General features: G+C 44.6%; 4 protein-coding genes across 6 annotated transcripts; all 4 read left to right on the forward strand.

The window, feature by feature from the left end:
* Positions 1–9,492: 9,492 nt before the first annotated feature.
* On the forward strand, positions 9,493–9,897 carry LOC136654007 (ribonuclease-like). Its single transcript, XM_066630869.1, has one exon. It carries the CDS (start codon positions 9,493–9,495, stop codon positions 9,895–9,897), a length of 405 nt encoding a protein of 134 aa, XP_066486966.1.
* A 9,866-nt stretch (positions 9,898–19,763) lies between these two features.
* On the forward strand, positions 19,764–20,204 carry LOC136654008 (angiogenin-like). Its single transcript, XM_066630870.1, has one exon. It carries the CDS (start codon positions 19,764–19,766, stop codon positions 20,202–20,204), a length of 441 nt encoding a protein of 146 aa, XP_066486967.1.
* Positions 20,205–23,199: 2,995 nt separating this feature from the next.
* On the forward strand, positions 23,200–40,094 carry METTL17 (methyltransferase like 17). 3 transcript variants are annotated; one of them, XM_066631177.1, is made up of 14 exons: positions 23,200–23,261; positions 25,349–25,502; positions 26,307–26,459; positions 29,967–30,063; positions 31,495–31,576; positions 32,413–32,486; positions 32,671–32,765; positions 33,784–33,854; positions 35,065–35,172; positions 36,257–36,325; positions 36,965–37,015; positions 37,301–37,393; positions 37,803–37,987; positions 38,127–40,094. In XM_066631177.1, the coding sequence occupies exons 1-14, from the start codon at positions 23,208–23,210 to the stop codon at positions 38,242–38,244; spliced, it is 1,404 nt and encodes a 467-aa protein (XP_066487274.1). In that variant the 5' UTR covers positions 23,200–23,207; the 3' UTR covers positions 38,245–40,094. The 3 variants fall into 3 exon arrangements, with proteins under 3 accessions (XP_066487274.1, XP_066487275.1, XP_066487276.1); XM_066631179.1 differs by lacking the exon at positions 23,200–23,261 and having other exon boundaries at positions 25,404–25,474; XM_066631178.1 differs by lacking the exons at positions 29,967–30,063; positions 32,413–32,486.
* Positions 40,095–43,999: 3,905 nt separating this feature from the next.
* LOC136651968 (zinc transporter ZIP2-like) lies at positions 44,000–50,596 on the forward strand. Its single transcript, XM_066628747.1, has 4 exons — positions 44,000–44,240; positions 47,481–47,611; positions 48,094–48,144; positions 49,509–50,596. Exons 1-4 carry the CDS (start codon positions 44,126–44,128, stop codon positions 50,103–50,105), a joined length of 894 nt encoding a protein of 297 aa, XP_066484844.1. The 5' UTR covers positions 44,000–44,125; the 3' UTR covers positions 50,106–50,596.
* Positions 50,597–67,933: the final 17,337 nt, after the last annotated feature.

Below are 67,933 nucleotides of genomic sequence, written 5' to 3' on the forward strand. Positions count from 1 at the left end.
TATTATTATTATTATTAACAGTATTTATATACCGCTTTTCAACTAAAAGTTCACAAAGCGGTTTACAGAGAAAAATCAAATAACTAAATGGCTCCCTGTCCCAAAAGGGCTCACAATCTAAAAAGATGCAAGTGAATACCAGCAGACATCTACTAGAACAGACAGTGCTGGGGTGAGGTGGGCCAGTTACTCTCCCCCTGCTAAAAAAAGGAGCACCCACTTGAAAAAGTGCCTCTTACCCAATTAGCAGGGGTTATCCTTCCTTTCCACTGAGAAATCTAAAAAGCTGCTTCTTCTGGCGGTCATCATAAGTTCTTCAGGGCTGAGATCCTGTACCCACTTACTTGGCAGCCAATCTCATGGAACTCATTCGGATTTGCTTCTGCGTAGACATGCCTAGGTCTGCACTGTGAGACCCCATCAAAGAATCATTTACTTACACAATGCCATTATTTTTTTTAATTAATTAGCCCAGTAAATCTCCTTGAAGGACACACACAACTTTCCCCTGACACCCAACTTGGTCCTGAATGTTGACTCCCTTTCCCCTATGTCAGTGGTTCTCACACATTTAGCACAGGGATCCACTTAGAATAAGAATCTATCAGGACCCACTGGAAGTGATGTCATGACAGGAAGTATCATCAAGTTGCAAAATTTTTAACAATCCTAGGCTGCAATCCTTCCCACACTTACCCAGGAGTAAGTCCCACTGACTATCATTGTTAAAAGAATTTACATTGTAGCTTGTTAAATGTACAGGTCTGTAACATTTCCCCAAAGGCAATCACATTCCATGGTAGCATCAAGTCTAATATATTAAAAATAAAATATTGAAATGAATGGTGACCCACCTGAAATTGGTAGTGGGTTCCGACCCACAGTTTGAGAAGCACTACCCTATGTCACCCAATTGCTCCTGCTTAAAATGACACCTACAAGGTTGGTACTGCAGATTGGAAAGCTCCACCTGCTTCCACCCAAGGAGGTTCTCCTTACACCTGCTTTCTCCTTTACAGTTCCCTCATGTTCCCATCCTGATGTGCTGAAGCAAAGTCCTTTTTCAATTCTTTTAATCACTATCTTTTCATTAAAGTGTCACGTTTATACTGAAGCTGTGCTGTTGTTAAACCAGGTGCAGATCGGGGGGGGGGGCGCCATGGGTATGTTCCCCTCCCCAAACTGATGCCAAAAGGAAAGGGTACCTATCAGGGCAGCCCAAGAATGACTGGGAGCCCAGGTCCACCTACCTGAAAGAGGTGAATTGGGAACCCAGGTCTACCAGGCAGGTAGATCTGGGCTCCAAGTCCAAGTGGGAATCCAGATCTATCCACCCAGCAAACTGATTATGGAGGCCAGTTCAACCAGGAACCCAGGTCTACCCAACAGGTCGATCTGGTCTCCGAGTCCAGACGGGAGCCCAGGTCTGCCCCCACAGCAAACCTGAGCCATAGAGGACATGAAGTTCAACTCGGAGCCCAGATGTACCTACCGAGATTACCTGCCGGGTAATGCTCATGGCCTGCCCCCAACTCCAGATCTGCCCCTGTGTTAAACACATTTTCCTTGATTGACAATCTGGCTGCTTGGAAGTTTTCTTCTTCAAGGGATTTCCAATCCAGTTGTTCTCCAGGTTTAGAGAAGAACTTTTGGAAAGATGATTTAGCCCTTTCAAGTGTTCAGTTATTTTCTGGCTCATTTCCTGGGAGAGGTTGTAGCTTGTTCTCAGTTGGGAAATTCTGAAAAGTTTCAAATACTACAGACTGGCCTTTTTCAATATATGACCTCCAAAAATCTAATTTTTAAATCATAGATTCAATTTGGTCAAACACACTTAAGATCGTTATCAAGCTATTCTGAAGTATGAAATTCAGATTGTTCATTTGTAGGAAAATATCTGATAAGCATCCAAGTGCCTGAAGCTGATTACAGTTACATAACTCAGAAGCAAGTTGGAAAGAATGGTCTTAAATAGAGAACCTGGACCTCATGTCTAAGTTTGAACAGCCAGGTAAGGTACAGAAGTCTTCCTACAGGTCTTAAGTCTACATTCCTCAAGTTTAGTTGTTCCTAACGTTTTGACCTTGTGATAATTTTGACCACAGAAACCTTATACTTCAATCCTATGTTGCCTGGAGCACGGGGCTGCTGTGGTGCCGAAAATGACTGCCACGGCACCCTGAGCACTAACTGGGCAGCGCTGGTGGCACCTTGGGAGAAGGGGACTTTTGTCCCTTTCCCCAGGTGAGATAAGTAGCCCCACAATGGGCTGCAGTAGAATCAAGACCCTTGGGCTACTGTAGAATCGAGAGCCTCTGTGTTGGGCCCAAGGCCCTACACGGAGGCTTGGGTGCAGCAGCTCCACCAGTCCTGCCTCTATCCTGCCTTGCTCCCTCCCCCAGTATGACCCCTCCACCCCGGAATGCCTCCTCCTCACCTCCCCCCCAAACCTCTTCGCTACCTGGTGGTCCACACAACCACTGAAAGGCCGAGCACCACTGGTGATCCACTGGTGATCCACTGGTGCTAGCCCAGCACCAGCTGGTGCTGAGCTAGCACTGATGCTGGACTGGTGCTCAGGGCCGTGATCATGCTTTACGGCACGTTTGCAACACCGCTGGCGGAGCCCTGGCAGTGCAAGTTCAGGATTGGGCTCTTAGTTCCTAAGCCTGGAAAGGACTTTACCACGAGAGAGCCACCTTACTTCTGTATGAAGAAGCAGGGTAGAATGAAGATTCATCTTCTCTTCCCACAGTGCTTTGAGAAAGCTCGTGATTGCTGACTTCGGCTTTGTAAAATGAACCACTAACAGCTGCATCAAGAATGATTTGTAACTCACAGTGAGCTGTTTAGACGTGGGACTTTGCCTGCGAATGCAGCAGTGACTCCAGGCTATATTGGGGGCCACCTTCATGACACAACCACGAAAACCAGACATAGACTTGCCTCCATCAGTGCATAGCCTACAACAGTTAGACCAATGTCCTTTTCTTTGAAATAATTATTGCTAGCATTAAATATATCCTCACCTCTTCTGCATTCTGACAGAAGACGACAAAACAATCAGTTTTCTTCAACAGCATTGCCATTCAAATACTCTCAATAACAAGCAAAACACAAACATTAATTAAAACTTAATTTAAAACTTAAAATGATGACAAAAACAAATGAGGTAGACAAGACTTGGAAATAGTGGGCTGAGGTTCTCAATTATATATAGACTGAAACCGGTGCTGTGGTGTACCTGGCAGGGGTCCAGAGGACCACATGGTTCAGGATGGCAGAGGGGAAGGGGTGGAATTTGCTGGCCTCCATGCCTGCTGCTTCCCCCCAAGGCATTGAGAGCCAGGGTGGTGTAGTGGTTTGGGAGGTAGACTCAGACCTGGAAGACCCAGGTTCAAATCCCTCCTCAGCCACAAAGTTTCCTGGGTGACCTTTGGCCAGTCATTTTCTCTTAGCCTTGTGCAGCCATGTACACCGCCCTGAGTTCTTTGGTGGAAGGGCGGTATAAAAATGTGATAAATAAATAAATTCCGAGGGCCAAGGAGGCTGTGTGTGGTTTCCCCGGTCCTCAGAAGGCCTTCTGGGGGCTGAAAATTGGCAACTTGGCCTTTGGCTGAAAGCCCTTCACCTTAGTTTGGTCCCAATCCCGGTGGGTTCCTTAAAACACACACAGCCTTAACCATAAGCTTCCTTCAACATGTAGTTGACTCTAATTGCATTCATCAAGACAGCAGAAAGAGGAGATACATGCTTTTGTATTTGGGGTTTTTGTACTGGGGTGGGGTTGTGAGGGAGAGCATGGTTTGCACTGCCTTTCATGTTGCTGTCTCATATATGTACGGGAAATGGAAACCTCTGTAAAGAGCAGAATTCAGGCCCTCTTCTTGGAGGGCAACATGGTAGAAGTTCCTCACACAGCTGGAGAGTCCCAAAAGGGTGTGCCTCCGAGAGCATGCCAGGAGGCTGCAGGAGGCCAGATGTTCTTAGCCCAAGTTCTGCCACAACACAGGCAGTACTTGTGCCCTGTTGTGTGCCCCTTCCCCATACTGCAGCAACAGACACCCTTTGCAAGCAGAGTATGGGACTGAGGGCTTTTGTGTTTCTCCCTCTTTGTAGCCTGGAGGTTTCTTTCCAAAACTGAGAATGCTGAAGTCAAATCTGCAATCTGGCAGCACTGATTTCCTGGTACAGATGGAGCCATTGAAAAGCCAAGAATGCAAATAACTCCACATAACTCCTGGCCTATTTACAGTGTTTACCCTGCAGTTCTCAAACATCTTAAGTGAGCGAGGGATTTTCCAGTATGTATATTTATGGTTTGTTTTCTCAGACACCTGTCTATTCTCTCCACTAGAATAACTTATTTGCATGCTTAACAAAACCAATGTGATTTTCAAGAGGGGGGATATACATACATGCATATACATGTGCCTCTCTCTATATATATTTCTATAGACATGTACATGAGGATAGAAGAAAAATGTGTTGAAAGAGCTACAGAATACTAGCGCTGCAGTCGGAGACCATTTGGATGTAACATTTGAATTAAGAGAGAAGAATCTGATGATGTCCAGTGAATAATCTTTCCGGCAATACAAATTTAGTAGCACATGTAGTGAGCTGGGCACAGTGGATTCCGATAATGGGCCTCAATGGGTGGATCCCATCCTGTGGACAATGATTGCAAATGGCCATAGTATGTGACTGCTCTTACATACAGCCAAAATGTAGCAGGCCTCAAAGAGAATTCAAAAGCAGAACTTTTTTTCTTCCCAGTGTCACCCAACCCCTTCATGGTGTGTCTGGAGAAGCTTTCTAGGGAAACATCGCCAGGTTTCTGCAGCTCCCCCAAAGGAATCTCATCTGCCTTGCAATGCCATGGGGCTACCACTGGGGCAGTGGAGCATATCAGCATGAGCAGGGCTTGCTGGTGCGCTCTTATTGCTGCCCCCAGTCACACAGGGCCTAGGAGAGGGGAGTAAAGGGGGTAATTTGTACCCGGGCCCAGGGTCAGAAAGAGGGCCCAGGAGCCAAAGGAGGGGGCCCAGAAAGTTCCTGGGATCTGAAATTTTCCTGCTCACCTGAACTCACTGCCTGCACATAATGCTCAGACACAACCATGTGCATGCAGTGTTAACGGCTGCGGCAAGCCATACACACTGGGCTCAGGAATGCATCCATGACCCTCCTGAACACATTGGGAAGAAACTGGCTTGCTATAGTAGCTCTTTGGCCTGTGGATTCCATAATCATGAAGGAGTGCATAGAAGCTCAGGGACCCAGGTGCGGGGCTACAGCTGCTGCAGAAGTTCATCTTGGTCCATTCTAGTGTGAACATAAACACAATGATGCCAATTTTCTGCAATCAATTTTCTACATTTCAAAGATTTTAGAGAGACTTAGGAATGTGTTTGGTTTTCCATACTACTTTGTCTAGCTGCCAATGCTACATGATCAGGTAAACCTGGGCTCTGCATCAAGAAGCCTAGTAGACCTGGGCTCCAAAGATTATTGTGGCTGCCAGCACCCTCCCCCTGCATTATTTTGCCCCCAATTCTGTCTGCCCCCATTGCCCCCCTCCCCCTTTGGGAAGGGATCCAGAAGAAACTTTGCACCCCCTGACAAAATTCCTCTTTTAGGCCCTGCAGCCACACATTGGGGTGTGTGGTTTTGTAACGTCTGCACATGGCTTAAGTTCCAGCTCCAGTGCAAGCAAGAAAAAGTGTGGGATACAGTTCTCTCCTGGCTGTGGGGAATGAGGGAGAGAACTGCGTATTGTTTGTCCACACATATATGTATATATTTATCTAGCCCCTCTAAGAGTAGGCGAAAACCTGGTCTGGGAAGACTGACAGACACACAGAGACAGACACGTCCCCTTTCTCCCTGGCATAGGGCGTCTTTGTTAACATGGAGCAGCATTTCAATATACACTTCTCAACTTCCCTTATTGGGCAATCTGAATCTGTATCATCCGGGAAGCCACAAACAATTAAAAACATTAAGCAATGTTTTAAAAATACAGTACAAAACTTGCTCCACTTGTCACCGCTTTATGGTGGCATAATCAAGCAGAATAAGGCACTTCTGACTATAATTCTGTAACAGTTACCTGGGAGTAAGTCTCACTGAACGCAATGAAACTTACTTCTGAGTAGACATGAGTAGAAATTGTGCTACTAGACTCTTTAGAGGTTTTTATTCACATCCCAGTCACAAGCCAATGGTCACAGTACTACAGAGCATGTGATTTTCATAAAGCAGGCCATAAATCATTTCCACATGAGGCTCAATTAGCCTGCCCCCCTTGATTATCCTTGGCCCTGGAGAGGGACTATAGCCCAGTGGTGGAGAACACAGTTTTCAAAGAAATGATTCCAAGTTCAGCCTCTATCATTTCCAGTGTAAGGGATGAATCTCAGGGAGTCCGGATTAGAACGTGCTCTGAGATCCCGGAGAACCACCACTGACTGGATCATTTCTTTGAAAGGCCTTGGAAGGAAGATTGAAATCAGTTGCAAGGTCCGTCCTTTGCCACTCAGAGGGAGGATGGTCCAGTGTGAAGAATTGTTTTCATCTTAGCCAAAACATGCAGCCAACTTGTTCACAATGCTTCCCCCCCAGCAACCATCTATACCCCTCCCATCTCCCAGACTTGGCAAGTACACAAGCTGAATGCTGAAAAGTGGCCAGTCATCAAGATCTTTTTTCCAACATCATCAATTCCAGATGTTCTTTTTCCTTTACTTAGAAATAAAGACCAAGGGTCATGTTGACCAAATGTGTGTGTGTGTGTGTGTGTGTGTGTGTGTGTGTGTTTGCTCCTTCAATAAGCCAGGCATACTGTCAAACTTGACCATTCTGGCTCTGCAAACTCTGGGGCCCTTACCCTGTTCCCTGCTGAACTTCTAATACCGTTGCTATAACTTCCAAATGTTTAAAAACTGAACCAGATTTTGTAACAGCAACAAGATTTTTAGAACCAGTCAGTTGTTTCTTTACAGATCCCCCTCCCTCCCCAAACCGCAATGGAGCCTCCCATTTTCCCAGAAGGTCCAGATTGCAAAACATTTTGGCTGTTAGGACTTTTGGGGAACTGGCTCTCTTCTCCAACTTCACAGTTTCAACAAAACAAGATCTCCAGAGGAGAAAGGGCTGCTTAGACAGCACCATTTTGCTCTGCAAGGAACTGCTGGAAGTGAAGGGATTGGGACCTAAAGATTCAGGTGAGTCGCTTTAGGGAAGCTTTGCCATGTTGGCTACCCTGTGATCTTTTCTTTTTCTTAACAGTGGAAATAAATATTCTTATTCTTAATACTACTATTACTACGACTACTAGTAATAGATAATGTGCTGCTGGTACGTTAGGACATGGAGAAGGAGGTCAGGCAGTATAAACAGCCCCTCACATCTAGGCTATGTGTGTGCAGTAATGTAATGTGTTTGCCGCTTGTGCTGTCTGTCCTTGTATCTCTCTTTCCTTCCATTGTCTTCCTTCCAGGCTCTCTTTGCTTCAAGTTCCTGACTCTTGCGTCAATCATTCTTATATCTATTTTTAAATTTAGGAATTGCACTAGAAAGCCTCCCCTGGATGCTCAGAAGTTAGGCAGGCTGTAGGGGGTGCAAAGATGACTGTAGGGGGTGCAAACAGGCGCACCCTTTCTGTACCCACTGGTCAGACTGGGAGATATCAGGGCAAATGATAGGTTCTGCTGTTACTACCCAAACAGAGAAAGAACAGACAGGAAAAGGTCAGCTTGGGAAAGCGTCTTTTCCCTGGTTAGAAAAGAACGCAGAATCCAAAGGGTATCCCGCTTAGAGCCAAACAGTTGTGAGAAGCTAACTGTCTGGGAGAACAGTCACCCTGCTGCCTGATGAACTGAGATCAAGCAAGTACCAAAGAACAAGAAGTTTGTTCTGTGCCCAAGAATCACTGGGCACAGTGGAATCCGATAATGGGCCTCAATGGGTGGACCCCATCCTATGAACAATAATTGCAAATGGCCATAGTATGTGACTGTTCTTACATACACTAAAGTATAGCAGACTTCAAAGAGGATTTGAACACTATTGCCACTGAACTCGCCCTCTTCCTGGTCCCAATCTGCCCACCTCCCTGTCCCCATTGCTGTGCCGTTCTGCCCTTGACTCCCTCCCACCACTGTGGTGGCTGCAGGGGGACAGCTGCTACTACCCAGAGCCCTTGACAAATGACATCATTGCCATTGTTGAGCTCTGCGGCCATGGAGTTGCCAGCTGCGCAGGGCTTCAATTCCAGCTAGGTTACTATGCTGCTTACAGGAAAGGCTGGTCATACACTATTTGAGTGAATAGTCTAGGACCATGTGGTCATTGCTTCCCACCCTTTTATCAAACCAGTTGGTGGCCCAATCTGTGGGCACCTGTCAATCTCGACAGGAGGCTTGGCCAGAATTCTTTGACTCTGGAAAACTCCAGACACCAAGACAAGGAAATCGCCTTGCCCCTCAGTTGCCGCCCCTGTACATGGAGGCTTCATTTAGCAATTGAGGCAAAAAGTCATGCACAGGTCTTTTCTCTATGGCAGTGGCTCTCAAACCTTTAGCACTGGGACCCACTTTTAAGAATGTGAATCTAAAGTGATGTCATGTCTGGAAGTAACATCATCAAGCAGGAAAATTTTTAACAATCCTAGGCTGCAATCCTACCCACACTTACCCAGGAAAAACTCCCGTTTACTATCATTGTTAAAAGCATATGCATAGTAACCTGTTAGTACAGATCTGTAACATTTCCCCAAATGCAGTCACATACCATAAGAGCATCAAGTCTCATATTTTAAAAATAAAATATTGAAATGAATGGAGACTCATTTGAAATCAACTCACAACCCACCTAATGGGTCCCAACCCACAGATTAAGAAAGACAGGTTGAGAAACACTGCTCTATGGAGTTGTCTAATCATCCAAGTCAGTAGCCACCCCTCTTAATAATGAGCCACATTAATTGCACATAAGAAGAGACAGTGATGTGGCATTGGGGATACTTGCAGAGTGTGGTCCTTCTGCAATGGTAGTGAATACAAAAAGGAGACAACTGTCTGCAGGAGGAGGACTCAGATGCTTCTAGGATGCTGAAACCTCATATTTTTTTTTGGGGGGGGGGGCTTGCAATAGTAAGGAAAAATTGGTGAAAAAAATAGGGAAAAAGCAAGGAACAAGGCAGCTAGCTGTTACTGATAGGGCCTTGCTGGTGGTGGGCCCTTGTGGAATGTCTTCTGCAGACAGATCTGGATGACATCAACTCTGTTATTATTTAGACAACAGGCTTTTTTTCTTCTCCAGAGCTTTCAGTGCATCATTGGTGGTGTCTTAAAAGTGAAAGAAACTACTTTTAGGCAAATTTATAGATGTATTAAATCATTTACTTACCTTTTAATTGTAACTCTTCCTACCCTAAGTGAACCCAGCATAGCTCAGATGGCTGCCTGTGTGATGTTGCTACTTGCGATGGTCTTGCTGGGGCCACTGCCTGCCCTGACCCAGAGGGAAACCCGCCAGGAGAAATTCCACCGACAGCACATCGACTTCCCGAGGACCAGCCCCGAGTTGGATGCCCGGCACTATTGCAATCTCATGATGCAGAGGAGGGGCATGACCTCCAGCTCCTGCAAGCCCTCCAACACCTTCATCCATGGGCAGCCTGCCAACGTGGACGCCATTTGCAACAACGGAGGAACTCTGTACAATGAGAATTTCTACGACAGCAATGCCCCTTTTGAGATCACCGCTTGCCGCATCACTGGGGGAAGTTCCCAGAGGCCCCCCTGTAATTACAGGGGCAGGCCCAACTTACAGCGCATCCGGGTGGCCTGTGAAAATGGAGTGCCTGTTCACTTCAAAGGATTTGTGTAGGTCTTCAAGTGCAGCAAGGAGATCCTGCAGAAACTTTGCTTACTAGAGTAGTCAATTTTGGAGAACAGGCTTTCAGCCAATTTAGAATCCAACAGGATTAAGGTTTCCCCTTGGTGCCTTTGTATATCTCATCTACAACTGTTTCTGCCAAGCAAAAAGCAATGTTCCCTCTCCCTCTGCAGCCCATGTCTCTCCTGCTTTCTTCATAGGACTCAGTATTGTATGTTGATGGTACATACCGCCCTCTACTGGCCATCATGCAATATGCCACCTTTCCCCTTGTTTTCATCTACCCTTCAGCGCCTTAAATACTGTACAACCTTTCCCTCTTTCAGGGGGGATTGTCCATCTTTACAAACTTACAATAATGTAACAATAATTCCTCTTCCTGGATAACCCTGAAACAGTAGTGCAATGCAGGGAAAAGGTTAGTAGTTGCCCAAAGAGGATTTTTTTGTACAAAAACTTTTGGGGAAAGTCACTGCATACAAACATATGGAACATAGTGGGAGAAACATAGTATGAGTTTGTAGAGTAGAGTAGAGTAGAGTAGAGTAGAGTAGATCTCTCTACATATGCAGTCTGTATGCAGCCAACCTTGTAAATGAATGCCAGTGTTCCTTTGCTGCCCCAATTGCTTGAATAGGGTATGATTGGTGCTCTGGACAACAGAAAAATTGAAAACTGAAGGAGACATAGAGGTTGACTTCTGAAGAGCAGGTGTCTAAAATCAATAACTATTCTTGTTCTGATAAGTTGAAGGCTTGCAAAATTGAGGAAATCCCAAGAATGTATGCCCCTTGCTACCTATTCTCTTTGAAAGCACCTGTGATTTTTACCACGCTCTTTGATCAAAAGTCCATGATGATAACACAGAAATTGATATTCCTGAGGAAGGAGGGACAATGTTGACAAAATGTGTCTGGCTGAGAACAGGATCCCATGACTGAATAGTCCCCTTTTGCAACTACCTGCAATAAACTCATTGTGTATGCATTTAGAGTGGGCATTATTTATTTATGCAGCTGCCACTTGTGAGCATAGCAATGGACATCCTCGCCTGCCATGTGGGAGACCAGGGGTTGATTCACCACTGGGAAGGAGCAAGTTTGGGGAGCAGGACAGAGATTACTGGCAGAGCTCAGACTCTGAGCACAGCTCTCAGTTCAATGACTGGTCTCTCCTGTTCGTGGATTCCAGGCAACAGAGCTGAAACACCCCTCTGTTCGGGATCCAGCCTGGACAGCAGAATGTGGGCCAAGCTGGACTAGATGGATCATGGCTCAGCAGTGAAGAACCTGCTTTGTATGGAATATGTGAGAACAGCAGGGGTTTTCAGTTGATCTCTAGATCTTCAGGCCCAAACATTCAGTCAGCAAAACTGAAACCATTCACACCATTCTCCTACATGGCCTTTTCATCCTGAGACCTTAAATAGCTGGCATTTCCAGTTAAAAGATCTTTGCTGGTGAGCTGAAATAGCCACTGCTTGTCAGCATACACAGTATTGGGCTAGCTGGACCAGCTGATGACACTACATGCCAGAGGTCTTTAGGCCAAAAGTTGGCTTATTTTCCCCTTTAAACCAGACATTTCCCCACTACTGGTCAGCCTGCTTCCTAGGCATATTTCCTCCCAGCTCCACTGGTTTGCTACTTCCTCTATTCTGTCTTGTCGGAGCTGGCCACAGCTAACACTGAAGTGCACACACGTCTTCATTCTAGTGTCTGTGAGTTTATATCCTACAATAGCCAAAAGATGAAGAAAGTTCAGATTTTGTTTCCTCCTGGGCTCTCATAAGCCTTTTGAACTTGCTTGCAAAGATCAAAAGGTTTTAAGTGCCTCTCAATCCTGCAAATGTGCATGTATGTTGACAGTTTTGCCAACTTCCCCTTGTTGCTAAGAAGGCTTGCGAAAGCGACCTTCTGTGGCCTCATTGCTCAAGAATCCTCAAGAATTCTTCTTGACCACAGAAATTGAGTGAGTACTTGGAAACAGGCCAACATCCAAACTTCATGATTGGATGTGTTGGAAGGCAGCAAATTACAAGTAGTAATTTAGTAGTTTATAGGTTCCACAGAAACACATTGTCTCCCATGCTGAACCAAAGAAAACAAGCTGACTTGCTTTTTACATAAATTAACATTTCATGGCTCATTTTGTTTTTAAATGGCATTTGAGTCCCCACACCAGTGACTGGAATAAAAATGCTATAGTGATGGAATTGTACACCTTGTTAACCTTTTTCTGTATCAGATTATAGGATTATTCAGAAGGGACAAAGCTGTTCTCTGTGTTGCTGTGAAAACAACAACAAAAAAAATGGCCTGCTGTCTGAGTCAACTGGCTTCTTCTTGATGCAAGGTTTGATTTGGGACTGGGTGGGGAATGCTGGCTACATCCAGTCCAGTCACTAAAAACTGGTTTAGCTTCTGCAGCTTCTTCCCACCATAAAATGAATCACTACAAATTCGGAGCACATAAGGGACAAACCACACATGACAGTCATATATAGTTCTCCCCCCCCCCACCCCAAGGGTCAGTTTATTTGAAAAGACAACTGTGGTCAGTTGGCAACCATAACCTGTTTGAGATGAAGCTTGTTTTATGCTTAAAAAACATAGGTTTCTGGCCCTTATGGAATGAAGAATAGGATATAAATATCTTACATTAAACAAAACAAAAAAATCAATTCTGTGTTTTCTCTACATCGACCTAATCAGCTGCTAAAATTGCATTGTGGGGACATAGCAACCGAATGCTAGAGGCTAGTTGGAAAGTAAGAGGAAGGGCACAGTCCTAAGCAACTTTGCAGCACTGAGGTAAGGACAATGCAACTCCAAGGTAAGGGAACAAATATTGCCTTACCTTGAGGAGGTCTCTGTGACTGCCCCCCAACTGCAGGATGCAGCACATGCCCCACTGGCACAGCTATGCCAGTGCTAGAAAGTTGGTTAGGATTTTGCCCGAAGTTATTGATTTCTTTGTCCACATGGAGCTTTATAGAGTAGCAAAAGCACAATTAAAAATGACATATAATTAAGCATACTCAGTTCTGCCACAGCCACCAAATTCTGTGTTAAGTAGGAGACTCTCAAAATGAAGAATTAAAAACTGCCGGATGCACAAAGTGGGTCATGTTAGCAAAGGACCTTGCAGCCCAGTCATAAATAAATTACTGCACAGTGATGTAGAAGCACTAGAGCGGGCTCTGCCACATCCCATGGAGGAATTTTGGCTGCTGGAAGTCTCCTTAGGGTAAGAGCACATTTGTCCCCTTGCTCCAGGGTAAGCCCCAGCAGCCACAATGGGGTCAATACAGGATGTGCCAGAACCACTTATTCTGCACCCTTCCTGGGCCCGATCCACCCACCCATGCCCAACGGTGCCCTTCCCACCCGTTCTACTCCTCTCCACCCTCCTCCGCCTCCCCTGCCCCTGTGCTGGACTTATCTGCTCCAGGAGGTGTCTCTGTGAGTGCTGGCATGTTTGGGAAAGCTCTTGCCTTCCCACTGGCACATCAACTAGAAACATGGAGCCTTTCAACACTTTGTGGAGCCTTTGCAACAATGCACACCAGTGGAACACCCATTTTGCCAGCGCAGAAGAATAGGATTTGGCTGATGATAAGTTGCTTCTTTAAAAGTGAGCAAACTTCAGAATGTTTCCCTGACTGCTTCATCCCAGATTGAACCTGGTTGTAGTTACAGAATAGCTGCTTCTCAAACTGTTGGCAACTTATACTATCTGGAGAGAATGGCAGCGAAGCACTAGTTGTATACGTGTCCATTCATCTACATGCCTGATGTTTAAGTCACATTAGTGCGTATGTGGGCATTTTGAAATGGCATCCCTGCCTCTACCCCAAAGACAAAAGAAGTACAAAAGAGGAGCAGTGTTAAGAGGAAAAGGTACTGGTCAATTGGGACTGTCCCCATTAAAGAAAGGTAGTTGGAGCATATGAAACAGGTGTCACCCACCATACGGGGTCACAGCACTGTCCAGTGCATATCTACTCAGAAGTAAACCCCAGTGAGTTCAATGGAACTGACTCTAAGGCAGATTGCAGACTGACTCTAAGGCAGAGGATTGCAGCCTAAAGGAAGGTGCTTTAGTTTCATAGAGAAAGGTGTCTATTGCAAGTAGATAGAAGCTTCAGAAAACAAACATTCCTGTTCAGCTTTTTGATCCTGACTCAAACAGTTCATAGACACTAGAAGACACACAGGTGCTTGGGCATGGTGAGGATTTTCTAGAAGTTATGGCTGGTTATGAAAGAATCAGTTATTTTCCATTCAAGTCCTTGAAATCTCCACCTGGAAAAAAAGGCAGTCCCTTCTGAGTGAGAACAATCTGGTTATATTCCACTGGAGTTTGAATGTATGGATAAGGTGAAGAAGCTTTCAGTCCTATTTGGGTGGGTTTTTCAGATCATCACCTTTGGGATAAGACACAGGGGATTGGGCAACAGGTAAAGAGAGAGTGATGTCAAAGCAGTATGAACAATTGGAGCCTATCAAACAGGTGGTCCTGCCTGTACTGGATTGTTCTGGGTGGCTCTTCCTTTATCAGAGACCAAATATCGACCAGCTCAATGGAAACCGAACTGAGAGACAACAGTTTCCCATTTGGGGACAAAGTCTGGGTTATATGCTAAGATTATTCGCTCAAGAAGGTCAACAAGAGGCAATTCAATAATTCAGTATTTGCATTTTAGAGTTTTATAGACCTGAAGTCATCTGTGAAACTAACCTGTCCATTGTGCTATGTGGAGTTGTGTTGCCCTAACCATAACCTTATAACTGAATGATGGAGAAAAGAATCATGGAGCTGACAAGAACTAAGGAACATGGTTTTTCAGGGACACCTACCCATTAGCAAGGCTGACATTTTATGCCATCTCACTGTTGTCTCAGGGTCTTGGCACACCACATAAACAGTCATTAGAGATCTTTAATTACCCACACAAAACTCTGTGATATTAACACCTTTTAATAAATTATTTTTTTTTATTTTTTCTTGCTCTAACTAAGTGAGACAAAATAATATTTTTTTATAATTAATATTAATATTACAGCCATAGAAATTGTAGGAGAGGAAACTGAATGCTTTCCACATGCGCTGCCTCCGACGCAATCTCAGCATCACCTGGCAGGACAAAGTTCCAAACAACACAGTCCTGGAACGAGCTGGAATCCCTAGCATGTATGCACTGCTGAAACAGAGACGCCTGCGTTGGCTCAGTCATGTCGTGAGAATGGATGATGGCCGGATCCCAAAGGAGCTCCTCTATGGAGAATTCGTGCAGGGAAAGCGCCCCACAGGTAGACCACAGCTGCGATACAAGGGCATCTGCAAGAGGGTTCTGAAGGCCTTAGGAATGGACCTCAACAAGTGGGAAACCCTGACCTCTGAGCAGCCCGCTTAGAGGCAGGCTGTGCAACATGGCCTTTCCCAGTTTGGAGAGACACTTGGCCAACAGTCTGAGGCAAAGAGGCAAAGAAGGAATGCCCATAGCCAGGGAGACAGACCAGAGACAGACTGCACTTGCTCCCAGTGTGGAAGGGATTGTCACTTCCGAATCGGCCTTTTCAGCCACACTAGATGCTGTTCCAGAACCACCATTCAGAGCGCAATACCAGAGTCTTTCGAGACTGAAGGTTGCCAACAACAGACAACAACAGCCATAGAGTCATAATGCTTGGTTCTGACATAACCACAGAAACCAACAGAGGTTGTAATAAATTGTGAAAAGGGAGATTAGATCTTTCTGTCATCTTCCCTCATATTCCACTTCCCAAAGAGTTATTTATTGCATGATATTCTAGTCCTCAAGAATGTGCAAGGATATGGTAACAAAACAAAAAAGAAATCCATATGTAGCACCTCCTCCTATGAAGCATTTATTATGGATGGAGGTAGTCTATGTTCACTGGACAGCTGTCCCTAGCAGTGGTCCCACCAGCATGTAAAATATATATTCTTACATAACACAGGCCAACACACATTTTGCTTTCTTAAACGTTACACCAATTCCTGGGTATATTTGGGGTGCTGATTCCAAAAATGGCATCCGTTTTGCCCTATCACATCTAGTTTTGGAGACATTGCATAGCCTCTTTAGTGAATGGTTCAAGCAGCTTCCTCATGAGGAAACCTACGCCATGGCTTTCTTGTGAAGAAGCTGCTTGAACCATTCACTGAGGCTATACTATATCTCCAAAACTAGACGTGATAGGGCAAAACAGATGCCATTTTTGGAATCAGCACCCCAAATTCATATCAAACCACCATAAAGTTTGGGAAAAACTTTTCTGACCCTCAATTTTATAGGCCTGTGTAATGATCACAACAGGAGATTTTCAACATCCACAAATACCTTTGTTAGGAAATTTCCATGTGTTGAGAGCATGTAAACTCACAGTTGTTCTTTTGTTTGCAGATGGATATAGAACCTTTTATTGGTACCAAAGCTCTGAAAATCTTATCACTCAAACTGCTTTTATTTTTTTTCCTTTGCAGACCTGCTCAAATGAGATACCATTTCAAGACAACAAACAGTTAAAGCATAGGAATTAGTGTGTACAGTTCTCTGTGTGCATGCTAGATCCACATGCACTGGGTACTACCCCACAGATGTGTGCATGCACTGGGTACCATAGTCAATTGCCTCTTCTCAGAACAGCTATACTCAGAAAAATTCATGCATATGTGATCTTTAATATCTGACATGGACATGAACTGCAATATCTGACTTGGAAGCATTTTTCATGTTGACATTTTATTCCCCTTCCCCACTGTGCTTTCAACTGAAAAGTTGTGGTCAGAATATTCTAAAACTCTCCTCTCCTCCAAGGTCACTACCCGAAGCTTAAGTGACCGAGACTGCAATTCTATCCATACTTACCTGGGAGTAAGAATCACTGACTATAATGGGACTTACTTCTGAGTAGACATGAGTAGGATTGTGCTGTGACAGGTTTAACACACACCGAAATAGAGAATAATAGATAATGATAAAATTGACACACCCAAGAGAAAAACTCAGAAACTAGAACTCGGAGAACATTGCGTGGGCTGGTAACTGAAGAAATTTCTCAGGTCTCTCTGAGGTCACAGACATCTTGCACCTGGTGCTTTTGTTCTTCCTAGTTGTCCACTGGTTCTGTCCAGTTCCATGTGATCAGTGCTGGATTTAAACTCAGAGGCTCTGAAATCCAATTGGGATTCTCTAGTATCTCTGGAGGACAAATGAATCCTTGGAGATGTGTTTTATCTTGTTGATGGGAATTTTAAAACATGGTATTAAAGGCCAAATAGATTTTTTTTAATGACACAAATACCTAATTGATCTTAAAGTGTATAGACGGGTGTGCACACATTGAAGGGGGGTCTACTTGGTTGAGAGGAACTGAACCCTCTCCTGCTTTATTTACTCTCAGTCCATCACAGCTACTTTTTCTCTCCCAGTCTGGCTCCAATACCAGAACTGTGGTAAGATGGGAGGAAAATGGCTGAGAGCCTGCAAGGAGTTAAGATGGGGAGGTGGGAATGATACACCTCTTTTATCGTTAAAACCACCACTCCCCACCTCCACTCTTTGCTTAATACACAAATGGGGCAAATGCATGGTTAAAGAAACATGCTTGCCACAAATGTCACACTCCATCGGGCCAAAAAAAAAAATACCTTTCCCCATTCCTCACCTCTATAAAGGAAACCTGAAATCCACATTGATGAGAGCTGGGGTACCCAGAAGGTGTCCAGAACACAGTACTGTAGATACGTGCCATGAAGCTCTGCAGTGCACCTCAGAAAAATTAAGTGTCTGTCTTAATTGTCTGACTTAATCCATTCTCAATTGTTCTTGGGGTGAAGAGGCTTAATGCAGTATTAGTCCCTGTTCCCATCCTCTGATTACAGGTCCTTCAGGATTCCCTGATAGACTATGCTCAAGCTGAAAGGGACAGCAAATCCTGAAAGAATCATTACCCAGAAAACACAGACCCATACCTGTAGAAAGGGGAGTATGGCAGCCCAATCCTATCCACACTTTCCTGTGAGTGAGCCCCATTGACTCCAATGGGACTTACTTCTGAGTAGACATGCATAGGATTGGGTCACAGGGAAGTAATATCAACTGGGCTATCCCATACTTGCAAGGAGGGCACCTGTCTATTGTTTGGGGGAGCTGATCCTCCTATCTCAGCTGCTGGGACTGACTGTTGTTTCTCAGGTGCTTAAAAAAAATTCTGCACATGCTCTGGAGTGTTTTTATTTTTATTACATTACTTTGCATGTTCCACCACTGACATTTAACAAGGAAGCCGGTTTTGGGGCTGCGTGTTGTGAGGTGCTTGCTCAAGTCAACGCAAGAAGGATGGGGCGATGGAGAATCTGCCTGTCCAGAAGAAATTCAGTTTTAACGCGAACCAACACAGTAGTGACAATTGTGACAACTGTGACAGTAGTGAATATTGTGAAAATAATGACAGGCAATGAAAATCCTCTGTCCTTAATACTTGTGTAGAAGAGGGGATTTAAGCAGGTACAGATCTTCTCACGTGACATGGCATTGTTCCGTGACAAAATTATTATTCATAATAAATAAAAATAGTAATACAACACTTTTTAATGTAAAAACAGTTCATGTAAAAGACAAATAAATTGAAAAGATGGTTCTCTATCCACAATATTTTTAAAGAGACATCAGAAAACAGCAGTTGGAAAAAGAGGCAGTGGTGGGGTGCACAGGGAATTCCTTTCCTCTTCTATGAGGCTCTGGAAGGTGTCAGAATTCAAGAGTCTGCTTTGCATTCAATCACTCTAACAACTGTATAGAAATCACAGGGTATAATTTTTTTTCCTGTTAAAAACAGGTCTCCCTGCCATGGATTCCTGTGCTTGCATTCTTTGCCTTCTGCTGCCATCTTCTGTCAATTTTGCAAAATTGACATTTTTTTTCTTTTTTTGTACCATTCCCATTAGCAGCAAAGGGAGGTGTTCTTTTGAGGAAAATAGCTTGGATGGGGGGCAAGGCAGAGGATTCAGATTCCCCCCAACACACACCATGTTCACCCCCTGCCTCATAGCTATTGAGAAAAGATGAGACGTGGAACTGCTAAGCATGCAGCAAACATCCAGTTGACCCAAGGTGAACCTGAGCTATCTCACCTTTGCAGGGATGTATTTATTTATTTACTGCAGTGTTTCTCAAACAGTGGGTCGGAACCCACTAGGTGGGTCATGAGCCAATTTCCGGTGGGTCCCCATTCATTATATTCTATTTTTCATATGTTAGACTTGATGCTACCATTGTATGTGACTGCATTTGGGGAAAGGTTTCAGATCTGTACTTGTAACAGGCACTTATAGATATGCTTTTAACAATGATAGTCAATTGGACTTACTCCTGGGTAAGTGTGGGTAGGATTGCAGCCTAGGATTGTAAAAAATCTCCTGCTTGAGGACATCATTTCTGGTCATGATATCACTTCCGGTGGGTCCCAACAGATTCACATTCTAAAAAGGGGGTCTCATTGCTAAAAGTGTGAGAACCACTGATTTTCTGGATTTTTAAGTGACTTTTGTTCCTGTAAGGGGTCCCAATGTGAGGAATAGGGAAAATGTGAAGAGTAGAGAATGCATGGCAAAATGAAAACCTCACAGTTTCCTCTGCTGTGCAATAAAATGAGAGACATCTCTGCCTCTGCAGGAGACAATGCGTATATTCTGAGATGACCCCTCATGTCGTGTCTATAGCTCCCCACTTCTAGTTCAGGTTTAAACAGAGAAATAGGCCATGCTGGCAATGTTCTGAAGTTCACCTGTCCATCTTTATATTATAGGGTCATCAGAAATTGACAATGACAATCACCTTGAAGGGAAGCGCATCTTTTGTGCTCTTCCTGGTGGTGTCCTGTCTGATCATGAACCAAGTCTCTCTCCAGAATCCACGGCACGAGAAGTTCCTGAGGCAGCACAATGACTTTCCCCGGACCGATGCAGGGCAGGATTACTGCAGGGTCATGATGCATGGCAGGGGGATGACGAGACCTTGCAAAGACACCAACAGCTTTGTCCATGCGCCTCAGAACCAGCTGAAGGACATCTGCAGCTGGGCTGGAACCCACTATCGCCGGGCCTTACGGCTCAGCAAGGCACAATTAACCGTCACCACCTGCAAACTGCAGGCGACCTCCCCTGGCCAGTGCAGCTACTGGGCCCACACGGGACAAAGACATATCATTATTGGCTGCGACCCAGCAGGCTGGCCGATCCATTTTGAAGAGAGTAACTTCATGTAGTAGAGACTTAGGATTCCTGTATGCAGCATCAGCACAAACGATCATACAAAATGGCAGAAAATCAAAAGAGTTGACAGACTGCTGACCCAAAGTTCTCCGTTACCCGCACTTATCTGTTCATTTCCTTGCACAGTCTCATCAATATCATGCCATATGAACAGAACTCCGGTTTTTCCAAACTTCAGATTGAGGCAGTGATTTTTTAACCAGTGTTAAAGCACATTGGCTTGCTGTGACAAGTCTGCAGGTGTGATGCGGGAATTTAGAACAATGTGGCTGAAAATCGCTGAAAAAATCTTCTAGGTTCTGCACCTGTTTCTGGGCAACTGTCTATAGCAAGGGTTCCCAAATCCTGGCCCGAGAGCCACTTGCGGCCTTCAAGGACTCAAAATCCGACCCACAGGGAGCCCCCAATCTGTAATGGGCCTCTGGAGCCTTGCTGGAGCCCATGCTGGCTTGACGCAACTGCTCTCGGCATGAGGGTGACTGTTCAACCTCTTGAGTGAGCTGTGGGACAATGGATCCCTCCACTGCTTGCTGTTTCATGTCTGTGATGCAGCAGCAGCAGTGAAGGAAAGGCTAGCCTTGCTTTGTGCAAGGGTTGTTATAGGCCTAGAGCTATTGCAAGACCCTCATTCATTTATATAAGTTCCACCTCTAGTGTATTATGTAAATTTATGTAAATTCATTCAGATTTGAAATGTAAATTAATTCTTTTCTTCTCCTGGCCCCCAACACAGTGTCAGAGAGAAGATGCGGCCCTCCCGCCAAAAAGTTTGGACACCCCTGGTCTATAGTAATGAATTGTCTGTCCCTCTTCCTCCACAAGCAGAACCTATCCTATTCATTTTCCTAGCCTCGATCCACCTTCCTGAGTCCACTTGGACATGTCAGAAATCACCTGCATAAGTCCGAGCAGACCTGTTCAGGTGCTGGATGTGTACTCCCTGTGTCAGGGAACAAATGTTCTCGTATCCGGAGGAGACCTCTGAAATTGCCTTCTCCCCCTTCCTGCAGGATACAGCCAAGGTTCTGTGGCACAGCTGCATCGGTGGGGAGGGAGAATTGATAGTATTGGGCTGTTAGCTTCTGAAATTCAACGGTGAGGGATTTCTAAATGTGCATATATATATAAACACACCTCATAAGTTTTTATTAACAGTGCAATCCTACGCATCAGTGGTTCTCACACATTTAGCACCAGGACCCACTTTTTAAAATGTTCTGATCTGTGCTACTGTACTTCTATATGGTGAGATTATGTGGAGTCTGTTGGAAGAAGGTCTGGGGTCAGTCTGCTTTATAGTTGTCCAGGGTCCTCAGACTCTCACACACCCAAGCAAGGATGAGCCATACTCTTGTCTACTAACCACCACACAGGCTTTAACCCTCAGTGCCAGGCGCTAGGGTGTTAGGGCCCAATCCTAGGGTGTTTCCAACACCAATGCAACTGTGCCAATGGGACATGCACTGAATCCTGTAGTAGGAGACTAGTCATGGAGGCTTCCTCAAGATAGGGGAATGTTTCTTCCCTTACCTTGGAGTGCATTGCAGCTGTATCGACACTGGGAAGTTGAATAGGCTTGGCCCTAAGTCAGGCTTTTGCTCTTAGTAAGCCGCTGAAGTGTAAGCTGCTTGATTTTGTTTTGTTCTTTCCTTTCTCTCAATAAAATCCGTGTTGCATTTGAGAGACCTGCATCTCAAAGAATTTTCTTTGGACCATGTGGCCAAAACCAGCACATCACAACAAAGAGTCCAGCATACGAACCTGAGGTTGCAGCCTTAGCTGACAGCTTTGGCGAAAATTTAGTTTAACAGAGCAGATAAAAGCAACACATTCTTAAGAAAGCCAAAGGGGGGGGGGCTTTCTTAAGAAAGCCAAAGGGGGGGGGCTTTCTTAAGAAAGCCAAAGTTTGCAAATGATAATGAATTAATTAAATAAGCAATTTAAATGATTACTTATTAAACATTAGAAATTTATTAATTGTTAATCATTTTTTAATTAATTAATCTTCAGGTGCCAAAACTGTGCACAGTGTAAATTCCCCCTTGGCTTACCTGTAGAATAGCAACTCTAATCAATCAATCATCAATTAATAATAACTTTATTTTTACCCGCCTTTCTCCCCGAAGGGACTCAATTGATTGATTAGAGTCACTATTGTACAGGTATTCAATTGATTGATTGATCAATTGATTGATTGGAGTTGCTATACAGGAAATCGATTGATTGATCAATGATCAATCAATTGATTGATTGGAGTTGCTGTACAGGTAATCAATTGATTGATCAATTGATTGATTAGAGTTCCTGTGATTGATCAATTGATTGATTGATTGATTAGAGTTGCTGTACAGGTAATCAATTGATTGATCAATTGATTGATTAGAGTTCCTGTGATTGATTGATCAATTGATTGATTGAATGATTGATTGGAGTTGCTGTACATATATCAATTGATTGATTGATTGATTGATTGATTAGAGTTGCTATTCTACAGGTAATCGATTGATTGATTGGTTGATTGATCAATTAATTAGTTGCTACTCTGCAGGCAAGCCCAGGGGGACCATGCAGTGCGCAGTCTTGACACCTGAGGATGTAGTGAGACACGCACTTCATTAATTGCAGCATTATCGTCAGTGATGAGTAGGAAAGGGGAGGGCCTCTGGGGGCTGGAAGGGGCGGAACCTCGCAGGAAAGAAACGGGTGACGAACGAGCCAATCGGCCAGCGATATGCAAATGAGCCTCTGTCCCCTCCCCTGAGTGGCTGAGTGGAGAAGTGGTCAAGGTGACTGGCGAACCAATCGGGCGCCGCGTGGGCGGGGCGTATGCCGTCACTCACTCTCCCCCCCCCCGGCGCCTTTGGATTGGATGTGGGCAGGGTGGCGCGCGTGGGATTGGCTGAGCGAAGCCCTTCCCAAGATGGCGGCCCCGCGCGAGCGAGAGAGGGCATCATGTGATTCCTCCCGGGCGCGCATGCTCATAGAAGATGGCGGCCATGAAGGTTCTGCGGAGGGTCTGTGGAGTCTCCGGGCCCTCCTGGGCGGCTAGGGTGAGCGCGGGGGTGGCGCCGCGAACGGGGAAGGGTCTTAGCGGAGCCTCCCCGTCCAGGGCCGCCCTGGAGTCTCTGGCTGGCGGGCAGGCCGGCTGGAAACATCACCCAGGCGTGTTGTGGGGCTGTGGAACTCCCTGTCACGGGGTCTGGTGGTGATGCCCTTTCCCTCTCCCACGACCACTCAGGCTGGGTGTCTGTGGAATTCCCTGCCACAGGGTGTGGGGATGGCACCTGGCCTGGGTACCTTTAAAGGGTGGTTGGACAGGGAGTCTATGGAACTCCTTGCCACAGGTATGGGGCTGGATGGAGTGGGTGGAGGAACACCCTCTCCCTCTCCAACCACCAGGGGATGCCCACTCAGGCTGGGTGTCTTTTGAACTCCTTGCCACATGATCTGGTGGCAGTTAGAGTGGGTGGAGGATGTTCTTCTCCCTCTCGCACAGCACTGAACCAGGGGACCACCACTGAAATTCAGCCTTGGGAGAGTCAGGTCAGGGAAAAGAAAGTGTTTCTTTACTCAGCGTGTGGTTGGTCTGTGGAACTCCTTGCCACAGGGTGGCATCTGGCCCGGCTTCCTTTAAAAGTGGATTGGCAGGGAGTCTGTGGAACTCCTTGCCGCAGGATGTTGTGATGCTATCTGGCCTGGATGCATTTAAAGGGGAATTGGACAAATTTCTGTAGGAAAAGTCTATTACAGATTACAAGCCATGATGGGTATGTGCACCTTCTGGGTTTTAGAAGAGGGAGCTCAGAATGTCAGATGCAGGGGAGGCCACCAGGATGCAGGACTCCTGTTACTTTGGGTGCTTCCTGAGGCATCCTATGTGTGGACTAGATGGGCCCTGGGCCTGATCCAGGGGGCTCTTCTTATACTTTCTTATGTTCATGATCCTGACCCTGTTAGGCTCCTGCGATGCAAGGCGAAGTTGCCCTCTTACTCAGGCTAGTGATCTTTTGAGAGCCAGGGTGGTGTTGTGGTTTGGGAGGTGGACTCAGGCCTGGAAGATCCAGGTTCAAATTCCCCCTCAGCCACAAAGCTTCCTGGGTGACCTTGGGCAAGTCACTTTCTCTCAGCCTCACCTACCTCACAGGGTTGTTGTGAGGACAAAATGAGGGGAGCAGTCGTGTACACTGCCCTGAGCTCTGGAGGAAGGGCGATATAAAAATGTAATAAATAAATAATAGCCCCAAACTGCCAGCTGTGTCATGTAAAGTCTTCATATTGGAGTTTGAACCTGAGCTATTCTCCTTGGGGGAAAAACATACACACACTCAGAAAGGTGTTAAGTGTTGTCAGAAAGGTGTTAAGTGTAATAGAGCAACCCTCCTTTCGCCTTCATTTGCTGCTAACCCTCCACTTAGAGGAATTTGAGAGAAAAACTTCTAAGCCCTGAAGATGATACTTCTAGAGTACCTGAGATGTGTAGACGCTGGGGACAGATAACAGCAGGATTGCTGTCTCTTTTTACATTTCTGCATTTGTATAAGGTGTTTCTACCCAAACAATGCTCACCTGTTCAAAAACTCAGAAGATGAACTTTTAAAAGCGCCATAGTTAAAAATGTCATGAAGTTGAGCAGTTGTGTCTTGTATGAGCTTCCCAGCAGTATTCAGAAGATTGTGGTCAGAGATGGAGTGCTATATTAGCTGTTCAGCCCTTGCAGTTTTTCTCACTTCTGTGTTACCTGTGTTACTCCTGATAGTTATGCCTGGATGTGATTACATCTTGCATCTCAAACTAACCATATGAATATGATAGATATGAATTTCCCCCCAGTTCCCATTCTGTTCCCTGTTTCTCTTTTCAGTTGATAATCTGTGGAACTCCTGCTCCTGGAGGACCAAGTAACCCTCTTGCTATTTGGGAGGCAGGAGGTCTTTTTTGGGCAGATGTTCTCAGTTATATTAATCTTCTCTGCTTAGTTGGCTTGTTTTCCCTGGCTGTCTTTTTATTTGAGATGACTGAATGTTTGAAATTGTTATAATAATTGAATTAATTATTTTTTGTGATTTGTCTTGGGGGCACTTTTAGGGATTGAAAGATTAGATTGAAATTTCTGAATAAACGTACTTTCTCTTTCCAGGGTCTGGCTACAATCATTCCCAAGGTTTCCCAAGTGGATAATTCTTCAGGTTTCTTGGGCAATGTACCACACCGTCAGCACCCTGGCATCCTCCATCTCAAAACTGTCAAGCTTCCGCCTGAGCTGGTACAGATAGCTCATTTTCTAGTGACCCGTGAGTAAAGCCCACAGAAGGTGGCACAATGGAATTGGGGAGGAATGAAAATTATGGCAGTGGGGTTTTGAATCCTTCCATGAGAGATGGTGGCTCTTTAGCAGTGCTGGGAAGGAAGGGCCACTTATGTGGGCACAGTAGGAGCTGGAGGGTGCCAGCTAAACTCTTCAGACTCTTCTGTATTCTCTCCTCCCCCATGTTGTTGCAAGCTCTTGTAATTTGGCCCCTTGCTGAAAGGATGCTTGTGCAGGATTTGTGAATGCAGAGAGGAGTACAATCTCATGCTTTTCTGTGAAGCCTTGGACTTAGTGATTTTCAACTTTTTTTTGACTCTGGCACACTGACAAGGTTAAAATTGTCAAGGCCACACTATCAGTTTTTTGACAGTGAACAAGGCATACCATGCTGTTGGTGGAGGGCTCACATCCCCCAATAGTCCTATTAATAAATGACCCTCCCCCAAACTCTCATGGCACACCAGCAGACCATTTGCAGCACACCAGTGTGCCATGGCACAGTGGTTGAAAATGTCTACTTTGACTTAACCTTTACTAAGCTTAAGCTCATGTTATCTGCATTTGTGCCTGCCTCTCTTGTCTCCTTTTCTTTCTCTGTCCTCTTCAGTCCCTCTGTTGTTGCCTCCTTTCTGTAATAAACTCCTGACCTCAGGGCATGATTCCGTATTTTGCTGCAAGTGTTCTGTAAAGCAGTATGTGCATTGATTTTCTAATAAGATAGCAAAACCTGTTGGACCAGCAAGAGGGAACCTTTGTGATGTGTCCATCTTGATTCATCTTTCCTTAGAATCCTCCATGCGTGACCTGGAGAAACAGACCAAGGCCCTCACCAACTACCTGTGGAGTCGCAAACGCCCTCTGGAGACAATGGACCTACGCAGGAAGGCCCTGGAAGTGGAGCAGAAGCTGAGGGAGGAGGCAATCCTTGCCCATCCAAAAGGTGAGTGCCAGTTTGGGAGTAACCGAAGAGGGTGGCAGTCTCTGCTAGTGGAGAGTAAACGATACAATCCAGCTGGCAATGGTGGCATTGGTTTTCAGGAGAGCTGCAAAGTTTATTTGATTTAATATCATGGCTGACTGAAAGGTGTCCCTAACTAATTGGGTAGCAGATGTATCTTTTAATACTGTTTTTAATTGTGCCTGCTATGGCACAAATGTGAACAATCTAAAAGGCGGGGTGAATGGGTTTGGCCTAGAACTTTCGCATGGCTAAAAACAAATGAAATTAAATTGCTCAAAAAAACTCAAATGATTAATCAAGTAATTCCTAAAATCAGGCCTAGTTTTCAGGGCATTTTCAGTAGCAGGGTGTGCCAGCTAGAATTCCCCCTTACTTCTGAGCCTCCTTCTCTCCTGAGGGCCCACTTCTTGCCCCATGCCACTTGGAAACAGTGAGAATTTATCTTCCCTGCTTTCCAGTGTATCCTTATCCCAATGCAAGGGGAAGGTCTGATTCTTTCTGTTTCTGTGATCACTGTGATCACCAGATCATTGTGAGAGCAGGGTTCTTCATTTTCCTTGAATTGGGCTCAGAGTAAAGCTATAAAGCTATCTTTAAAAAGGGAAAGAGGGGGGACCCGGGAAACTATAGGCCGGTCAGCCTAACATCCATACCGGGTAAGATGGTGGAATGCCTCATCAAAGATAGGATCTCAAAACACATAGATGAACAGGCCTTGCTGAGGGAGAATCAGCATGGCTTCTGTAAGGGTAAGTCTTGCCTCACGAACCTTATAGAATTCTTTGAAAAGGTCAACAGGCATGTGGATGTGGGACAACCCGTAGACATTGTATATCTGGACTTTCAGAAGGCGTTCGACATGGTCCCTCACCAAAGGCTACTGAAAAAACTCCACAGTCAGGGAATTAGAGGACAGGTCCTCTCGTGGATTGAGAACTGGTTGAAGGCCAGGAAAAAGAGAGTGGGTGTCAATGGGCAATTTTCACAACGGAGAGAGGTGAAAAGCGGTGTGCCCCAAGGATCTGTCCTGGGACCGGTGCTTTTCAACCTCTTCATAAATGACCTGGAGACAGGGTTGAGCAGTGAGGTTGCAAAGTTTGCGGACGACACCAAACTTTTCCGAGTGGTGAAGACCAGAAGTGATTGTGAGGAGCTCCAGAAGGATCTCTCCAGACTGGCAGAATGGGCAGCAAAATGGCAGATGCGCTTCAATGTCAGTAAGTGTAAAGTCATGCACATTGGGGCAAAAAATCAAAACTTTAGATATAGGCTGATGGGTTCTGAGCTGTCTGTGACAGATCAGGAGAGAGATCTTGGGGTGGTGATGGACAGGTCGATGAAAGTGTCGACCCAATGTGTGGCGGCAGTGAAGAAGGCGAATTCTATGCTTGGGATCATTAGGAAGGGTATTGAGAACAAAACAACTAATATTATAATGCCATTGTACAAATCTATGGTAAGGCCACACCTGGAGTATTGTGTCCAGTTCTGGTCGCTGCATCTCAAAAAAGACATAGTGGAAATGGAGAAGGTGCAAAAGAGAGCGACTAAAATGATTACGGGGCTGGGGCACCTTCCTTATGAGGAAAGGCTGTGGCGTTTGGGCCTCTTCAGCCTAGAAAAGAGACGCCTGAGGGGGGACATGATTGAGACATACAAAATTATGCAGGGGATGGACAGAGTAGATAGGGAGATGCTTTTTACACTCTCACATACTACCAGAACCAGGGGACATTCCCTAAAATTGAGTGTTGGGAGAGTTAGAACAGACAAAAGAAAATATTTCTTTACTCAGCGTGTGGTCGGTCTGTGGAACTCCTTGCCACAGGATGTGGTGATGGCATCTAGCCTAGACACCTTTAAAAGGGATTGGACAAGTTTCTGGAGGAAAAATCCATTACGGGGTACAAGCCATGAAGTGTATGTGCAACCTCCTGATTTTAGAAATGGGTTATGTCAGAATGCCAGATGCAAGGGAGGGCACCAGGGTGAGGTGTCTTGTTATCTGGTGTGCTCCCTGGGGCATTTGGTGGGTTGCTGTGAGATACAGGAAGCTGGACTAGATGGGCCTATGGCCTGATCCAGTGGGGCTGTTCTTATGTTCTCCAGGTGGGGGGAAAAGAAAATGAGTGAAATAAGTCTTCTGTCTCTTTCTTAAGATATTTCAAATGTTTCTGTGGAAAAATAGGAAATTCTGAGAGATACTTAAAAAGCTTCCTATGGAATATTTTCTCATATAATGATGAATGAAATGTTTTTTAAGGTAAGGCTTAAATATTGTTGCGTCTGGCCTTTATTATTTTAAAATCTTAATAATTATCTGTAGTATTGAGAAATTACAGTTCCTGTGAACTTCAGGTATGTACAACCCCTAAGTCTTCTGGCTTCAGATTCCTTCACCTCCTGCAGCAGAAACTGATCATGTCTGAAAATATGCGGTTTGGTCCTGAAGCTGAAAGCAGGTGTTGTATCTGCTGTCCCCCTCCAGAAAGCTAGAGCAGTTTGGAAGAGATTGTTTTGCTTGTGATGTAGGAACATAGGAAGCAGCCTTATACCGAGTCAGGCAATCAGTCTATCTAGCTCAGTAGTGTCAACGCTGATTGTCAGCAGCTCTCAAAGGTTTCAGACAGAATTGTTTGTCTTACTTTGAGATGCCGAGGATTGAACCTGGCAGTGTTCATACACATTGTGTATCACAACACATGCTTTTCCATTATGCTCCATCCTGCCCTTCATGTGTATCAGCAGCAACAATACAGGGAGCATAAACTGGTGTTGTGGATATTTGCATTGACTCTGGGTAATGTTGACATTGTCCAGGATTGGAGTGAGAACTGCGTTTAAGCCTGCGTTGGGGAAGGAACCTCTTTTCTACTTCCACCAATGTTAATGGTTTATGTTCTCCCCCCCCCCCCCCCAATTTCTACAAATGGCAAAAGGAAAGAAATTTAGGAGCTTTTGACTTTTGTGGCCTGCTTTCTGTGTATCTAATACTGGCTATATTGTAATCTACTGTTTGAGTAAAACGAAAGCAAATCTTATACACGTACCAAATACTCTTTAACGTGCCAAGTTACAATGCGTTTTGTGTTCTTAATAAAGTAAATTTAGGTTTGATAAATGTATATTTTAATGTTTTCCAAAATTTAAAGATTTTTTTTTTTCACTTTTGAAATTCCTGGAAACTTTAGTTTGGTTTTGGTCTAGTTCTGACCCATTTAGAAGTAGTGAGACATTCTTGTCATTTCCTTGGGTGTCTTAGCTTGGTGTGAGCTGCCCTTTCCAGAGAAAGGGGGTTGGGGTTTACAAAGGCAAGGATTCAGTTTGTATCCTCATGCTAGGCTCGGAGAGAGTATATCTTTAGGGCATGTCCCAGCCTGTCGCAAAGTTAGATGCTCATCCTTTCACCGCTATGGTTTTTTTATCGTCCTAACCCTTGGCTTAATAAGGCAGAGTAATAAGTCCATCCAAATTCTTTTCTGTCAGGTTCATTGACTCAGCTGGATGATTCCAAGGAGAAGAAGCTGCAGGTGAAGGTCTTGAATATCCTTCGTAAAACAACTTACCACTGGGAGTCACTGGAGTGAGTGTTCCTGGCAAAACCTAGAATGCAAGGGCCTTGTTCTCAGGGAAGGTTTGTCCCAAATAGATCATGCTTTCTTTAGATCAGGGGTGCCCAAACACCGACCTGGGGGCCATTTATGGCCCTTGGGGACCCCCCAATCTGGCCTTTGGGGAACCCCTAGACTCCAACGAGCCTCCAGCCCTCTGGAGACTTACTGGAGCCTGTGCTGGTTCAACATGACTCTTCTCAGCGGAAAGGCCAACTGTTGTCCTCTCGTGTGAGCTGTAGGCCGAGGGCTGCTTGCTGTTTCATGTCTGTGAAGCAGCAGTGGCAGCAAAAGAAAGGCTGGCCCTGCTTTCCGCAAGGTCTTTTATAGGCCTTGAGCTATCGCGAGACCTTCATTCATTCATATAAGTTCCATCTCTAATATATTCATTTATGTAAGCTTATTCAAATTTTAAATGTAAATTAATTATTTTTTCCCAGCCCCTAACACAATGTCGGAGAGATGATGTGGCCCTCCTGCCAAAAAGATTGGCCACCCCTGCTTTAGATCACTAAATGCAGATTAATCTGTAAAATATTTTTTACAGATCGCTTTTAATGATCCTCCTCCCCTTTCAGGTTATGTTCCACACCTTTTGTATACGCAGAAGCCACGTGGTTGGTTGTTAATGGATTAATCTACAGCAAAATATTGTGATCTTGCAAGTGGCCGTACAAGGATAATTCTCCACTGTAAAGAAAATCCATATGTACTGTACGCAGCCACAGTCTCTGCCATGGCCACTTCTCAGCCATGCAATCATTGTGATTTCGCCCATCATTTTCTTGCACTTGTGCAGGCTCTTTCTAAGAAACCCATAAAGACTATAACATAGTTTTCAAGGAAGATAAGTTTCTTTGAAGGTTGAATTACGACTTGGCAACACATTCTTTTCTCTAGTATAACAGAATGAAAAGTATTATTCAAGTGTCTGAGAAACAAGATTCTGTGTATACATAAATCTAGTAATGACAAGTCTTTGCCTGCAAGCAATCTAAATCAACAGGCAAAAGGGGAAGTGCCAAAGGCAGGTGGTGAAGGAAGAGCAGTAGTAAGTAAATATACAGTCAATTAAAGGAAGCTTTGAAGAAAAAGTACGTCTCGAGGCACTTCTGAAAGAATGCGGAGACTGGATCGTGCAGCTGACTGGAGGCAGCAAATTCCAAACATAAGGTGTCGAAGGAAATGGGTAAAATCAGGAGATGATACATGTATTTTTTGTCTTTGATTTGTCTAATGCATAGCAACAGCCTAGAAATACATGCAGCTTTTAACACAATTTACACACAAGCCTCCCAGTGGAATGCTCATGCCTAGTTTTTAAGGGTATCTTCCATTCATATGTATTGCCACTGATTTAGAAGACAGTGCCCTCTGCTGACTCAGTGGTTTGTTTCTTCTAGTTACACCGAAGAGCTCAGTTTTGTGTATATGGCAGCCAGAATGGATGGGGTGTTTGCAGCTGTATCACGAGCTTTTCATGAGGTGAGTCGTTCCTCCACCTTTTGGGATGCTTGTTCAGAATTAGTTATTAGGGGGTCATAATCCATTTGAAGCAACCTGTGTTAAGGTGGTAAGGGACCACATCTTTGTCTTTGCTGTGTATTTTTTTCAATGTCCGTCTATGCTTTGAATTGCTTCTGATTTATACTTTTTATGAATTCAGCAATGGGGCTAACATCACATTTAGATAGGAAGTCCCGGGCTATTTCTACTGAACCAAGACTTTCTTTGGTAGGCTTTTGGCAGATTAGAACTATCACAGCTGTGGCTACCTGGGATCTTAATGCTTCCTCAGCTTCATCTGACCTGAAACTCCTGTACCTGAGAAGCTGCTTCTCCCTTGATAAACCTATATTACCAGTTATGGTCATGTGATCATATCCTTGTATCATATGCCCCCTTGTGAAAATTTAGGACTGTCACATGTATTATTTTTTTTAAAACCATAATCTTAAGAGTTAGAATGACCTGCCTTTAGATAGCAGGAACCCCTTTTCTGATGTCTTCCCCAAGCCTGCATGACTCTTTGAATGAACAGTTACTTACAGCCCAATCCTATGCATATGCATGTCTACTCAGATGCAAGTCCCATTAGAGTCAATGGGGCTTACTCCCAGGAAAGTAAGGGATAGGATTGGGCTGTTAGTTGCTTACTTTTCGGTCGTGTTTTATAATTTTTGTTTGCTGTTTTCCTTTATTCAAGTATTTTTAAATATGCATAGCTTCCAAACTTGGAAGAATATCCTTTAGTTTGTTTATTTAAAACAGCAAATAGTGGCCTAGATTTTTCCAGAAGGAATTTTTTGTTCTCTTTTCAGATACAGAAGCGAGTTCCAGACTTCCAACCTTCCACCTTGTTGGATTTTGGCTCTGGGACAGGTACTGTCAGCTGGTAAGATGTCACACACGAGTTTCTTAAGGAAAGCAGCAATTATGGAAAAGTTCCTGGAAGTAGGAAGAAAACCATCTCTGGGACCCTGAGCTAAGGGGATCTTCCATCTCAGCAGCTCCACTGTTTGGTGATACACAGCTGAGTGACATCACATGTCTGTCTTTCCTCCCCTCCCCCCTCACAGGGCAGCGCACAGCATCTGGGGGAAGACTATGAATGAATATATGAACATCGACACCTCTGCTCCAATGTTGGCCTTGGCTGAGAGGCTGATGAAAGGTGAGAGCTCTGTGAGGCCCTTTGGGGATGAAGGAGAAGTGCTTGTTGACTGTCTGAATCTGATACCTGTGAACCTGATTATCTGTGATGAAACATGCTTTCTTCCCAGTTCATAAGGAGCATATTGGGGGCCAGTCTGCTTAGCCATAGAATTTCAAAGGGAAGGATCCATATCTGAAGGCCTGTTTTCACTGAAGTGGTACACTTGTATCTTGTCTTTACCAGACTACTTTAGCCTGACCTTTTCCTTGACCTACTAGTTTTCTATGTGGGAATTTCTTCCTATCTTGTGAGTTGTGCCACCTCTCCAAGTCTGAAATGGGATAGTCCAGAAGTAGCTTTGCTGCCAAAGCAACAGATATAGGCAAAAATGAACAGCATTTAAAAAGTCAGACCTTCTCAGATGTTCTATGTCTACTGTAGCACATGCAAAAACTCAGAAAAAGCTGGATTTTAATTTTGTCTCAGGATGTGAAACACATGATATGTCCCCCTTGTTGCAGCTGAGCAGGTCTGGGTCTGTTCAATGCCTGAATGGGAGACTATTGGGAGCCTCATTTAGGCTGCCTTGAGATCCACCATGGAGGAAATAGCAGTGTAATAAATAAAATCACTTGGTTCAGATCGAATTTAATCCAATTCTCAGTGCAACTTTATATTCTGACTGTTCTGTTTCTCATAATGGAACAAGGATCTTGGTAAGAGAAGTGATGCCCTATCCACCTCCCACTAGAAATCCTAGGATTTTTGCAAGCATTGTTTGTTGTACATTTCCAAGTTGATCTTCACATTCTTAATCACTACAAATCTCAACTTTTTTTTAAGGTTCCCTTCTTACCAGGTTGTGCCTAGTACTTGTAGAGAATTTTCAGCCACAACGCTACCTGACTGATTTTGTCCTCTTCCCACTCACTCATTTCTTTGAACTGTAGTTCCCAGTCTCACCTTCATAAAAACAACCCTTTGTATTCTGATTTCCAGACATTCCTTCTACCTGTTGGCTTCTCTTTCTCCCCAGGTATGTCTGAGAACCAGGAGCCCTGCTTCCCAGGAGTCTATTTCCGGCAGTTTCTCCCTGTCTCACCCAAGGTACAAAAGCAACTCTGCCTACCTCCCAGAGGCAGGTGCAGTAAGAGCAGTCTGGTTCCTGGGAGACCTTATCAACCACAACTTAAACTCCTGAGAATCCTGGTGATTCAGTTGACTTGGGTATCATTAATGTAACTCTTTTTCCAGTATTGGTCTCTGGCGCTTCACAAGGATGTCCCACTTGACCTAGTTAAATTTCACTTGTTAGTTTCTGTCTCTATTCCCTGCTTCATCTGGCTGAATCTGGTTCAGATCTAGGGGTGTTAGTGCTTCACTTGTTTTTTAGTCTTGGCATCTATACGACTTAACGTTAAAGCAATGTTTCTCTGGAAGGATCTAGCTTTGATGGGCATGGCAGCAGATAAGAGACATTAATCCACATTACTAATTTTTTTATTATCACTACTTTTTTTAAACCACTCACCCCTCAAGGAGTTTGGGATGACGTAAATGGGCCTCTTCTCTCCCACGCCCTTATCTTTGTAACAGCCCTGTAAAGTGATTTGTGGTCCAGTCTTATCCAGGCCTTATGCTACGAGTAGATCTCGTGATCCACTAACATAAAGCCTGCATTGCCTACATTTCTTTAGGCTGCTTCCTCTGGCATGAAGCCCAGGAGTCTGTGCATGGGCGATTCTGGCCTGCTGAACCTCTGTTGTTGCTAGTAAGTCAGTGGGTGGCGGTGGGTCATGTCAGGGAGTGGGCCAGTGGCAAGAAGGAGGTGAATCTCGATGGCATTGGCACATGCCAAATGCTACCCCTGTTTCTAACCCAGACCAGCCCCTGGTCCTAGAGTCTCCTTAGACTTAACACTAGTAGAAGAGCTGGCATAGGTCTGAGGAGACTCATTGGGTACCAGGCCTATGAAGAGGTAAGTGAAAAATGTCTTGCCTCTCCTGGGCTATTTGGTCCGCAGCTGGCCCATAGCATGCAGCTTGTGATTTGTTGGTAGTGGTAGGGCTTATAAGGGATAGGATTGGGCTGTGAGGCGGAGAAGTCAGGACTGTCCCCTGATCATACAGTGACATGTCCTAGTTAAACAGGAATTTGAACTCGGATCCAACGGGTCAAAGTCCAGCAGTTTGGCCCCTGCACCTTACTGGCTCTAAATAATACTTAAAAATGCCAAACTGCTTGTTTTGGGGCATTCTTTACTTTAAAAGGATAGTGTGGATGATGGAAAACAATAATAATCTCTCTTTTGCTGCAGGTGAAATTTGACCTTGTAGTGTCTGCTTTCTCCCTCAACGAACTCCCAGGTCAAGCTCAAAGAGTGGAGACGGTGCAGACTCTCTGGAGAAAGACAGATGGCTTCCTGGTAAGGAACGTCTGCAGCTTAACGGAGCTAACCTGTTAACTGCATCTGGGCATCCTCCAATTTGGCTTATGGACCTAGTCTAGTACGAAATGTCTCTTTTTTCCTTCACTCCCTCTCATTGTTTTGTTCCTAGGACTGCAAAAAGAACAGTACACACCCTGACAGCATTTCAGGGGATTTTGTGAACAGGGACAATTATCTACCCAGCTTAGCAGCCATGACTGTTTCCCTGCTGCTGCTCACAGCCTTGTTTTCCTATAGTTCTCCTCTGATATGATTCAGCTTCCACAAGTCTGGATGCTGCCCTTGCTGTTGTGGATGGCAAAGCTGGTGCCCCCTTCTGACAAGGGTTTGCTACCCTTGGAGATAGAGTCCTGGACTCCTCTGGCCTGGCTATGCTAGGCCCTTGCTTTCCTCCTTGGGGCAGCACAGGGAGGAGGTCCTTGGCTGCAGAGAAAGCCCTGGCTGGGCTTGGCGAAGGCTGCTGGACCACCTCTTCCAAAGGTGGCCTCTACCAGGGCGTGTGTGTGTGGAGGGGAGTGTGCAATATAGGTGATCATAATTAGATGCAATGGAGATCAGCTAACATTGTATATGGCAGGAAAGGGAGGGCAGGGAGGATTGCTGTTCCTCCTCTCTGACCTTGTGGTGGCACTACATAGGTACTCAAACATGGCTTCGTGTTGACAGCCTGTGTCAAATCGGGTCGCTTACCATCATTCTGGTAATATGTAAAAAAGAAAAAATGGGATAACACTTTCATGAAACATCTTTTTTGCCCTCTCCTTTACAGCCAGAAGTATTTCCTGTATAATATTTAGTTTTGCTGTACTATAAATGTATAATCCTTCCTTCCTAATCTCCCCCCTCCCAAAAATGTTTTTACTTGAAATAACTGGGTTACAGGTATTCAGTGAAACTAACCTGGGTAAATGTCAGTAGTGAAGTCAGCAAACCCTTGTGGCTGAAGTGGGGATGCGTAGAGCCCACCCCAGCTTAAAAGCTTTGCCTCAGCCAATTTCACTTGGATTCCACATGCCACAAAAGATACCTCTGGTTTTTGTGCTGCCTCCTTCTCTTTCAGGTTCTGATAGAGAATGGGACCAAGGAAGGCCATCAGATGCTCATGGAGGCCCGAGATGCAGTCTTGAAGGTGAGAAGTCTCAGCAGGTTCACAGCCTGCATAAGAGAATACATCAAGGCTGCAAAATGTGGAGGATGGTTTGAAAAAGGAGGAGAACACACCAGGTGTCCCATCAGCCTTCTCTTCCCAGACTGGTGAGAGGCTTCTTGCAGTCATGTGGGAGCTTCCCTTGAAGGCGTGTATATAATGAGAGAATTTGGGGTGTGTGTATTTACTTCCCTGTGGGCACTTCAGTTGAGTTTCATAAACATTAAATTAAAACCCCTGTTTCTGCTAATGATTGTAACTGCTCCAAATTACCACTTCTATTGATTTAGATACTCAGATATGATTTAATTAAGCAGAGAGAGGTGGTTTCCACCCACTCCAGATATCAGGAAGAATGTTTGGCTTCACCTTTAGTATGCACGCAAGATAGACTCCCCCAGAAGTTTTCTCCACCACTGTTTCCTTCAGTAGCTTGGGAAAAAAAGCTTGTGTTCTTGTTGTCCTTGGCTCCGCTTAAACCCTAATGTAAACATCTGGCACAGTGTTTCGTTCAAAGGTCACTCACTTCCTTGCCCAGAGGCCTCTACGTTAAGGGGTGGTAGTGGGAAAATGACACAAAGGGTAGCTGTAATGACTTCTTCTGTGTTTTCTCATGTGCAGGGCAAGGATAAAGTCATCCATGACTTTCGAGAACCTTACATATTTGCTCCGGTGAGTGTTGAACATTTCCTGAAGCTACAGTGGGTGGAAGGGGAAGCAGGACCCAGGCTTTCTTAGCCAGGGGGGTAGAACAAAGACTTGCTCCACCTTAGAGTGATGGGAACAGAAGAAAAACGAAGCGTCTGCCAGTTGTGAGATACCTGTTGCCGATGAAAGTTGTTTTATCTTTGGGAAGATGTGGGATGCTGGTATTGCTTCCCTGAACTGCGAGAACTCTGCCACAGTTTTGTTCTAATCAGTCTTTCTTCTCTTGCCATTCCTCTTTTTCATGGTCAGTGTCCACACCATTTGCCCTGCCCTCGTCTGTCACCCGAACGTCCACTACCGTGTAACTTCATCCAGACCTATTGCCCCCTGCCTTTCAGTTGGGTAAGTGCCCTGCCTGGTCTTGGACAGAGGCTGGAGCTGTTGCATGCTAATCCAACCATCAATGCTTGCATTTAAGTTCTGGGATTTTGAAGCAAGGTGTTTTAGAGCATGAGCTGAGCAGCCACGGATTGGGATGAATGGAAACCTCATTCACTGTAAGCCTTGTCTCTCTTATTTGTCATGTAATAGCAAAAGTGTCGCCTTGCCAGGTTTATCGCAATTCAAGGTAACGCATAAGAAGACAACTGAGCATTAACACTGTTTAATGTGGAGGAAATTGTGAGGGTTAAAGGATCAGCTTCTCATGAAGTTGCTGGGCTGATTTGTGAATGAGACGGGGGAGTCAGTAAATGAGGAACTAGAAGAAGAAAGTACTAAGATGTCTTTTTCCTCCCGCCTGTTTCTCCAGAATCCTCAACAGAAAGAGGAGAAATTCTCTTTCCTGATCCTGCGCCGAGGGCCTGGAGAGTCAAAGGAACCTTGGCCTCGCATCACCCAGCCTGTTCTTTGCCGACCTCGCCATGTTCATGTCCACCTGTGCTGCCCCGATGGCACCCTACAACATGCAGTTGTTACCCCTAAGAAACATGGCAGGTACTGACCATTATCCTCAAGAAGATGAAGAGGCCGTGGCTCTCTTTTATTCTTGTTGGGGGGGGGGGTAAAATCTGTAGGTGTGAAATCTGACTCATTAATAAAATTTGGGGATCTTGACCTGTCGTGTTTTCTATAGGGACTTTTACCGATGTGCCCGGAGCAGTCAGTGTGGAGACTGCCTGCCTGTTTTGAATCCAGACAGTGAGCCAGCCTTGGGCGAAGAGGACAGCCACATAGATAAAGAGCAGAGTTGACAGTCCTCTGTGCAGCCATCCTCCTTCCAGATAAACTGTATCTTCTCAAAGGCATCAGTGTCATCTGGGCACATTGGTACTTGACAGTGCTCCAGAATGGACTGGTTGACTGAACCAATTGGAGTTATCGAGGTTCCTGGATTGGAATACCCAGTGTCTTGAATTCCAGGGTTTAGCACTTGAGCCGTGTTGCATGGATAATGCCAAACATCTTGAAGCAGTCTGCTCCTTCCAAGCTGGTGTCAGTATAAATTGTACTTCACCTTCCCAGAGCAGTAGCTACATATTTGTGTAGCACAAGTAGCCTTTACCGATACAGTGTGACAGCTTATTGCCATGGGTGCGGTGGCAATCTATTCCCGTTCTAGGCCTCCTGAAGTTCTTAGAGCTAAACAGAAGCTCAAGTTAATGTATGTATTGTTGGGTCATACAATTTCAGGTATGGATTGGACACTGAATGCTTGAATTCACACACACACACCCCAATAAAATAGTGTCTGTGCATTGAAAATAGCCTGTGGTTTGGCAAAGTAGCCCAGAACCCTATATTTAATTCTGCGACTGTAGGGATAATTTTATACGAAGGAGAGTTTTAAGCATCTTGTTCTCCCCATGGTATGAAATGTCACAAACCAGCCATAGACACTTCATATAGATCTTGTGCTCATCTGTATGAGCTCTGAGATAGATCCCTGTTCAAAGAGACTGAGTTTACCTGCGAGTGTAATCTAGAAAGTCAGGAACAAACCACTGGAAGACCTAATGGAGTTTGGAATAAGTTGGAGTAGAGTGGGGAATGCCCTTTCTAAAACATGCTGGAGATAGCTTCCTGCAGATGAGTTTCTCCTCTTGCGCTGTATTTGGCAATCAGATTGGGAAAAATAGACCAAAGCATAGATGTGTTCTGCTTTCATTTGATACGTGTTTATGGGTGGTGTGCAAGTCTGAACTGGGTTACTAAATCTTTTGTTTTAGTCTAATGTGGAAAGGGCGTGATCTCGTGTGTGGGTTTCAATCTGAGCTCAGGAGTTGGGACAGAAAGTTGAGATGGAACTTGTGAGAGCCAGAATTTCCCAACTGAGCAAATCAATTTTGGGTGAAATTTTGCAGTTGGAAGCAGTGACACTTTTTAAAGAATATACTTGACCATTGCAAATGAAACAGATTTGTATTTCCCCCTCCCCCCCAGATTTCAGCAGCCACTCTACTTGGAAGTTGCTTGATGCAGCAAGGTTGGTGACACTAACTTACTCTCAGTCTGGGTGAAGGCTGGGCGGTAGAAAACACTACCCAGAAACTCTTTGTACACTCCTGTGAGCACCTTGGAGGAAAAACAGAATGGGAATGTGAAAATAAATAATTAAGAATGCTTATGGAATCTGCATTCCTTTCGGCATTCTGAAGTTATGCTTTCCAGGGTATGTTGTTCAGAGCATAACTGACCACTGAAGTCCTTTCAGACTTGTATTTTATGGAATGTATACTCAAAATAATAATGATCTGATTAGCCTGAGTGGGAGGGAGAAACTCTTAAGGTGTAGAAGTGTACTTCTACAGGAAAGAAAAGAATCTTCTTTCTAAAGAAGAAAAGAATCAGTAGTGAATCTGAGAAGCTGGCATTTGAAACGGTCTGGGGGAGCATCCTAAATGAGCTTTAAAATGTTCACTGTAATTAGCACTTTTCCACCCTTAAGACTGTGTCCATTTATCAAAATTCATCCTGTTGACACATGGAATTATAACTTTGCATGACTTCACGCTAGCGGGAAGAATGAAAGCAAATGTTCTAGGCATCTTTTTTATTTCCTCTTGTTAAATGTGTAGCCACACAATAAAATGCATCACAAATATGATGTTTTGCAATAGCAGGAACAAAAAATTGGAACAGTTAAATTTCAGGCATGAACCATTTAAAAGAGGGGTGAACAAACAAAAGAAATAAGCTGAAGCTCTCAGCCATGGAAACTGCTAATCCTATCAAGAAAGTGCACCTGCAAAGCCGCCTTTTAAATGCCCAAACTTAGGATTTTGTTGATTTGGAAAAGGGGGAGAGGGAGCAGCTCCAGCTAGAATCATTTTAAAAGAAAAGAAAAAAAAAACATATATAGCCTCTTGATGGAAATCAGCCTCAGACTTGGTTTCTTTGTTACAGTGTGAATGTGCATTGCACATACAGGTTCTGCTTCCATATCTGGATTCATGACCAGCAGTTTCAACTAACCACGAATTTTGAACCCGCAGGAGAGGCCAGACCTGAGCTTCTGTACATGACCAGAGATGTTCTATGGTTTCACCCGGGGGCCTTTCTGAGGCCCCCAGAGCTGCTAGATAGGCACTTCCAGCTTTTCCGAAAACTGGAAGTGTGTTTCTGAGGTCTGTAGAGGCCTCTGTGGGCCTTAGACCAGACCTCTGATTTGTTTGTCTGCGGCTTTTAGTGTCTGCAGAGGGTCTGGGAACAGATCCCCTGCTGATATCAAGGTTTGACTGTAGTTGGTTATTGATGTCCAGCATTCCTCCTGGAGAAAAAGTGGAGCTGAACCCAAGGGATGTGAGAGTGGTGGAAGAGGGAACTGGCTCATCTCTGCACTCCATGTAAATGCATATTAGAGCAGTAGACAAAGTGTGGAGTACCAAAGGGCTTTGGATTTCTTTTTTTTGGGGGGGGGGGAGAGGAAGTTGGCATTGGGGGTTTTTCTGCTGAACAATTCTTGTAAATTTCTTGGCTGGGATGGTGGTGGCTGGGAGATTTGATCAGTTTCAGCAGTGGAGTAATTAATGGAGTATAGCAATCTGGACCTGTTTTGTTTGCTCTCAATAAAACTGAAAGCTTGGCTATGTGAAAGGGAAGGCTCTTGGGTGTGACTCCCTCCAGCTTGTTGAACCAGTCCTGGGCATGATGGCAAAGGAGGCCAGGTTGGGTCATAGGTTAGCCAGCTGCAAAGCAGGATTTAATAATGTTGTGGGGTTTTTTTAATGAGGGCAAGGTGGGGTAGGGTTCCTCTTGAACTATGTGTTAATTATTATCTCAGACCCTAGCCATATCAGCTTCTGCATTGGTCCTGATCAAAGTGATATACCTCAGCTTTTTCAATCCTACCATATGTAGGGCATTTCCAGATTATGAGGGTTGTGTATTGGTGCAACATATGCTTCATTGTTGCTAATTTGTGGAGAATAAAAATATCTCTTTCCCATTATATTTTAGCATTTTACCACCATTTTTCCCCTGGCAAAGTGAAGTTTTTCAGTCTCTGCTAGCATGTCTTTAGTAGTCATGGATCATTCGCATGTCATTAGACACTTAGTACAGCATCAGGGAACGTGGTTGTCTTTTCATGGGTCTTCCTGAATGCAGCCTCAGACTTTCAGAGTGAATGATGTAACCCACCACCCACATGCCTGTCACTTTATGTAACCCTTTTGAAGCTTCAGAGGTAGAGCAAGTGCTGGATCGATGAAGTGTGGGAGCAATCATGAACTTTCTCCCAAGAGAAGCGGAGCATTTACCACCATTTAAATGAGATCAGGATTTAGCACAAGTTGGGGCTGGATCTGTGTATGAAAACAGCTCTCAAGAAAGCCACCCGCTATCTAATTCCACAGATCTTTTATTTGTGTAAAGCCTCCTTACCCCACCCTTCGTATTTATAAAGCTTAGCAGAGTGACTTGCAAAAAATCCCACTATGGGAAATCATTCAAGCAGAAAAAGGAAGGAACATATGCCTCATGTGCCTGTAGCTTTACTCCTCCTTATAGGGGAATTGATGCTTCTGGGGTCACCATGAAAGGGGAGGGGCACAGTTCGCATTTAAGGAGGCACAAACAGGTGGTGGTTGAATATGTGGTTTGCCTTGCTGAGTTTTTTTTCTTCGTGAAGGAGAATTCTGTGGCACTTCAAAGTGAGGTTCCCCCATTAAATGCAGCGCAATAGGTCAGCCTTCAAACCTTCTTTTTCCCCCACGATCCAGTGCACTGGCAGTGATGTCATCACCAGTTGCCATGGCCCTCCATGTGGTTGTAGCTGAGTGGCAGCAAGTGAAGGCGAGGGCAATGGCGGATGTCTGCGCACAAGACCCACTTTGGGGGGCGAGAGAGAATGGGGTGCACAGGAGAAAAAGGAAAAGAGCAGCAGATGAAGGCAGGATAAATTTCAAGGAGTAGAAAGTGAAAAGCTTGGTTGTTTTGAACTTTTATCCCAGTACTGGGCCTGGGCCCATACTTTGAAAAACACTGCAATATATAGTATGTCATCTGAATCAACTTAGGGTTTTCTGAACTCACAAAGTTGCTGTGAGAGAAAAGGGACGCGGAGAACCATGTACGTCACCTGAACTCCTTGGAGGTTGAAGCCACTGGAGTCATTCAACTACATCTAGTTCAAACCAAGTATTATGACTTAAATCTTTTGCCGATTGTGCATCTAAAAACACGAACTTGAATAAAGAGGAACAAATATGAGGAAATTACCATAATAGCAAGACCACTATCTCAATTGGAAACAACTGAGAAAGAATTGCAAATGTTAACAGATGAGTTGCAAAGCTTGTGAGCACTGAAAGCAATCCTGTGTTCCATTTTTGAGTTGCAAGCTTCAGTGCAAGCGGTTGACTTTGGGCAGCAAATATTCACATGCCTCTTTGGGTTGCTGTTTTCCTAGGGAAAACCCAGGTTGGATCATGCCAGTATGTCTTCCTTGTCTTGGGGAAGTCTGCCCTTTTACTATATTTAACTGCATGAAATGAGGAAGATACGGTTTCCATTGGAACCGAGTGTGTGAAAGTACTTTATCAGTGCTGCTAGGATTAGAGTAACTTGCATAGCTGCAGCTTTCTTTTTTGTCTGTCACGGGGGCCTGAATTCTGGATCTTAAGCAGTCATCAAGCCGATGTTACTGGTCTAAGCTTTCAGACAAGATTCCACAGCTAACCCAAACTGCAACATGTTTTTGTGTTTGTGAAGGAGGATTCTGTGGCACTACTTCTTCTTTTTAAAAGAACAATCTGGTGCAGCTGATGTGGTTGGGTGTTACACCATGACCCAAGGACAGTCTACAAGCTGGAGAAAAGTGAAGTCAAAGAACCAAACCTCTAGTAGATCAATGCAGATTCACATTTTTAACCAGCACTCTTATGCAGGAATTTGAGTCAGTTTGGTTTGACTGCTACAGCCTGGTGACCTTAAATGATTAGGAAAGTCCTGCTGTTTACTGACTAGCATTATGTAAATGCAGAAGGAAGGGAATGGAATGGGTTGGGACACCACAGAGGGAGGGAGGGAGACTTTCTTGTTTGGAGTATCGGGATTACTCACTGTCTGCTGAGAAGTGGTAAAGGAGAACCAGAGAGAGCAGAGATGGAAGCAAGCAAAAGAGGGTGGAACTTGATGAGCAGGAGATAGAAAAGACAAGGAAGCTAGGAAGGTGAAAGGAAAGAGATGTTTGAAAGGGATTGATGTTAGAAACGGAATGAGGAAGGTAGAAAGAGCATTGGCTGGGGATCAGAGGTGTGGAGGGAAGGAAGGAGGCTCTACATAACTAAAGGTGACAGAGGTGGGTGGGAGTTGATTCATCAGGTCACAACTGGGACATGCAGATGTTTTTGGCCTTGCCACTTCTGGCAATGTAGACATGGTGGGTCTCCAGATCTTTTCCCCACTGGTGTCTCCAAAGGGAGATTGCGTTGGACTGAGTGAATTCTGGTGGTTTAGCTTTGACTCTCCTAGTTGAGGCGAGTTCCTTCTGGTGGGAGTGTGAGATTTCAGGATCAGATTTGGTCTGGAAGGAGCCAAAGACACTGGAGCCAAAGGGAGAGATTCTCATAAGCGGCTGCTCCTGTACAATCTCTGTCTCCTGGCGTGATCCTTCCACCCTCCGCAGCAGAGATGGATGCATTGCTGGTGGTGAAAGTTGGCTGCTTGGTGGGTCTACTGGTGATTACGCTCATTTGTGGTCTCATCCCATCACAGATCAAATGGTTCCACAGCAGCATGGCCAGAGGTAAGATGGTGGCAGGAGAGAGGCATTGACTGTTGTTTTTTCCCCTTTGTTGACTATTTGATCTCATGACTATTGGAGCAGTCTTACCTGTGTCCCTGGAAGTTTCAGTTCAAATATTTTCTTTGTCAAAAACTCAGGTGTCCACTCATGCCAATGGTTCTCATTTGCAAGGGCACTCTTTCTCAAACTGGACTGGGACCCACTAGGTGGTTCATGAGCAAATTTCAGGTGGGTCACCATTCATTCCAGTATTTTAGACATTCCAGTATATTAGACTTGATGCCAACATGGTATGTGACTGCATTTGGGGAGATCTGTACATTTAACTGGCTGCAATGTATATGCTTTTAACAATGATAGCAAATAGGGCTTACTCCTGGGTAAGTGTGGATAGGGTTGCAGCCTAGAATTGTTACAAAAATTTTCCTGCTTGATGATGTCACTTCCAGCTTAATGACATCACTTCCAGTGGGTCCCAGATGTATTGTCCTTATAAAAAGTGGGTCCTGGACTAAAAAGTTTGAGAACTGCTGTGCGAGGGTATATCTTAAATCTTGGTTCCTGCTGCCTATCAAGAATGTTTATTCTATTAATAGAATAATTAATGCACATCCTATTTTACAAAATATAAAATGAGGAGAAGTGGAGGGAGATGAAAGCAGGGCACCTTTAAGAGCCTTTGGACACCTTTTAAAAATATCAGTATGAATTTCTAGAGTGACTGTCCTTCAGGTGTCCATTGCTGCCCCTTCCAACTCCTAGAAACTAAATCTCAATGCAAGGTGCAAGTCTGGCTCAAGAACTTTTAGCATATGAGATGATGTGCCAAATGCTATATCCACCCCCCCCCCCTTAACCAGTGATGCTCCAGTCTTTGCTCTTCTAATTTCCTGGATTGGAAAAGGAAGTGTGGAGAAGAGTGTAGTGGGCTAGAGTGTCTCCCTCTTTTAATTCAGTGAGTGGGTGGAGGAGGAGGATCAGGGAAAGTGAGTGGGTCATCAGGGACAAGGTGAGCATCTTTGCCCCTTAGTGCCTGTTTCGATCTGCGTAATGGATGTGCCAGCCTTCAGTGGATAAATGCATTTTAACTTTTATGGAGTCATGGAAGTGTGCGTGTGAACTATAATACGACACAGAATTGCATACTGCCACATCACAATGTTGCTGCCAGCAAGGCTCACTTTGGACCACTGACCTTGTAGGACAATTCTGTGTGTTGGTTTCTAGTATCCTTTGGACCTGAAAAGGCAAGTGTCCTCCTTGCTTTTAAACAGAACAGGCTGTTGCAAAATAAGACAGTACACAGCAGCTGGAAGGGGGCCTCTTTGGCAATGTCTAGGCACAAGCAGTGGATGCTTAGCAGTGATTTGGAAATGTCATCAGGAGTGTTCAGTCCATGTGCCAGCAGGCTCCTCGTTCCATCTGTGAAGTGTTGGAGGCTGCAGTTCTCATGTGTGTCAGAGACTGGGGCGGGGAGGGGGAGTGTCTGCATCACTCCCAGTCTACAGTATGGGAATATTGCTTTTTCTTTACCACTTATATATAGACAAGAGCTGGGGGGACTCACAGCTTGTGAATAGGGCTGGCGCAAAACCTTCTAACACACAAGGTGGTGGGCCTCATTTTAGGAATGCATTTTTACCTTACATTGGAAAAGTGGAACACTGTAGCCTGGAACACTGTAGCCTGGAACACTGTAGCCACTTTTCCTCTCCTCCACGCTTCCTCTTCCTTTTCCTGTCCTGGGAATGGAGAAGGAATAGTGGAGATGAGTGGGTGGATGGAGTTGGGTGCCCCTCTGCCAATCTGCTACTGGATTCAACTGCTTCAGTTATCCTAATGAATGTGCCAGCTCCTCTTGAGGGGATTTATTTCATGCATTTTTTTATTAGAACCCCACAAGGTCCACCAATCAGATCACAGTGTAACATAGTGTTTGGGTGTGTGTGTAAGCAATCCCCTCCTGCAGCCCACGAGCCATACACTCATGAATACGAATTGAATATACTCACGCATTTTACAAGTATAGATCTACATACGGCAGCCCGACCCTATCCAACTTTCCAGCACCAAAGCAACAGCCATGCAGCCCTCTCGTAAGGAAACAAACATTCCCTTACCTTGAGGAGGTCTCCATGACTGCCCCCCCCCCGGGAGAATGGAGAATGCACCACCTTGTCACCGCTGCATAGGTGCTGGAAAGTTGGTTAGGATTAGGCTGTAAATTATTAAAGATTGGGGATTTAATCCAAAACTAAAATTGCCCCCCTCCCCGATGAATAATAACTGAGTTGAAGGAAACCATTTAAACACATATTTTACCTCTGAGGAATATTCAAGGGTATGAAAGAAGCTAATTAGTACATGCCCAATTATGAATAAGTTTTGAGGAACAGTAAATTATGAAAAAAATTTCAAAGTTCCATTTTACAACTGCGTGTAGCTGAGGTTCAGTGAGTAAATCCCATCTGCTTGTTTATGTGTCTCTGATTTGTAATGCACTCATTCCAAAAATTTTGGGGGCAGGTACTATTTCCCTTCTTCACCCCCCTCCCAAGCTTTTAATTTCATTAAGCCACTTCTGCCCAACGTTGCATATACGCAACAGGGATCAAATGTGTACACCTGTGCGCTGGGCAGAAACTAGAACACAACAGCAACACTCTTCTTCTTCCTCTTTTAAGATAACAACATATGAGGAACGAGGAAATGATACTAAGTTCTCATCTGCAGTTGTTTCTAACTTTAGGGCATGGGAAGAAATGCATTCAGCTGGTGCAGGGGTCTGAGTGATGTACTTTCATTGGTCAAAACCTGCTTTACTGCATATCCAGATTTTTGTGTTAAGCACACTGAATTTAGGAGTGCAGCAAATTCTGTTCTGGGATAGCTGCAAAACATGTCCGAACTCTGAATTTGTACAACTTGTGCATTTGCTATATCAGAGTATTGTTTGCAGGACAGACTGAGCCCTGCATAGGTCACCTTTCACATTCCGTGTTTCAGGAATTTGAGTGTGTGACCTCCCTAGACTAGACTGAAAACAATTGTGCTGCAGTGGTCTGCACAAAAGCTCTGTCCATGGTGCTGAAACCAAGGGGGCTGTTTCAGATGCCCAGCTCATCTCTCGAGGTTGAGGGTCATCGGATGATTTGCTCATTTGCCCATAGGAGATGGACTGTTGTCTCATGTTCTGTTTGTTTTCTCATCCTCTCTCCCTCCCCCATATTCCCTTCATAGGAAAGCACCGGCGCATTCTTGGCTTTATAGGTTGCTTTGCAGCTGGGGTGTTCCTTGGTGCCTGCATTATGCACATGGTGGCCGACGCATTGGGGGACATCCAAGAAGAAATTAAAAAGCTACAGCAGCCGGTGAGTTGCCAACAATAAGAGCCTTCTAGATCTGAATTGTGTTGGGTGTTTTGTTGGCATTCTGCAGATCTAGTTTTTGCTTTCCCCTGAATTGCCTCAATAATTATAAGTGCTGTTTCAATCAACTGGGAAGTGGTTAGGGGACAGGGAAACCCACCATTAATGTTAAAATGAAGCTTGAACTGGGAATGGCAGAAAAGTTCGCTCTTCAAAAAGATGAGTTCAGGTTTTGAAGATGTGCCGAGCAGGTTTAAACTGGTGTCAAATGTGATTTAGCTTGCCTAAACTCAAGGGGGTTGTATCCAAGGAATGCTACTTGTGACTTCATCCCACTGAAATGAATGGGACTGAAGTTGGCCATGAATAACTTGTCTCAGTGATGGTGCTTGGCTGGGATTCATATTCCTTGAATACAGCCTAATGTCTTTGTGCCACTCCTATTCTTGAAATGCGTCTAATTCTGCCCTTGTGTTTACACTCAGGGGAACTTTTCACAGAAGCATAACACTACCTCTGAAGACGACGACTCTGATGTAAGTGCTCCATCTCTGGAGCACACCTTTTCATGCCTCTTGGGGGTTACTGAGAGGAGGTTGGGATGCAGCTACTGTGATAGATGGATTGGGGATTTTGCACACTGGGGAACAGGAATAGAACAAATTTTGTTCCTGGATTCCACCTAGGAAAGGCCCGTCTATGAAGCTAGTTTCCTCAGGCAGCCAATTGGCAGAGGAAAGTCACTGCCTTCTGTCCATTTTGCTGCCTCCTCCTCGTGTTCACTGTTTTGGAAAAGAAAGAGGAGGAAAACAGGAGAGGATTGAGGTAGACTAAAATTCAGTCACTGTGTTAAGCTTGCGCTGGAAATGGTGGGATATTTGAGGACTGCAATTTCAAGCTCCCTTGCTCATGTGTGCTCTTTCTCTCTGTGAGTGTACGATGCCCCACTCAAATATTTGTCTTAAGTTTGTGCATGAAAATATTGACGTCAAAGCAAAACCTGATCTGAAAATGGGCAACTTGGCAGGCAGGCAACTTATTTGAAAAAGAATTATTGATCATGTAGCACATCTGCAGTCCCTTTTGATAGATGCCCTGAACTGGAGCTACTTTGCAACTGACTGTCTTCTTGCAGGGATACACCCGAATAGCATACTCATTCTGCAAAAGGGAGACATGAGCAAGAGATGTGCATGGTTGCACATGGAGGAAATATATACACAGTGGTGGGAATGCAGTCACGTCCAATATGCCAATAACACCAATATGCCAATCTGTAAGAATTAGCCCTTAATATAATAGGCTGCAGTAGACATGGTAAGGATTGCGGCATTCTTGTTCATGCATCTAACGACCCTTGGTTGCCACCTACTGGTGTAATCTTAATTTTACAACCTATTGGGTTTTTTTAGCAATGCAGAACAGTGACCAGTTCCTTAACTGCTAGTTTTAATTCATACTTCTGGTAAGTGAATGGGGGTTCACTTACCAGACCCTACCCCAATGAGGCTTGAAAGACACACGTACATAGTTGTATTAAAAAAAAAAAAAAAGATAGGCAGTTTTCAAGGCTGATTTGCCATGTGGTTTGGAGAGCTACCATTTCATAAACACCCATCCGCAGCCTCATTGGATGTGCAAAGCTAGTTGTTCAGTTCATTTATTTCTAGGAGAAAACCAGTGGATGAGACAGGGCAGGCATGTGCTTGATGTATTCTATCCTGCCATTCTAAAATTAAAAATAAAATTCAGTGAAGCAGGGGAAAGAACAAGCAAGAATAAAAAGTAGAAAAGAAAAGAGAATCATGAATATATATGTTGAAGCATTTGAGGCCCTGGGCTAGTAGCAGAGGGAAATGGAATTGGATAGTCATTTCTTTCTCTCTTTTCCACACAACAGGGATACCCATTTGGTGAACTAATCATCTCACTGGGCTTTTTCCTGGTGTTCTTTATTGAAAGCATCGTGCTTCAGTGCTGCCCCAGGGCTGTGCATTCCCATGGCGACCACGAAAGTCACGCCGATCACAAGAGTGGACCAGAATCCCACAGCTCTTTCCGGGCGTTTGTGCTCTTTATTTCACTCTCCTTCCATTCCGTCTTTGAGGGCTTGGCCATTGGAGTGCAGAAGGAGGAAGTGGCTGCCATTCAGCTTTGCTTAGCAGTGCTAATCCACAAGGCCATTGTGGTCTTCAGCTTGGCCATGAAGTTGGTGCAGAGTGGCACTGATGCCCGCTGGAGACTGCTATATTTGGTGGTGTTCGCTCTGATGTCTCCTGCTGGCATTGGGGTGGGCATTGGCGTGTCGCTTTCCAATGGTAATGGGAGCAGCCTGGCTCAGGCTGTGCTGGAGGGAGTGGCAGCAGGCACCTTCCTCTATGTCACCTTCCTGGAGATACTACCCTATGAGCTGCGCTCACATGAAAGCCTCCTTGCGAAGTTCTTCTTCATTGGCCTTGGTTTCTCTGTAATGGCCATCATTGCCATTTGGGCATGAAGGGCTGCCAATGCTGGTGTCATCATGGGAACCCATCAACATCTTCTTAGCCTAAAAACTGTTAAACATTTAAACAACACCTGTGAAGGAAACTGCCCAGGAGAAAACTAAGTTTCAAGACGATACAGCTGCCTGTACGAGGCAATAATGTATCATAGCTCACTATCCTCTATCCTGGATCTATGTACCATGAGTCAATAATAACAGCACAGTATTTGCTAACAGGGCCAAAGGCTGACAAATACAGTCATGTTTTCTCAATTTTCTACCACTCCATGAAAGTCAGTGTGGAATATGGAGAGAACTTAGGCAAGGAACGTGGGATTCAGCAGGGGCCTGGAAAACGGTAAAATTGGAATAAATGCCACTTAAGGAGTTTGAGTGCGAAAAAAATAAACGAATTTGTTGGTTGTGTTGTCTGGTTATGACCAAGGCGGTAGGGCAGTTTACATGGGCTGCACTGGGTATGTTGTATCCCTAATTCACTCAGCAGAAAAAAGCAGCAGCCAGTGGGTACTGTAGTGCCAGACTGCGTCAAAAAGGTGAATAACTGCACAAGCAAAATGACTTTCATTAAAAAAAATCCTGTTGAACTTGCTAATTTCTACTCTACTGTGGTAAGTTGAAAATAATTCAGCACACGTCCAGTGTCATCACTTCCAGTGACCTCAGACCTATGAGCCACTATTATCCAGCAAAGGAATTACAAAGAAAAAAATGAGGAGATACTGAGTTAGAATTTGTCAGGAAATTTGACTACGTTGGATTGGTTTGAAGAAAGGTGAAGCTTTTGTGTCTCATTTCATTGTGAAATAACTTACAGTCCAATCCTATCTACATTCCCACCCCACCACTCCAGCTGCACCACCAAAGCACCTATTGCATCCTGGGAGGGGAGGGGAGGGATAATCCTGGAGGGACCATTTGTTCCCTTGCCTGGTAAGCCTCTGCTATCATTATGGGTCTACTCTGACCTGCTCCATCAATTTTGCTTGCTCAAGCCTGAGTGGACCTGGAAAAGTGGATTGAGGCCAGAAAGGGGGATAGGATATCAGTGGTGCTATTGTAAGCGACACTGCCCCTTTCCTGGTCTCAAAAAACAACCCCCCCCCCCAGACTCTGTCTCCACCTTGTTCCTCCCACTCTCTGTTCTGCCCACCCCAGCCCACCCCCAGTGCCATTGTAATGGTGCCAGGGCTGTTCAGGAGACCACTAGCATGTAGCTGTGGTCACTTACTACTTGTGGCAGTGGCCTGGCTGTGCTGAATGGTGGATCGTGCTTTGTGACATTTCAGGGTCAATCTAAATTCTCATTTCCACACATTCCCCAAATAAAGACAGCCGACATCAGGTATGGAATTAAAATGGGCCACTTAATTGAATACAAAATATTGCAACAGGGCAACAAAAACTAAAAATCCGTCCCTACATGGGGGAAACGGCCCTAGCCGTCTTCACTCCCCGGTCTCATAGTACATCCACCCGACACCAGGCGTAACTCAAATGTTATGAAGCCCGCCTCTCAATGTTGCCTGAAGAGGGTAAGTCAGCAGAACTGCTATGCCTTGCAGGTCACTCCTGCAAGGCCCACCAGCTTGGGCAAGGTGCTTGCCAGCCGGCCTCCTCGAGCCAATCAGGCATCATGGGAGCAGTTCTGGTTCACCCCCCATCCTTGCTGACTTAGACTGGACATCCAGAATGTCTTCTGCCTACCCACCCCGCACTTCTAACGCCAGTGACCAGGACGTTAAATACCTACATCAGGACCCAAAACCCACTCCAGTCAGTCTGGGGTAGGCGAAATAACCACCAACACAAGCCAATTTAGATGGTGGTTAAAAATTATTACCCGGCCCTTGCAGAGCAACCAGCTTATCCAAAGCCCATTGCTGAATTACCAGTGAACAGCCAAAAGAGAAGCGGAATGAAAAAGGTAATGAACGGGGAGGTGGGAGGGACAGACAAACAAAGCCTCCAGGAGGCAGATGGCAGCCACTCATGGTATGCTTGTGAGTCCCTGAAAGTGTAGCAGGGAGTGGGGTGGGACAGGCAGAGCTCTGCTCCACTGGGCCCAGAACTCTGCGTTGGGCCTCCTGGACTGACATGGGGCATTTCAACTCTGTGCTGGCCGTTTCTCCGGTGCAGACTTGAGTAGCCCCATTCTGGGACCTGCTCTCCTACCCGGGGGAAGGGAATGAGTATCCCCTTCCCTCAAGGAGCCACCGGCAGCTGCCTGGTGCACTCAGGATGCAGTGGTCGCCATTTTAGTGCTGCTGCTCCTCAGGGTGCTGGACTCAGGATTGGACTGTTCATCTCCTCCACCTGATGATCACCATCCATGCAACCATCAGCAAACACTGGGCCCTGCATGTGTTGGGCTGTTGACACAAACTCGCACACACACACACATGTGCACAGCTCCTTCAGCCTTACACACATCTGAAAAAGTTTCTCAATGCGATCATCTGCCTGGCAATTATCTAAATCATTGCCTTCCGTTAGAGAAGTCCCAGGGATAATCTGAGGCCACCTTCAAAACTCACAACAACAACAGCTGACTCCACCTGGGGAGCTGAGGATAAAATGTGCACTTCAGTTTTGGAAAAGCTGGCTACGCCATGTAGCTCTGGGGTATTCTGTGCAGACAGCTGTGTTATCTATTGCTTGACTATGAAGACTTCAAGGGAGGAACTTGGCAGTGGGGATTCTCTCAGCCCCTCTACGGTCATTTCTGTTCATGACTGATGATTGTGTTCATAGTGCCTCGAGTGCGGAAGTCCCTGGAAATTGGTTGAATGCTGTGGGGCTGAGGTTCAGACATGCTGCTGTTCAGATGGTCAAGAGTGCTGCTGCTACTGCTGCAGCTGCCTTACGGTGTCATCAACAACTGCCACTCCAAGAGGGGTAGGCAGAAGAGCAGCTATCCATCTCCGGACGTAACTATTGGTGTCTTTTCCCCTCTCATAATTTTTGACCAGAGAAATATCTCTTTTAAAGAAACTCCAGTTGTGTCTTCCCTGGAAGGACAGTAAGTGGGTTGTGGTTTTGTTGTCTACTAATTCTGATTAAAATCAGTGTTGTAATTATAGAAAAATTCCTTGGGATTACATAGTTTGGGACTGGTGGCAATAGTGGGGCAGTAGTGGTGGCGTGGAGTGAGTTCAAGTTCACATATGCAAAAAGACCTCAGCAACTAGAGAACTGGAAGGTCAAGATGAATACTAAATAAATATTGTTATTGTTATTATTTTTATTGTTATTATTAACACTAGGCTGGAACTCTTTCGATGTGCCATGCTCATTATCCTTGTGCGGAGAAGTTTTTTGGCAGGAAGGAACACAACATTTGGTTATGTGAGCTGCAGTCTGTGCTCTAAAGTGGTTTTGCTAGTGGGTGTGCTTTTAAAGACATGTGGAACACGACCACACATGGAGGAAAGTTAATAGGCCTGCAGGTACAAGTGTGGTGGTAAATGGCACAACTTAGTGGAATGACACACAAGAACTATGGGACACAATGCTGACTGTGTAACAATACATCACCTTTATTGTGGGGATAATAATGCAGTAGCAGAAATGTGGAGTCAAAATACAAAGCAATACAGTATATCAGATATTTTCAATTTTTTTCAGCTCATGGCATACTGACAGGGATATAAAACTGTAAAGACTCACCATGGGTTCTTGGACAAGGCACACCCAGCTGCCAGTCAGAGTGCTCACATTACCCAGAGTCCTAATAAATGACCCTCCCCAAACGTCCATGGCACACATGCAGACCATGAGTGGAACACCAATGTGACACTCACACAGTTTGAAAATTGCTCCAGTGCATTCACTACTCACTCATACAACTAGGCTTAATTATAAGCAGTTGCTAGGGCTGCAATCCTATAAACACTTAACACATGTTCATATAAGTTGAATGATTTGAGCTGATCTCAGACCTCCCCCTTAAATGATTCCAACATAGACAAGAGTCCTGAACTCAGACATGTCAAGGAGAACATGATGGAGGTGCTAATTGTGTCCTCAACTTGGATGCAAATGTGACAAGAAGCTAGAGAGGCTTAGTGAGTCGCTGGCCAGGCTTGCCAAAGGTGCTCTATCTGTATCTGCTACAGGAGTTTGAAGAGTTGCAGGAATCATGCGGCAAATTTGCAAGACTACTGGCCCAGTGTTATCCGGGCCTTCTGCTGATTGCACATGCAATCCTTCAACCAAAGGCTTGGGCTGCAGCGGTGCACAGGCCCCCAGCACAAATGGCTGGGGGCCCCTGAACGCGGAAGGAGTGCAGATCCCATTCCAGAGCAGGTGGGTCAGCAGAGGAGGTGCTCCCAGGAAGGATCAGGCTGGAAGGCATGTCGAGGGTCAGCCTCAGTGACAGTTGGGGTGCCAGTATGCTAAGCCCCCAGACTGGGTCGAATGCAGTCGCTTAGATCTGCTCAGATCTATGTAAGCAGCAAAGCTGGTTTCTTAAAAGCCGGAAGAGTTTAAATGTAGAAGGAAATAGACTAAAAGAGGCAAATCTTGATTAGAGAGTTGCACTGTCCAATCCCATCCCCTGCCAATCTAAAAGGTGGAGATGCACATTACATGCTCTGGGGGGAGCTTGAGGTTTCTAGTGGTGCACACACACGGTCGCCAGCCATTCACGCTGGTGGCTCCATTGCATGCACTGTCACTGCTTCTGTAGTGGAGAGGGATTCCAGTGGTGGAACACTAGCTCCATCAACAGAAGGTGCCCATAGGATTAGGCCTTAGGGCTGCAGAGCTATTCACATTGACCTGGAAGTAAGCCCCATTGAACACAATGAGGAGACATGCATGCAGTGGCAAAGAAAAGAATCATAGAATCTTAGAGTTGAAAAGGACCTAATAGGTCATCTACTCCAAACCCCTGCGTGAAAGTAAGAAATTCTCTTAGAGTCTCTCCAAAATAAAACAAAACCAGTTTTTAATGAAACAATCCCTGCACTATAAGGGGATCTGTTTGTCATTTTCTACCCTTGAAGGTCATCAAGGCATGAGCAAAGGGCTCTTCCATGACAGAAACAAATCATGCTATCTCTCAAGCCAGCCTTCCCTTCTCAGGAGTTGGGGAACTGAGGTTCCACTTTCCTCATTGGCTTGTTCCAGGAGAAGAAACTTTTCATCCTTTTCAACCACCCATAAACTATGGGAAGATGAGTGGACATATCCAGTGGGCCAGGTGACCAGATCCCTTCTGACTTTTGTTCAGAAGGAACTAGCATAATAGGGTTTCATTATTTTCCATCTCTTTTTCTTGTTGGGCCATCAAAAGATGTTACCAGGAATTCCTTGCCTGTAACTGGGCATAGCGAGAGCTAGAAAGTTCACAAAAGCAGAGCTGCATATGGGCCCATCAACTTGATTTTAAGCACAAGTAAGGGCTATGCAAAGAGCATGAAGCATTCCCATTCACCATATTGAATATGAACCAGAGCCTAAGACTACATGATTGTCTCATTTCAGCATAATTCCCAAGTACTTCCATCGTTTCTTTGCCATGAAGTTTGCCAGGATCGAAATCAAGAAAGATGTCAACCTCTTGATAAACAAGACATTGAATTTTTTAATGATTGCAAACGCTAACAATGCCAGGGGGTCCTGTTTAGGAACTATGCGTGTCCTTTTCACAGATAATGGGCATCCCCTTAATTACGTCTGTAGCAAGGAAAAGAAGCTCATTGTCATCATTGGGGGGCTCATTACTCAAAACTCAAAGTCGATGCCTCACATCTTAAATATCTACAGAATCCCACAGGTATGTGTGTTCCCTAATCTAGAGAGAGAGGTACAGCCACTAGGATTGCTAGGCGAGCAGACAATCTGGGTTACAACAAGTGAAGACAGAAGGCTCTTCTCTGTCCATTTAGCACATAGCTTGAAGTCAAAAGTTAATCAAGTGTTGTGTGAAATTGTCAAAACCTGATTAAGTTCTTAAAAAAGCACTTTAAGGAGGGAATAATTTGTACTGAATTAGCAGCAAATCTATGTGGGCAAAATATTTTCTCTAGTACCTTCCCTCGAGGAGGCCTCCATGAATGCCCCACACTGCAGGATGCAGTGCATAACACAATGAAAGCTGACTTAAAGCTGGAAAGTTGGACAGGATGGAGTCCTGAGAGTCAATCCTATGGCTGTCTACTCAGAAGTAAGTCCCATGATAGTCAATGGAGCTTACTCTTAGGAAAGTGTGGACAGAATTGGAGCCTGAATGAATTATCCTAAGCCTCTTGGTCATCCTGCCCAGAACACTACACCCCAGAAAATTGAGACTTCCTAATTTTTCTTACAGGATCAAGTACAAAAACCCTACTATATAACCTGCCAGGCATTTGAGAGAAGACCTTTTTATTTAGCAATCATCAGATGTTTGTCTGCCCTAAAAAGCTCGTTGTCTTTCCTCTTAGCTCAATTATGGCTTCCTTGACTCTGCACTGAGTGACAGAACTCAGTTCCCTTCTCTCTACCAGATGGTCCCAAATGCAAGATCTCAGTGCACTGGGATTGTTCGACTGATTAGACATTTCAAATGGAACTGGATTGGCCTCTTCGTTTCAGACAACGATACTGGAGAAACTTTTCTGAGGACTATCATTCCCAGATTCCTCCAGAACAACATTTGTGTGGCTTTTACAAAGGCTATTTCAGAAACAAAGATGCACTTGACTGAAAACAAACCCTTTTCTGACCTTGTATTAGGAATAGTGTCTACTTTCTCTGCATCCAAAAGCAATGTGACTGTTGTTCATGGAGATTCACGATATATGGAAAGTTTGCGAATAGTTCTATTATTTTATGAAAATGCAAAGCAAGACCCAATAAAGAATGTTTGGATCATGACATCTCAGTGGGATTTTGCAACCGTATTAAACCCGCCTTTATTCACACCCAAATCCTTCAATGGTACCTTGTCATTCGCATTGCACACAAAGGATGTGCCAAGATATGAAAACTTCCTTAAGGCATTAAATCCATATCGGCCTGTGTTTTCTTTCTTGTATAAATTCTGGTCAGCTGCATTTCGGTGCTCATTCCCCACATTTAACTTGTATCTACCAAACACAAGGAACTGCACTGGGGGGGAGAAGCTGAGCAGTCTCCCTAGTACTATATTTGAAATGAAAATGTCCGGTGAGAGCTACAATATCTACAATGCTGTTCATGCCGTAGCACATGCTCTCCATTCCATGTACTCTTCAATATCCAAGCATCAATTAAAGGGACCTGGAAGCACAGAGGATGTTTGGGCTGTTCAGCCATGGCAGGTAGGATTTTCCTGGAAGCCTCTACTGTGTATGGATGGACTAGGATCCACTCTTGCAATGCAACTGGACTGAGCGAGAAGTGAGACAATATTTTCACTTTAGTTTGTCTCAGCCCGACTCCTTTCCATTTGAAAATCCTATGCAGTCTACTCCATGTCTACTATGTCTACATGTCTACCATCCTATGTCTACTCAGCAGTAAGTTCCATTAGAGTCAATGGGGCTTACTTCCAGGAAAGTGTGGATAGGGTTGGGTTGTTAATTGCCTGCAGCATCAGCCAAGTATTAACCGCTTTTAAGCTCATTCTTAACTGTGAGGAACCCAGTTGAGACAGGCTGTCCCTCAGTTCTGCTACTATGTTGATTACCTCTGAACTTGATACTATGAGTGGCCTAAACTGTGGATACTTTTGTATCCTTCGATAGGTAACTTAATGCAAAATGTAATGAAACAAACCGTGTTATCTGTTTTATGTCAAAGATTCAAGCCAAATAACCAGGAAAGGAAAACAAAACTGTCTTATGTAATAAAAAGTGGATATCTTAAACTCAAAACTAACCAATGAGACTTAGTGTGCAATCCTAACCAACTTCCCAGCACTGACTTAGCTGTGCCAATGTGGCTTGCACGGCATCCTGCAGTGGGGAGGCAGTCAAAGGGGCCTCTTCAACATATGGGCATGTTTGTTACCTTACCTTGGGGCTGCATTGCAGCTAGGTCAGTGCTGGAAAGTTGCTTAGGATTGTGCCCTAATTGTACCAAGAGCAAATGAGGTGAGATAAAACAGCATGGAACCAATAAGTGTTAGTCAGAGTCAGCTCTAATTTCCATGGATCAGAACTTACACTAGCACTCCTATTCTTTTGTGTGTGACATCAAGTTTGCCACTTGTTCCTTGTTGGTTACTGGTTTGTTGGGTGACCTGTAATGGTGTATAGTAAAATAAATAAATAAATAAATAAATAAATAAATAAATAAATAAATAAATAAAGTTAATGGGGATGACACTAACCCTAGTAATGACACTAGTGGGACGTTTAGTTGCTGTTAGTCACTGGCAGAGTTGAAGTTAGTCACTTTTAAGTTAGTCACTCTTAATGTGGACCCCAGAAGCTGGTGGGTACAGGATCACAAAGAGGGGGGCATGTGGGAGAGGGGATAACATTGGGGATGGAAAGTTCCTTATCTTGGAAGGAAGGAGATGAGTAGAGTAGCAATAGACTGAAGGAATGCTATTGGGGGTTGTTAAATGAATTTTGAATTCTGGTGGAAATGGGGACTGGGAGTAGGAGGAGGGGGTGAGAAGAAATCTGAGAAAGTTTTACTATGTAAAGTTTATTATAAACTTTATGATTATGTGATTATTATACAGATAAAAAATGCTCTCGTTGGTTTGGCTTGCATGCAAGATCTTTCAGGTCACACGGAATTCCTGCAGCTTGTTGACTAGGAGGAGGGGTTGCAAGTTAATGTGGGATATTGGGGACATTGTGTGTTGTTGGTGACTGCCTTAGATGACTTTGGGTTCTAAACATTAATGGCGGACTACAGGTCAATCCGTGGTTATTAATCATTCTGGCTACATTGAACCTCCAGGTGCAGGGGCAGGATAACACAGAGTACTAGGTGCAGAGATGTTCAATGCTTTTATTTTCTGTCCTGGATTATTATTCATTTCATGTCATGACTCCTACTGAAATTAATTTTGTCGTATACAGGTGGCGGTGTCAAAAATGTATGGGCCCCGGGTGTCCAAATACATAGCCATGCATCTGCATGTATAATCACAGTCTCTGCATTGCCAGAAGGTGAAGGTGGCATGTACCTGGGTCCCTTTGGGGAGAAGGGTGGGATAAAAATAAAGATGATGATGATGATGATGATGATGATGATGATGATAACAAATGAACTCCTTCTCCACAATTGACCCCAGTGTTTTATTTTTCGTGTCCTCCAATCAGCTTCATCACTTTCTGAGAAACGTTCGCTTCAACAATAATGCAGGCGAAGAAATATTCTTTGAAAATGGGGAACTGGCAACAGGTTTTGATATCGTCAACATAGTCACGTTCCTCAATCACTCTTTCCGTAGAGTCAAGGTAGGAAAGATGGACCCCTGGGCTCCTGAAGGAGAAGAGTTTGCCGTTAATGGAAGCGCCATTGTGTGGAAACAGAAGTTTGATCAGGTGGGAAGGATCTGAATGCATTTTCTGAGCTACAGTTCCATAGTTGTAGAAGAACTCTGAAGTACTCTTCAGCAGATGGCTGGGAATGCATATTCCTGTACATGATACACTTACTCTGAAGCAAGACCTATGGCATTCACTGGGATTTACTCTGGATCTGCCAGCCTTCTGTGATTATCATAACAGTATTAGAAGAGTAACACCTACAAATGTGGCTGAATTGTTATAATGTTTGTGCTTGTAGACTAGGATGAATAACCATGGATAATATATGCCAAACTAACATATGTGCATATCCATGCTCTTTTGTCCCCTTGTTTGTCCATCTCTTCCTATGAATTTTCAGGCTGAATTCATTATGGTGATGAGAATAGGTGGTATGTAAAAGAATTAAAGGAAAACATCTGGAGACTGAAGGATTCTATATATAGAACAATATTGTAAAGACCCTCATTGGATCTAACTAGGACAACCCACCTGTGTAAGCCGTCTTGAGTAATATCTGATGATAAAGGCCTTATATAAATACAGGTGTGCTCCACTTAATGGCAGGAATATGTTCCCTGATCCCTGTCATGCGAATAGGTCATTAAGTGAACATTCAGTTCAATCTATTGCCTTTGTTGTGTAAACAGACACCCCCTGCCAAACACTAGCAGGCTGCACAGGCTACTGGAGACAGATGGCCTCTTTGCATTAAGAGCCTCTCTGTTGTGTAGATAGACACTCTGCTGCAGGCTACGGGAGATGAAATTGCCTCCTTAAGAGTACCTACTTTGTGCTTTGACCACCGTCATATATGTGATCAGTCATTATCTGAACCGTTGTTAAGTGGCACACGCCTGTATAGAAGTAAATCGATACCTACAAGAGGTCAGAGGAGCTCATGAGCTGTTTGTCATAACTGTATTCTTGTGCAGAGCAAACCAAACCAAACATCACAGCAATGAGAAAACAGTTGATTTCCATGCTAACCCTTTCTCCTTTGGGGTTTTCTGAAGATGCCGCCCCGATCAACATGTACTGAGAGCTGCCATCCTGGACAGACAAAGGTGGTACGCCAGGGGGAGCAGATCTGTTGCTATGACTGTGCTCAGTGCTCTGAAGGGAGGATTTCCAGCCAGCTGGGTAAGTGAAGAAGGTGATGCTCCATCCAATCGGTGTTCCAGAAGTTTGTGGAAATGAGCTGCTCAAAGGTCTTCCAGCCCAATCTTTTCTTTCCCAGCACTCAGAGGAACTGTGGCATCAAGTAACTTCTGTCCCCTTCCCTTGAAGATTGTCTCAGGTCTCGCTATGGGGCTTCTCATGTTTGCACCAGCTAGTTTGCTGGCACAGATGTGCGAACCTTCATTTCAAGGTATTAGGTCGGACAGAGAGGACAGGATCTGGGGAGGAGGCCTCTGCCGCTCCGACACCACACCCACCCATCTCTTCCCCCATTCCCCCCTTCTCCTGCTCAGAACGCCATCCCAAAACCGAAAGGCCAGACCACTGCCAGGTGGTCCCACTTATCTCCATGCAGTCACATGGCATTCTTCATCCGGCACTACCTACCCCAAGGGTGCAGTAAATGTGCTTTACGACATGTTTACAACACCCAGTGCCAGCCCTGGAGCTCAGCACTGGTGCTATGAACCTTTCGGATTGGACCCTTAGGGCCCAATCCTACATTCACCATACTGATGCAGTCAGTAAAGCAACAGTAACGTATGGCCCAGTCCTATGGGACTGTTATGACAGTGGGGCGTGGGCCAAACCAAGCATCTGCTTCAAAGCAGCTGCAGATCCAGAACCACATTGCTGCAGATGCCATTAAGTCAGAAGTGGGGGCATGTTGTGGATGAGGAGAGATCAGGCCAGGCGAGAGAGGAGGTGGATCCTGGTGACAGCAACATGCACCAGGCTCTAATCCTTGAACCTTGCCTCGGAATACTCCCTGACTCTCCTTGGAAATGCATCAGCAAAATGGAGGGGGAGACCTACATTTGATTGGGCAGCCTATACGCAACTCCTGTTGGCCGGCTGTTTGCCCCCCATGACAGTACAAACTTCCTGGGCACAGCACAGCTTACCTTTGGTTAGAGCCTGGAGCCAGTTTTACTGAGGGTTGAAATTCAAAGGATACCTGGATGTGTTACATACATGGATGGATGCAACGAAACATTTGAGTGAGTGATTTCTTTTGTATGTATTAATTAGCACACTCCATCCTATGATTATACTGCACTGTTGCCAGACAGGCTGAGTTGACACAAATGCACTTTGAATCGTTGAATCCCTGCATGTTTCTTTTAGATGCAGATCACTGCAGTGACTGCCCAGAGGACCAGCATCCAAGCGGGAACCAGGATCACTGTATTCCCAAAGCCATCACTTTTTTGTCCTATGAAGAGCCCTTGGGAATCGTTCTGGCTTCTTCTGCTCTGCTGCTCTCCACCATCACACTTGTGCTCGTGTGGAGCTTCATTCAGCACAGGAACACCCCCATTGTCAAAGCCAACAACTGGAACATCACCTGTGCCCTGCTGTTCTCCCTGCTGTGTTGCTTCCTCTGCACATTTCTGTTCATTGGCCAGCCCAGAAAGGCATCCTGCATTCTCCGGCAGACCTTGTTTGCCATCACCTTCACTGGGGCTGTTTCTTCAGTGTTGGCCAAAACCCTCACTGTGGTCCTGGCGTTCATGGCCACTAGACCAGCCAATAGGATGAGGAAATGGTTAGGGAAGAGTTTGGCCATGTCTGTCATTGTGGTGTGTTGTCTGATTCAAACTGGCCTCTGTGCAGCCTGGCTGGCAGTGTCTCCCCCCTTCCCAGAGTTTGACGCGCACTCCCTGATAGGTCAGATCATAGTGCAGTGCAACGAAGGCTCAGTCTTCATGTTCTCCATTGTTCTGGGCTACATGGGATTTCTGGCCCTTGTCAGTTTTGTGGTGGCTTTTTTGGCCAGAAGTCTGCCTGATACTTTCAATGAGGCCAAGCTGATCACCTTCAGCATGTTAGTCTTTTGCAGTGTTTGGGTGTCCTTTGTGCCAGCCTACCTGAGCACCAAGGGGAAATACATGGTGGCCGTGGAGGTCTTCTCCATCTTGGTCTCTAGTGCTGGATTGTTGGGTTTCATCTTTCTCCCCAAATTCTACATTATTGTGTTGAGGCCCCAGCTGAACACCAAGGAGAACTTAGTAAGGAAAAAGAATGTTGTTACCTGACTGAATTGCTTGAGTACCTTCATCCGTAGCATTGTGCATGAACCCCTTGAGATATGTCCAATTTTTTTATAGAAACTCATGTGACTTCCTTCTCTATTCCCAACTGTTCCTCTTGGACATAATCCTGAGATTCATTTCAACTTTCACCAATCTGATATTTCAAGGTCAATCTAATTTCTCATTCCTCCCTTCTCCTCCAAAGTGCAATTATCTACTTTAGTTATCCTATTTGGTTTGTAACTGCTCGAAAAATAATGAATGATTATGATGATGTCCTGAACTTTTGGCCCTCAATTTCTCATCCAGAAAGAACTGCCAACAATTACTGGAGTAGAAATAGCATAACTTTGCTTTGACCAGATGGTACATGCTGCTTGAAGCTATTTTTTCTTAGAATTGTAAGACTTTTTGGCACCTGGTTTCTTGCTCCAATTTAACTTCTTTCCAAAGTGATTCATTCTCGACTTCCCCTACTGAGTGGTTGGTACACTTTTCCAAAACATTTACCTTCTCCGATTTTGCCCCTACTGTTGTACATCTGCTTCCTGATCTTCCACCTTGGCCTCTGGTTCCCAAGGAAGAAGTTACTGAAGTATTAAATACCCTGAAGTCTGGGAAAGCCCTGAGGCCGGATGATATTTTGTGCAAATTTTTAATTAATAACCCGAGTTGGTGGGCGGAGGCTTTGGCCAATATATTTACGCTGATTGACCAATTTGGGATTTTACCTGATTCCTGGTTATCCTCGATCTTAGTCCCTATATTTAAAAAAAGGTGACCCTGCTATTCTGGGAAATTACAGGCTGATTAGTTTACTCTCTTCAACTGGGAAACTTTATGCCAGACACCTGTTAAAACATCTAAGAGATTGGGCCCAGGAAAAGCGCCTTCCTGGTAGAGAACAAATCGGCTTCCGCCCGGGTTCGTCCACTCTAGATCACGCGCTTTTACTATCCTTTCTATCTGAGAAATATTCAGTCTACTCTAAGGGCAAACTTTATGTGGCCGTTATTGTTTTACCAGGCGCTTTTGACTCAGTTAATAGAGAACCTTTGTGGAACAAATTAGCTTCTTGGGGGATTGATCTTCATTTACTTTCCTTAATTCATAAACCTCATACTTCTAATTACTGCCAGGTTTGGACTAACCGAAGTGGTTCTCTCTCAGATAAGATACCAGTAACTAAGGGGGTGTGCCAGGGCTGTATTCTAGCCTCGTTATTATTTAATCTTTTTTTTGGCGGAATTGCGCCCCTATTTGACTCATTGTGAAAAATTTGCCTCCACTCTGAATTATGCTCCTTTATCCATTCTGCTATATGCGGATGACGCTGTTTTGCTCTCCGTCTCTAGAACTTGGCTGCGACAGCTACTAACAGCATTCCATTCCCACTTCTCCCGTTAGGGAGAAGGGCGGGATAAAAATAAAGTTTTATTATTATTATTATTATTAAATCCAATGATCTGTTAATTAATACAGTGGAGACTAAAATAATGGTCTTTTCTAAGTCTTGGAATCCTGTACCCTGGAACATTGGCAATAATTCCTTTGAGCAAGTAAGATCATTCAGATATTTGGGGATCACTTTCCACCACCAACTTAACTGGCTCTTACATAGGAAACTGGGAAAAGCATCAGCTGTACTCCATCTTGATGCAGTTGCCCCCTTCCACTCTAATAGTGGCAATCAAGGCAATCAATACATTCCCACAGCACTGCAGATCCTCCAGGCTAAGATCATGAGTCAGTTATTATTTGGGGCCCCGATCTGGATTGAAGCTGTAAATTGGGAGCTTGATCAGGTGATGGCCTCCTTTCTAAGATGCATTTTGGGTGTACCTAATATGATTAGGTTATCAACGATGATCCTTGAGTTGGGCATCCATCTTCCCTCGGCTATGGCATGGTCTTTGGCCTTCAAATTTTGGCTACATCTTCATCTTAACATCCAACCTGATTCCTTGCTTATTTACCTTCTAAAGGACCCTTACATTTCCACCTGGCATAGACTTTTTGAAGTTAAACTTCAAAATATTGGCCTTCCGTTGGAGTCTCTAGCAGACACTGACCTTAATCGAGGGTATTTAACCTTAAGGACCAAATTATGGGAGGAAGAATTTCAGTTACTTATTCGAAACCTTAATTCCCACCTGCACCCCGTGTTATTTTGGCCTGAATCCCTCTTTTGGTTATGGTTTTAACTACTTCCGAAAGTTACTGAATCCTTGCAAGAGGCTAGCCTTTAGGCTTGCAAGACTTAATATTTTCCCTTCCTCAGTTATCTCTGGAAGGTTTCAAAATATCCCATTTGAGGGTAGAATTTGCAAATTTTACCATCTGGAACCCGACACGGTCGCTCACATTTCGTGTCACTGCTCTGCTCATAATTACCTCCGCGAAAGTCTATTGGAGCCAATTTTGTCGAGATTTATTGGCCCCTCTGATAGGTCGTGCGGGCTTCCAACTTGAGGATAGTTCCAAAGTCACTACTAACTTGGTAGCAGATTTCCTGCTGGCAGTTACCAAAAAACGTAGCCACTCGTGAACTATCTTTTGGGATGTGTTAATGAAGGCAAGTTATCTTGTGTATTTTACTGTTCCAAATGCCAATAAATGTTTATGAAATGAATGATTATGATGATGGTGAACTGCATCTTTAAATTGATTGATTGAATGATTGTCAGTTCATGCTTGTACCACTGCCTGATAGGTCAGATCATAGTGCAGTGCAACGAAGGCTCAGCCTTCATGTTCTCCAGCACCAAGGGGAAATACATGGTTGCCATGGAGGTCTCCATCTTGGTCTCTTGTGCTGGATTGTTGGGTTTCATCTTTCTCCCCAAATTCTACATTATTGTGGTGAAATCTGAGTTGAACACCAGGAAGCAGATTGTAAGGAAAAATAAATTGGGTACCTGACTGGCCTTCTATTTTATATTCATACTTATCCTCCCATTCAAGTTTGTGCCTTCCAATTTTGTGCAGTATAAACTTGTATTATATTTGTATTGCATTTAGCAGGTTGAAGCCAGTGAGAATAGATAATAAATGAGGGTGTATTGACTCATTTTCCTACCTGATGCAGTAAAATGTGTTCTCTGTAGATTGCTTTAGGAGATGAGACTTAGAAATGCTTCTTTCATGCACCTGACACTGACATCTGTCCTGACAATAGAGAAAGAAATTTCTATCCAGTAATGCAGGACATTGAGGTGGTGCAACATTTGTGCCATCCCAATTTCACTTATGGCAGTGGATAGATAAATGGCACCCATTTAGGACCAGGGATGAGCGATCACGGGCCCTCAGGTCCCAAACGAAGGTGTCTTGATGAGCTCACTCCACAGAAGTTCTCACAGGATTCTAGGGGAAGAACAGGTCTAGAATTTGAGTCATAGGAAACTTGATGTATTTCCTGTGACAATGAGCTCCATGTGACTTTGGTTCATTTCTTCCCAGTCTAAAATGTGATGTTTTAGTTGACCAACAGCCTCAAAAACTCAATGAGTCATGGATGGTTCCTCTCCACGTGCTTTCTATACCAGTATAACATGTCTGTCAACACCCCCCCCCCAAGTTTTCTCCAATACTCAGGTTATTCTGAATCCACTGAATTCCCCATGGGGGGGAACAGACACTCAACCATTGGCTACGAATCAGACAAAAATGTTTTCTTTACCCCTGCAGATAGTCAAAAATGCAATGACCAGTCCTAGAATTCTAATAATCCCTGCCTTCAGCTCATGAAAGCACCCTTGAATTCTCCGTGGGAGTTGGTGATATGCTTCAATCCCTTTATAATGCCTCTCTTCAAAACAATGTGTATCAGGTAGATTTAGGAGGCTAAGGCTGCAATCCTGACCACACTTTCCTGAGAGTAAGTCCCATTGAACAAAATAGAACTTACTTCTGAGTAGACCTGGTTACGATTGTGCCCTAACTGAAGATAACCTTCCTCACCTTCCTTGATGTTTGAGAGTTAGACATGTTGTAAAGGTCCTGTTTCCCTCACCCCTTTGGCAGGTTGGTTCTATAGTTTTGTGTTTTTGTCTGCAAAGGCCGATGGTTGTGTGGCCCCAGCACTGCAAGTGTCCGTGTTACCTTGAAACTCTTTGAGCACAATTGAGACTGAGACCAAGATATGCTCCTGTTCAGGCTGTTCTCGTTGCTACTGCTTCTGCTTTTGCTTCTGCCTCATGTTGTCAGCAAGAACTCTAAATCCAGTTGGGGTCTGCTGCTCGACATTCAACACAGCCTCCAAGATTCTTCTTCCGATTTTCTTGTCATTGGCGAATTTGTCCCCCTCCGTGTTGCTGAACTGAATGAGGTTTCTTTCAGCAAAACTCCGGATGTGTCTTCACTGGAGGCTTAGTAAGTAGCTCTCCTCTGCTTGAAAGATGTACCAAGGGCCACATTGGCAGTCTGGTTCTCCTGCTTCCCATGTATGGTTGTTTGGTCATAGCGCTGTGAGCATCCATGTCACCAGGAATGCCTTTGAGTGCAGTTTGGATGGTGGCCTCCTTTTCTCAGCCCCATCCATGCAGCTGTGTGTGTTCATTTTAATTCTCCCAGTTGCCCTGATAAGTAGCCTTGAGTCCCTGTGGTTTCTCTGAGGTAATGGGGAGAGCTTTGTAACTAATAATAGATTTGAGTCTGGACTACTGGTATCCAAACATAACCCTGTAGTATCTGCTCAATGCTGGATTCCCACAGTTTTTCTCTTTCTTTGAGTGAGAGGCAGAAACATCCCCAAATACTGAGTTGAACTGATAATCTGCTCTTCGTTAAAACCAAGGCACAGTTTCCAGTGTGGTAGTGAACCTGTGTCAGGTCGGTTCCAGTGCAGACTGGAGGTTGGGACTGCATGATAGTTTCCTGAGATATTCAAGAGAGTCACATCACATATTGAAATCCGTATGGACATCCTATTAGACCTGATCATCACTGAGGTTAAATACTCGTCTCCTGACAGGGATGTTTCCAGATCATTTTCTTTCCCCATTGATTTCTGTAGTAAAGAAAAGGTGTAGAAGGGAGGGGGGGAAACTCTAAAAATATTTTAGATAATGATAAAATATGAGAGATAATAATAGAAAGAAAACTAGAATTTCAAGGGGGACACCAGTCTAGAACACTTATC

The sequence above is a fragment of the Tiliqua scincoides genome, chromosome 5, assembly GCF_035046505.1.
Source record: "Tiliqua scincoides isolate rTilSci1 chromosome 5, rTilSci1.hap2, whole genome shotgun sequence".
Lineage (NCBI taxonomy): Eukaryota > Metazoa > Chordata > Lepidosauria > Squamata > Scincidae > Tiliqua > Tiliqua scincoides.

What these genes read in the sequence shown, in the direction of transcription:
- LOC136654007 (XM_066630869.1), top strand. Translation starts at nt 9,493, where the DNA reads ATGGTCTTGCTGGGGCCACTGCCTGCCCTGACCCAGAGGGAAACCCGC.
- LOC136654008 (XM_066630870.1), top strand. Translation starts at nt 19,764, where the DNA reads ATGACAATCACCTTGAAGGGAAGCGCATCTTTTGTGCTCTTCCTGGTG.
- METTL17 (XM_066631177.1), top strand. Translation starts at nt 23,208, where the DNA reads ATGAAGGTTCTGCGGAGGGTCTGTGGAGTCTCCGGGCCCTCCTGGGCG. An exon ending in GGCTGAGAGGCTGATGAAAG is followed by an intron (nt 32,766 to 33,783) that starts GTGAGAGCTCTG and finishes CTTTCTCCCCAG; the next exon opens with GTATGTCTGAGAACCAGGAG. An exon ending in GAAAGACAGATGGCTTCCTG is followed by an intron (nt 35,173 to 36,256) that starts GTAAGGAACGTC and finishes CTTCTCTTTCAG; the next exon opens with GTTCTGATAGAGAATGGGAC.
- LOC136651968 (XM_066628747.1), top strand. Translation starts at nt 44,126, where the DNA reads ATGGATGCATTGCTGGTGGTGAAAGTTGGCTGCTTGGTGGGTCTACTG. An exon ending in CCACAGCAGCATGGCCAGAG is followed by an intron (nt 44,241 to 47,480) that starts GTAAGATGGTGG and finishes TTCCCTTCATAG; the next exon opens with GAAAGCACCGGCGCATTCTT. An exon ending in CTGAAGACGACGACTCTGAT is followed by an intron (nt 48,145 to 49,508) that starts GTAAGTGCTCCA and finishes TCCACACAACAG; the next exon opens with GGATACCCATTTGGTGAACT.